Source organism: Terrapene carolina, unplaced genomic scaffold (genome assembly GCF_002925995.2).
Source record: "Terrapene carolina triunguis isolate 2854851 unplaced genomic scaffold, T_m_triunguis-2.0 Scaffold32, whole genome shotgun sequence".
NCBI lineage: Eukaryota > Metazoa > Chordata > Testudines > Emydidae > Terrapene > Terrapene triunguis.
In genome coordinates, this window is record NW_020664383.1 from 2,488,987 (window position 1) to 2,561,075 (window position 72,089).

A 72,089-nucleotide genomic window follows, 5' to 3' on the forward strand; every position below is an offset into this window, starting at 1 on the left:
ATATGAGGTAGTCACAGATGGATGAATACTGAAGTGTTTAGATGTACCCAGATTTAGTCAATCTGCATGGAACTTATCTCTAGCAATAAGGCCACAAAGTTTTCAGTTAATGCTTCTTATTTTATTGCTTAAAAATCTCAGTATTAGTTTTACATACTCTGTTCAGCTTCAACACGTTCTGACTTCTTCTGGCAGGACAATTAAAATGTGATACTGTGGAAGATATGAAGATGTCATTTTATTCTAACTTTGGAACAGAAATCCATGTAATGGGGAGAAAAAACAGAAGGGAAATGAGGAGTCCAAACATAAATTAATATATGCCTAAAATTGATGCTTGCTATCTAACATTACTGTGTATATGGCAGGAGTGCGCAAGGAAAAAAAACGCACCCCCCAAAAAGCTGATGCAGCTGAACAAAGAGGTGAAGATAGTTGTAAGGGTAAAAAGGCAGAATATAAGTCTTCAGCTAGGAAAGACCACTGGAAATGTTACAAAATGAGCAGAGGAACTGGACCAGGCTGATGAGAACTGCAAAGATGAAAAAGGAAAGACTGAAAGATAAAGGAAAACATAAAACTTTAAAAAAAATAATTACTTAAGTGCTTATAGACAAATTGAAGTATGTTATACATCAGTGAATAGACTCCAATTCTAAACATATCCCTGGGTGACTGTAAAGTCCCCATAGTGATGTCCAGAAAGAATCTGCAAATTAATTTTTTTGTTGGGACAGATGCCTTCACCCGTGGAGACTGAGGCCCTGATCCTTCAAGAACATAAGCCTGTGCTTAACTTCAAGCTTTTAAGGGGTTCTGTTGAAGCCAGTGTGTTCACTCACATGCTTAAAGCTAAGCATATGCATGAGTGTTTGCAGACTGGGGTAAGTGACCCTACAAAGAATTTGTTGTTTGCTTTACAATTAGGCCTGTGCTCTATTTTGTTCCTTCATAAGGTATAAAAAGGTGTGAATATTGGCTTTATTTATTTATTTACTATTTTCTTCTGATGTTTTTAACATTAGAAACATCAGAGGAATGTTAAGTCTGACCTTCCCTGCTTTTGCTGGAAGACTTCAAGGTAACTTAATGGAAGGGATGGGTGTGCTGAATCTAACAAAATCATCCCTTCTCCAAAATGTTCAATCGTTGTTAGAATTTTAGTGGTGTTAGTCTCATTAAAATCCTCTTTCTGTGACCAGCTTTCAGTTTCTTGAAATTTATGGTGTCATGATGTAATTAGTTCTCCAGACACCCTTCCACACTACTGAAGAACTGAATTTTCACTATTAAAAATTACAGGAAAATAACTTTTAAACCCTTCCCCCCACGCTTTCCCCCCCAAAACTCCCTGAACAAACCTACCTTATTATACATTGTAAAGCAGCAAGAAGGGCAGACGCCCTTTCCCCCCTTTATTTTTTCCTTTCTTTCCTTTCCAAAGTTTTGTCTAGTGTTTGTGGAGGATACCAGTGCTACCTGCTGGACAGTGTAGCTACAGGGAGCTTCATCCTTTACTATAAAATGTTGGGGGGGTCTTTAAACAATTAAATTATGTCTCTTTTCTTAGAGCTAGTTTCAATAAAACTCTGTAAGTGAAGTTGTGTGTGTGTGTGTGTGTGTGTGTGTAATAAATAGGGCTGGTCAAAGAGGTTTCCTTCAACGCAATTTTTGAAAATTGGGCTTTCAATTAAACTAATATTTTTGCTAAAAGTATCTACTTTCTGCAGACAGCTTTGATTTTTTTTCCTCAAAAAATGTCTGAAAACTAAAATATTTTGGCCAAATGTTTCATCAATCTGAAAATGTTGTTGTAGTGCCTCATGGATGTTGTAGTTCAGTTGCCTCATGTTTGTCTATGAACTGGGCAAATGTTTTTCTTTTTTTGTAGCAATTTTCCACCCTAAAAAGAAAAAAACATTTTCTGACCAGTTCTAATATATTCCTATGTGTATGTGTATATGTGTGTGTAAATGAAAATACATACTATTGATTCTTATAATCAGTTACTGCAAGAGTAAAGGTGCCAATACCACATGGTATTGCATATGTCAGCAGACAAGACATGTTATAAGAAAGTTATTATCAAGAAGTTCCGCTCATACAAACTCTTCTGACCAAATTTTAGTTAAATATAAGATAGGTATCATTCAGTGTTTCATCAATCGTGTCTTCATATACTTATCACCAATAAAACTCTTAATCTGGCAGGGTTAATGCCTGATTCTCAGTGACTGCAGTGGGCTTTGGATCAGGCCCAATGTTATTATTTCTGTGCTGGTCTAATATTCTAATTTAAAAATTTTGGGCAAGGAAGGATGGTCTGGTGGTCAGAGCACTAGCTAATAACTTGAGAGACCTCTGTTTGGTTTCCTGCTGTGCTACAGACTTCTTGTGTGATCCTGGGCAAATCATTCAGTCTTTGTGCTTCAACTCGCATCTGTAAGATAGGGATACTTCCCTAACTCACAGGTGTGGCAAGGATAACTACGTTAAACATTATGAAGTGTCTTGAAATCTACTGAGGAAAAGAACTACAGAACAGGTAGGTGTTATTATTTTATTATGTACAGCTTCTCAATTGTGTGTCCCTTGATAAATCAGGAGACATAACAGGACAAATATTTCCTTTGAAATATACCAGATTAATTCTTCTTGATTTAGATTAAACTAAAACATGATTCAAATTCAATCATGTAGTGGCTTATGCATGTGCTTAATGTTACACATTCTGAGTAGTCCCATTGGAACTACTCATACTACATAAAGTTGTGTAGATGCTTAAATGTTTGCAAGATCAGGGCCTAGGAGACAGGACACATTTCGAAACCCGAGAAGGATTACTTTTGAATTGTAATTTTATTTCACCCACAAAAGAAGCAAGTCCTTAGGAGGGACTTGAATGAAAGGAAAGGAATGGCTTTGGGAAACAGCATGGGAAGGGCGTTACATGCATGTGCGGAAAAAGGTAAGGAAATTAAAGTATGGGGATGGTGAGGGGAAGGAATTGGCAACTGGCATCACAGTGCAGGAGTGGATAACAAGACTAATATCATTTAGATCTACATCAACCACAGTCAAATCATGAGACCTACAAGCTGAGAAAGGATGTGTCAGTGGTTAGGGACCTTGGGTTAGAAGTTGAGACCTGGCTTCAAATCCCTGCTCTACCACATACTTCCTTTGTGATACTTATCTTTTCTTGTCTGCAAAATGGTGATCATAGTACTTTCTTACCTCACAGAGCTGTCGAGGATAATCACTACAGCTGTCCGGAAAAATTCCTATGAAACATTCCATGACAAGGGTTAAATTTTGACAAAGTTCTGACTGAACCTAGGCAGGATTCCAGTGCAACTCTGCTTTCCTGACAGCTTTTTGGCAGCCTGCCTGATGGGCAGAGAGCCTGAGAGATGTGGCTCCTTGGCAGCCCAGGCTTCCAGGGTCTCCAGGGCTGGGTAGCCCACCTGGTGGACTGCTCCAGAGCTGGGTCTCCATTCCCTTTCACTGAGAATTTTGAAATTTTTGGTTTTCATTACAGTTTGGAATGAAACCTAATCTTGAAATATCAAAACCCTCTGCAAAGCAGAGTTGCCTTTCTCCACCCAGCTCTACTAAATATCTTAATTATTGTGTGGATGCTCCATTGCCATGGTAATGGGTCAATAGGTGTGGGATGGTGCTCCCCACAAGGCTTTATGGAATATCCTTATGAATGTATATGTGACATAACTGGAATATGTTTTAGGCTACATATGCCATGTAGCGTATCTATGTAAAGGTTATGATCTACTGAATGTATCCTATTTGCATGCATGTGTCATTTTTGTACTTGAAATTATGAATATTGGCTGTATACTTGCTTGATTTCTAAGTAAGCTTTGTAAGGCATTTGGTCAGCTTCTTTAGAAAGGAATTTGAAAAGTTAAGTGCCCAATCAAGAAGCACTTAAGGAACAATGAATCTTGGAATGCTCCGATCCACATAAGAGGTCTACCTGAGGACGTTCAAGGAAGCATGTGAACCATGGCTGCTACTCTGTAAGTTCTGAGTCATGCATGGACATGTGACTTGCCCATGTGACTCCAAAAACTCCATCTTGGAGCTGGACTTTGCATAGGAGAGAAGAAGGGGTCTCCACCCACAAGAGAAAGTCTGTTTAAGCCCCTGGGAAACCCCTCCATTTGGTCTTCAGCTGGCTAAAGAGATAGCCTTTCCACCCCCAAGGATACCTGAACAAAACTGGAACAAAGGACTGTAACTACAGGGGGTGTGAGTGATTGCTGGACCCAGACTAGCAGGAGACTAGTCTGTAAAAGGAAGCTTACTGGAACTGATGAGGTTTTATTTGTATTCGGTTTCTTAGACATAGACTTGCATGTTTTATTTTATTTTACTTGGTAATTCACTTTGTTCTGTCTGTCACTACTTGGAACCACTTAAATCCTACTTTCTGTATTTAATAAAATCACTTTTTACTTATTAATTAACTCAGAGTGTGTATTAATATCTGGGGGGGGGGCAAACAGCTGTGCATATGTCTCTATCAGTGTTATAGAGGGCGAACAATTTATGAGTTTACCCTGTATAAGCTTTATAAGGGATATACAGGGTAAAATGGATTTATTTGGGGTTTGGACCCCATTGGGAGTTGGACATCTGAGTGTTAAAGACAGGAACACTTCTGTAAGTTGCTTTCAGTTAAACCTACAAGTGTTAGGGGACGTGGTTCAGACCCTGGGTCTGGATTTGCAGCAGGCTAGCGGGTCTGGCTCAAACCAGGCAGGGCACTGAAGTCCTAAGCTGCCAGGGCAGGAAAGCAGGGGCAGAAGTAGTTTTGGCACATCAGTTGGCAGCCCCAAGGGGGTTTCTGTGATCTAACCCATCACAAGGTGTACTTAAGATACAGTGATCTTGCAACTGCTAGGCATGTGCATAACTTTAAACATCAGAGAAGAAGTCTCCCTGAGATCTGTGATGCTCCTTTTAGGCAACTGGTTCCTCTGGGCCAAGCAGTTTGCAAAATCAGGCCCTAACTCTCCAGGATGAAACAGAATCGCCTGCTGCCAACCCCACTCCAGTTCGATATCCAAGGTTCTGGTGAGACTTCTTTAGAGATTCTACCTGTTTAGAAGCCACTTAAAAAGCAAACATTTTCTCCCTAGGGAAGTCGCACCAAAATTAAATTATGCTCATGCTTGCTTTGCTACTGTGAGTAGTTCCACTGACTGACAGTAGTAAATTTACGCGTGTGTAGAAGTGTTTGTAGGACTAAATCTATACACCAATAGCTACTACTGTAACAAAACACAGAGGCTTTTTTTCCCCTCTCCATGGAAATATCTATATCCATCATTATCAGTGACAATAACTTTCCACCCTCTCACAAAAACTAGGGCAATGCAGCATAATCTAAAATAAAATTAGCACTATATGGTCATTATTATATCACAGTATTAAAACACAACAAAGATTCTACTATATCAACAGGGGTAGTAGTACTGGCAGTATTCAAACACAGGCCAGGTAGGCTCTGATGCGGCTATGAACATCGTCTGGGTGCCACATGGAGCTCATTTTAGCATCAGGGCCTCTTTTTACCTCTATGTTAACAAAGGAGAGTGGGAAGAACAGATGCCAGAAATGGACATACTTTTAATGAGAATGGGTGCAGGGTGGGAAGGAGGTGTGGAGAGAACAAACACAAAGAAAATTAGATCATGTCAGGAGAGAAAAATATTAAAGTTAAAATATCTGATGATAGAACTACAGATGGCATCAATTTCCAAAATAAAGAATGACAAGAACTAGAGGGGCTCCTGAATCAGTGATTCTATGGTGGTAACTTTAAGCACAAGAAGCAGCTGATACTCAAAAAGCATCCAGATTTTTATTACAGAAATATATCAAAATTAACAAATGCACATGGCTATATCCAGCAATAAATGCCCCCGGTTCCCTTCCACCCAGGTCTCCACCCCTGAAAAGGGGGGATAAAGCCCTTGTCCTAGGAGCTCCTTTCTCTGTGATATCTGCCCCCCAGTGAACTCTCTAATATGGCATCACCCTCAGAAGTCCTTCCCAATATGCTCTCCTGATAGCTGTTTCTTTAAATATAAGAATCAGGAGATAGCCGTGTTAGTCTGTATCTACAAAAACAACAAGGAGTCTGGTGGCACCTTAAAGACTAACAGATTTATTTGGGCATAAGCTTTCGTGAGTAAAAACCTCACTTCTTCGGATGCAGTGAGGTTTTTACTCACGAAAGCTTATGCCCAAATAAATCTGTTAGTCTTTAAGGTGCCACCAGACTCCTTGTTGTTTTTTTAAATATAAGAGAGACAAGCAGCTGCAGGCCTAAGGTGGCCATTTTACATCTGACTACTGCAAGTGAATCTTCCTTCTAGCCGGCATGTGTTTTTACTGCCCTTTGTGTTTTTCTCATGCTATCTTTCTCTGATTCTTGAAGAGGTGGCACAACTTCTCAGATCAATCTGCTCTAGGCAATTGTCATAATTATAAGAGGAAGCATATTGAAAAGTTGCCTCTACACTGAATTAGCCAGGGGTCCTGTGGGAAAAAAATGTATGTGATCATATCATGAAAGGCTATATCAGAATGCATATGCAAAAGGTGACCAGATAGCAAGTGTGAAAAATCGGGATGGGGGTGGTGGGTAATAGAAGCCTATATAAGAAAAAACCTCAAATATTGGGACTGTCCCTATAAAATCGGGACATCTGGTCACCCAGGCACAAGGGGTCTGAGTTAAGGTTGTATGGGTAACCTTAATTTTGGCATTTCCTAACTTATCATTGCTTGACTTTGAAATCTTAAATCTTCTTTTAATGTATTTCTTTCCCCAATGTAACTACTACTTCTATCACACAAGCTTTGACTAGATTCCTGACCTTCAGCCGCCAAGCCACATGTTGCTACATGTGAGCTAAAGGAAATGTTCCTTAGCTAATAGAAATAGCAGGCTAGTTGTATTGGCCTGTAACCCCCACTCCTTGCTAGCAGGTCCCTATGCTGGTAGGGGAGGGTTAATTGGGTTATGCTGACTCAGTGAGGCAGAGGTGTCTCACTCCATTACAGAATTAACCTCTGATCTTGTTGGGGTAATCATACCTAATACATATTTTAAGTTACAAGATTTGACTGCTGTCAAAGTTATTCTGGCTCAGTTTGTTCTCACTTTCCCAAAGGTCCCCAGTGGTAGAGCTCTAGTAAATATCCTGCTGAGACAGTCTCTTTACTCTTTGTGACGTTGCACTCCATATGCTTCATATATTGATGAAAATATGCTTATAAATGTGAATATGATGTAACTGGAATATGCTTTATGCAAAAGGTCTCTTGTAAGGTATCATTGCAAAGCTTAAAATCTACTGAGTGTGTTCATCCTATTTATTTGCATGTATTATTTCTATGTCTGGAGCTAGGAGAATAAGATATAAACTTGTATTACTGATGTAAACATATTAAGTAGAAACCATTGCTTCAGAATAAATTGGTTGTAAATGGCTCTGTTTACTTGTAAGCCTTCCTGTACACATGGGTGCCAGCCAGTGAGTAATGAAGTCTTACAGGACATGTGACCATGTCACTGGAATCCATCTTAAAGCTCGTGCTTTTCCATTTAGAAGGAGGGGTGGGGACCTAGAGAGACAAAAGATTCCTGCCTTGTGCCAAAGCCATAAAAGGGGGTGGAACAGAACAAAGGGAGCCAGTCATGAGAAATCTCCTAGTTATCACCTGAGCTGGAACTAACAAGAACTGTACCAGGGGAAAGGATTGGGCTCAGACTAAGAAGGAATCTAGTCTGTGAAAGAAGCTTATTGGAACATCTCTGAGGGTGAGATTTACCTATATTCAGTTTCCTAATGTGTTAGGCTTAGACTTGTGTGTTTTTGCTTTATTTTACTTGGTGACTTACTTTGTTCTGTCTGTTATTACTTGAAACCATCTAAATCCTACTTTTTATACTTAATAAAATACTTTTATGTATTAATTGACCCAGAGTAAATAATTAATACCTGTGGGTGCAAACAGCTGTGCATATCTCTCTATCAGTGTTATAGAGGGTGGATAATTTATGAGTTTACTCTGTATAAGCTTTATACAGAGTAAAATGGATTTATTTGGGGTTTGGATCCCATTGGGAGCTGGGTGTCTGGGTGCTGGAGACAGGAATACCTGCTGAGTGGTTTTCAGTTAAAGCCTGTAGCTTTGGGGACATGGTTCAGACCTTGGGTCTGTGTTGCAGCAGACATAGCATGTCTAGCTCAACAAGAAAGGGTTCTGGAGTCCCAAGCTGGCATGAAAATGAGCTCAGAGGTACTTTCAGCATGTCAGATAGTCCCAAGGGGGTCTCTGTGACCGAACCCGTCACACTCTCATTGAAGTTACTTAGACTACTGTTGGGAAAGCAGGGTGGATATTTTTCTATGCATTCTGCTGCTCAACTCCACAATTTTGGCAAAGGTTGTGGAGAAGACCTCCAGTTGGTAGTCGATTATCAAGATAATTCCTACCTGGAGTCCAGCCATGGTGTTGCCTTCAGTAAAGGTGGTGTCACAAACCCAGCTATCCACTGGGTATAGGAACAAAACCAGCTAATGCTGTGGACGGGCTGGGAACACACTAAGTTGGAGAAGACAGCTGTGTTTGTGAAGTAAAAACTCCAACAATTATTGACTAGTTTCCTTTTCTTCCGCTGGAACAGGAATCCTCTCTTAAAAAACAAACAAACAAACAAACAAAGAAAAACATCGGAGTCCCCCACTTAGGGGATAACAGCCTTGTGATTTCACTGTCTGGGGAAAGTAGCAGCAGCCACCCCCAAAAGACTTGGAGATTTCTATAGGAGAAGGGAGTCATTATAAATTAACATTGTTCTTTTAAATCTAACTTCCAAAGAAGAAAAATATGTTTAGGCCTTAATTGCTTCCTCATGATCTATAAATAAGGCCTCAAAGGTTTATTTGATTTTTTTCACCTTAAAATTACTAGCCATTGGATGTCTTTTGTAGTGTTTGTGTTTCCTGGAAAAATTGAGAACTGGGTTGTAGCCAGGGCCGGCTCCAGGCACCAGGCACCCAAGCTGGTGCTTGGGGCGGCACCTGGAGCGGGGCGGCGCGGCGCTCCGGCCGCCGGGGAGAGCGGGGCCACAGCCGGGCTCGCCACCCTCCCCCCAGCGCTCTGGCCGCCCCCCCGCCCGCCCTCGCCCCGGCCTCCGGGGGGAGAGCCGAGCCCCCGCCGGGGCTCGCCGCCCTGCCCCCGGCGCTCTGGCCGCCGGGGTCGGGGGGAGAGCCGAGCCCCCGCCGGGGCTCACCGCCCTCCCCTCCGGCCGCCCTCCCCCCCGGCGCCCTCCCCCTGGCTGCCGGGGGGAGAGCGGAGCCCCCGCCGGGGCTCCGGCTGCCCCCTCCCCCCCGGCTCCGGCCAGCCTAGGGCGGCAAAAAAGCCAGAGCCGGCCCTGGTTGTAGCTTTCTCTGGCCCCAGTTGCAGCAGCTGGGGTGTTGAATTTTTGTACAGAAAGCTTTTCTCGCACAGTTTGGCACGCATATGAATTAAATAGCTGTTAACAAAAGCAGAGTTTCATACAGTCTGACTAAGCATTCTTTAACATTTGTCATGGATGACATCGTCCATGGCATTATTTTGGGGAAATTCTACGGCCTGTGTTATACAGGAGGTCAGATTAGATGATCAGTGGTCCTTTCTGGCCTCAGAATTGATGAATCTCCACTATTTTAATTCTTCCAGTAAAAGAAGTTAGGACTTGATTCAGGTGTAGTGCACAGGCATACAGCAGTACCTGTGCTGAGCTCCATTGACTTCAAGGGGGTCCTTGTGGGAACAGAAGCTAGTCTGCATGCTGCAGGAGTAGGGCTTACATAACACCTGAATTTTTCATGAAGAAAGTCAAGAATTAAAATAATTGAAAATCACACCATCTTCAGCCTTCTTTATCCATCATAAAAATGCAAAAATTGGCAGAGACATTTTTTTCCTTTGCAGGTCACCTCTCCAAGAAGCCAGCTATGCTTAGTGGGAGATGGGAGGAGGCATGCTAATTCATCAGAATGGAAATATTAAAAAATATTATTTCCCTGTCAATTAGTGTTTCAATGAGGAAGGTTAAAAAGAGGACTATGTAAAATAGGAAATTACCTTTTAAATAGAGGAACTGTATATTTTCTGATTGTCTGCTTTCTTGTGTTGCAAATTGTTATGGGAGCTGGAAGAGAGCTTAAACAGAAAGAACTGGGCTGTCATCAGAAGATAGAGGCTGCTTTAAAAATTTCCCCCCCATACTAGAAAATAAACCTTCAGAAATTATTTGTCAATTATCATGATTTTTCCTTCCAAAAACCTCCATCCTATCACAGATAGGCCTTTTGTTTGTAATGTCTACTGATGGGTTTAGTACCTACAGCTGTGAGAAATGATTCTGACAAGGCTAAGCTGTAGTGTATAGAGAACAATTGTTTAAAAATTCAGATCCTGCAGATGGACAGACTAGAGTTCTTTGTCTTTCCATAGAGTTTGGAGGTTATTGTATTATCAGTGGTACTGCTGGTATCTTCATACATGTGCTTTGCGCCTTACAGCTAATTAGCCATTGGGAAACTGACACATCCCTCCAAGGACTGCTTCTAAGGCTAGCAACCTTAATACTTTATCCTTTTAGAGTTCTATTCTAGTCTTTCAATTGCAGTTGTTTTAAAATGCTTCCACTTGAAACAAATGGATTCCTGACCTTGGAAAGGCCTCTGTATAATGCATTTTTTAGTTAGTGTTGGAGTCAATTTTTAAGAGTTTACACAATTCCCATTCAACTCAACAGAGGTTGTGAGGTTGAAACACTTTTATAAGAGGTTTTGAAAAATATATCCCTTAACCAGAATGGAAATGTTGAAGAGACTTGTGATTATCTCTGCGCTACATGCCTTCAGTGCCACACTAAATTTCTGGGCTAGCCTTAATCTACAGCAGTATTATACCTGGGATTGAGAATGATTGATTTAAATTCATGCCCCTCTGAAAGCTTAATACTTCCACCATTGTAGCTTTTCTTTGTTATTGGGGTGTGTGTTGAGAACGGGTGAGCCCTTAAGCTAGAAGCTAAACCAAATTGGCATCACCTACCACTCTTTTGCACAATAAAGCCCCAATCTTGCCAACAATAATTTGTGTATAACTTTAGTCACATGAGCAGTTGTATTTGAGTCAAGAAGTAGTTACACGTGTGTGTTTCTAAAATTAGGGTTTCAGTGTTGCTATACATCATCCATTACCTTACCAAATACACTGCAGCGTTTTGTTACTAATGTGGTGCCATTGCATTGTTAGTTTAGAGTCCATAGTAACAAATTGTATCAGAAATGTGAGAACAATAAATCCTGAAAGTCAATAGATTTGGGCATTTAATTCCCTTAAATTGTTCTAAAAATCCCAGCCTAAATTTTCAAAGGGGACTCGTTATTTTGGCTGCCTCCATTTGTTGGATGCCCAACTTCAGACATTTTAAAGGGGCCTGATTTTCAGAAGACAAGTACTGAGCACTTCTTGAAAATCAGCCCTGTTAAAGGGATCCCAAGTTAGGCATACAAAAATGGTGGTATACAAAATCACCAGTCACTCCTAAAAATTGGGGTCAGTCAATATTTGTGGAGTAACAGCTATACTGTCACTATTTTTCAGATATACTATCTAAGGGATAATACCAAAATCTTTTAATGTTAGAATTTATTTTTTAAACTTAAACATGGAATATAGTAGAAATATTTAAAATCCATTCCCACTATTGAATTCACAAGTAACTTAAATCCAAGAGAACTAAATTGTAAAAAAATGTTTGCTACTTGAGCTTGGGAAAAGTATATTCACAGTGAAGGAGAACATTGTGGATCATTCTGCAATTAAATTATGCATGATTAAAATTTGATTTCCACACTATCTTTAAGTTTAGTTTTGGACAAGTCTATAATGAACTTTGTATGTAATTAAGGTTGCAGTACTAAACTATATTTGTTCACATATTCCTCAAGTATTTTCTAATATGCATCTAGAACCACATTGTTATAGGATATGAGGTAATATTTCTGTATAATTCAAAATGTATATCAGATACAGTAATATTTTATGATAACATGCTTGTCATGATGCCAACACTTATGTTTTCAGCTGCTGTGGCTTTCATGCCACCGTGAAGTTATGGGCCAGATATGTATCTGGTGTAAAATGGTCACTGAAGTCAATGAAATACACTGATTTCTACTAGCTGTGGATTTGGCCCCGGGCCTTCCTCAGAGAGTTATTCCCTTGTTGGGTGAGAAATTAGTGGAAAAGGACTGAATATTATATATGTTTATTTACAATATGTACACAAGTTCCTGTTAGTGACTTGAGAAGGAATAACTATGAAACAAACAGTGAGCAGGCTCAATTTATAATTCAGAAAGCTGCTGTTTTTAAAAACCTTTAGCTGCCTTGTTCCTTTGCTTCTTGTACCAAATGCTTTTCCAACCGCTGTGTCTGTGCTTACCAAAGCCATTACCTACTACTACTTTCTCCCTTCTACCACCATAAGAAGTGGGGCACGGAAACCCAATGGATTCCCAACATGAGTGTCACTCACTTCACTGGCATCATATCCTCAGTTTCTGGACTCCATGGAGAGTTCTTCATAATGATATGGAGCCAAGGAAGGAGGAGATAGAATAAGCAACTGGTAGGCCGCGCTCCACTATGTCGCCTGTTGTAAAACAATAAGGAAACCTCTAAAACTCTCTTTAGACTAGGAAAATGGCTCTTAGCTAACAATGATTGTAAAAAATGACTTTGTATCTAGTGTAGATATAAAGGGACATGGTTAAAATAATAATGGTTGACCCTAGGGGAGCATCAGACACAAGGCTAGGAAAACTGGTTGAAAGTTAATGTAGCTTGAGGTTCTATTAACTTTTCATCCTTCATGGCAATGGTGTGGGAACCTCTCACCCTTTTAGGAGGTTTTTCCAAAGGATGAAAGGGATGCGGAATAGCTCAAAGTAGGAGGTGTGTGTGTGTGTGTGTATAACTGTAGGGGAATCACCTGGCAGTGAGAGTGTGTAAACTTTCTGGGGCAGGAACTGTGTCTACTTGTATCTGTACAGCACTTAGCAAAGTGGCTAGGAGGCGTCCCATGATTTGGCCACATCCTTACTTCTAATGGTTTGTGTTTGGCGGGATTGTTGCACTTAACTAACCTTTATTCCTTTTCAAATGTTTCTTTTGTTTATGGAATGATACTACCGTGTGCATGTTGCTTTGTCCTGATCCCATCCTCATTGTGTACTAAAGTTACAAACACTTAATGTGCATGGCTATCACATCACTCATATACAATGGCTGTTTTCTTTTTCCTTTTGCCTACTTTATGCACCTTATTTATTATTAAGCTGCACCTGAAGGAGACTCTATTATGCCATTTATCATTGGTTTCACTACTGTTCTTTGAGTGCCAAGCATCACATGGAATGGCTTTCAGTGTGAGGCAGCTGTCTGGAGTCCATTATAATGAATAATGCTGTTGATGTGCAATCCAAGCTCTTGAGAACTTTCTAATTTGGATTTAGTGTTACATGGGCAGAGAGGGATGTACTATGACAAGGGGTGACATGATTGCTTTTATTACAGCGTGTGGTATTCAGAATGTTAAAATCTATTCTGCTTTTTAAACTTCCATTCAGTGATTCTGCAAGATGCCCAGGGCTCCTGGGAGGTACCGTGTGTGCCCTTACAATTGAAGTTAGTGGGAGGTAAGAGTGCTCAACACCTTGTGGGATTGAGACTTTATGGGATACAGTGTATTTTCAATTCAAGGGTGAAATCCTAGCAGACAGAGAGAGGGTAACATGCCACTAAAAGTAAAATGAATAAAGGTCCAATCTAGTAAAAATTCCATCCTGTCTCCATGCTGTGTAACCCTCTGGAAGCTGATTTACCAGAGCTGCTGCAACCTTGCTCAGTGCAGTTGAACAGAGCAGTAGGAGATTTACAAGTGTGTGGAAAAGAAGAGCTATCATAATAATCAGAATGGAGACTGCTGAAAATTGTAACCCTTGATTATAAACAGCCTGCAGCTATGGCAAAATGGGGAAATATGCCAGAAATGAAAATTTAATTACTATCATTGATTTTTGTATTACAACAGAAGACATTTACTGTAGAAATGCTCAAAAAAGAGAATAGTGAAAATTCAAAATGCTTAATTCAGAAATTGATAAAAATCCTAAGTATTGATTTGGGAGACTGGAAGTGAAATGGAAATTCAGAGGTAAGCCACAACCCCAGTCCCTTGTGAGATACAGAAGTGTTACACACCTGCTGAAGAATTGTGGTCTAGCCTCCTCCTTACAGAAGAGGGGTAAATGAAATATACAGGATAGATGTTTGATACGAGGTCTACTGGGTTCAGAAAATCTCCAATGGATTTGAAAAATCTATTACATTTGTGTAGTAGGCTTGGTGTTTTCAAATAAAGAGCAATGATGAAAAATTATTAAACTGAAAAGATATTTCTTTCCACTAGAACTGATGGCTTAAAATCAACATTTACATAATCATGCTTCCACTTACCACCACAAACAGGTATTAGATAAGCATTTATCCTTGATTAAATAGAAACTCAGAAGCAGTGATGTTTGTCAGAAGTGCTTGAGATTAGAATTCTTGCACCCATGTGTATTGTAGGCAGATGCCTTAAACCAATAAAATACAGTATTTTAAAATCTAGAATCACAAAGGAGCAGTGCCATTTCAGAAAATGCTTTGCTGAGGAAAGAGGACTGGAAAAAAATGTTTGAAGTCTTCATGTTTTCAAATTATATGAGTTATGTGTTTGAAGCTGGAAAGAAGCCCAAGGCAATTGCTCTCTCATAGACTGAATCAGTTTTAGCATCAAGAAAAAATATACTGTTCTCGAAACACTACTCACTTCAGACTAGTATAACAACTTCTGTAATGATGTACGTTACTGTAAATTTCCCACTTTCTCAATCCATTTGCAATATATAATTTTAAGATGCCTCAGGTATGTCACTGCAGCTTAGTTTATATTTCATTGAAGATAAATACTTACCTAATGCCTTGTTGTGGTGGTGAGTGGAACTGCACCCCTGTAACCATATTAATTTTAAGCTGTCCTTTCAGAATAGTGAGAAATACATTTGTTAGTGTAATGTTTTTTCATCTAGATTCATGTCTTGAAAGCACCAAACCTGCTCCACAAATGCAATAGCAGACTTCTCAACTCTACTGGAGCTTTCCTGAGTGCCAGAGGTCCAAAATGTATAATAAGCCTAGCCCAATACATTTTCCAAAATGTTGTTAAATGCATTGGACATGGCACTGATGAGAACAATGGGAGAGAAGTCTTCAGTCACTACAGACTATTTTTTTTTGTGCTGCAGCCAAAGAGTCACTATGATTTCCCATTCAACAGAGCAGGTATATTCCAAATGATCATACACTTCACAAATACAATAATCCATGAATGTTCATGATCCCCTGTTTTCAACTGAGCACATATACTAGTCTTCTTCAATGATTGGATCCAGTACTAGCAAACTGATTTAACAATAGCTAAGCTAGCATGAGGGACACTGCTCAGGTGACCCCTTTAAGTTATCTGGAGTATATGATTTTTTCATGTAAAAGGTCTAGCTTTTGTGGTGGCAAAAACTGTCCTTTAAAATGGGGGCTGATGTAAATTCCGCAGTCAGATTGAAGCAATAGCTCTAAGAGATGTGAACTGCTGCCTTTCATCTCAATAGGGTATTAATGTTGAAATTTAATTATGACTAGAGCTGGGTTACTAATTTTTTTTTCTTTTGGTTCTCTGGCAACTCTGAAAAATTGAAAAAAGTTTAGTTTCAGGTTGACCTAAAAGAAAAAAACATTTTGAAAATGTTTTGATTTCAGACAGTTTGACAAAAACAAAGGAAAAGTAGCTTCACAAAAAGGCTAGAGGAGGTGCTGCCTCCTCCCTTATGAGCTTTAGCTCAGTGGTTAGGAAAGTGACCAAGAATGTGGAAAACCTATGTTTAATTCCCAACTCGTGTAGAGAAAGAATTTGAATGTGGGGCTCCCACACTGAGGAGAGTGACCCAGTCACTGAGCTACAGAGGTGTTCTCTTTCTGTGGCTCATTACAATGGCTATGAATTGTTACTATAGATGACAATGGATAGTCATTGGGTCAGGGAAGCAGAGGCAGACTGGCTCTCTAGTCTGGCAGCAGCACTCCCATAGCATATGGGAAACCCAAGTTCAAATTATTTCCCCAATGACTATTTACATACAATAGAACAGCTTCAATAGGAGAGACTGAGACAGCCCCATAGCAGAATATTCCAGAGGTTCAGAACTGTCTCCTACAATGTGGGAGACCCAAGTTAAAATCCCCTTTACACATCAAGTGTGGGGGGAATTGAAGCAAGTCTCCTGCATCCCAGGTGAATGCCCTAACCAGTGGGGTGAAACTTATAAAGAGGCACCACCTTCTCTCCCCCTCCCCCTGTTTTATGAATCTAGTCCACCATTGTTTTTGTCAAAATCTTGAAATTAAAACAAAGTATTTCCAGTTGGGTCAAAATGTTTTGATCTTTCAATGTCATCAAAACTATTTGGCAAAGCTGACCCAAATTCACAAACAGTTTTGGTTGATCTGAAATTGCACTTTTTGGCTAATAAACCATTAGCCAAAAAAAATTCACCTAAGTCTAATGATGACAATTTAAATGTTAACTCCTCTTCATTGCAGATGTGGGCTTAGTCTGAGACCTTGGGCAGTTGAGTAGGGCACCACCTCTATTTTTCCTGAATATGACTCCTTAGGCAACATTAAATACACTAGTATGAAGTTACACCTCTGTGTAAGAACGTCTCATTTTTCTGTGTAATACAAAGAGAGTTGGATAAATAGTGTAAAAAAAAAGAGAGAGAGAAGTATTCAATTCTGTTTATGAGACTTTTTATTCACTTCCCAGAATGAATTGATTTGTAGCAGTGAATTTCCATTCTCAAAAATGGTAGTGAAAAGAGTGTTTGAAACTCACATTCAAATTTGTATTGGCATGGCCATCTTAAAAACTCTTTATGCATTTGGGAGTCACTCCATGACAGAACAGAAACAACAGGCATGTGACTGACAGCACAAATTGTGAAATACAAAGAGAGATTAATCAAGCCCGTAGTCATGGTGAACAGTCCACATACGCTCTCTTCCCTTGGTCCCTCAATTGGGGCACATGCATGGGGAGATGTGTCTGCTCAGAGTCCCACTGACTTCAGTGGGATGTATGGATACCTGGGCTCATCCACGAAGATGCAGTTGGAGGATCACGGGCTGTAGGCTGAAATATGTTTGTATAAACCACTCTTTTGAAACATTTCAAATAAAAATTCAAAGAAACTAGCGTTCCCCCCCCAGAAGAATAATGGACAGAAATAGGGACTAAAATTCACAAAATAAAGGGGCTGATGGAAATAGTTAGCCATGTTCTAATTATAAGCTAATTAAGATAGCACTGATGCAATACACTTAAAAGAGTATATACACCTCTATCCCGATAGAACGCTGTCCTCGGGAGCCAAAAAATCTAACCGCGTTATAGGTGAAACTGCGTTATATCGAACTTGCTTTGATCCGCCGGAGTGCGCAGCCCTGCCCCCCCGGAGCACTGCTTTGCCGTGTTATATTCAAATTCGTGTTATATCGGGGTAGAGGTGTATATATTTCCATTTGCTTATTAAATAATATCAGAAAACACCAGATTTTGAAGGCCCTGTGGTGGCTCCTTTTTGAAGCTGGATGATAGATTGCAGTATGTATATAGGGCAAAATACTTCTTAATCTATCAATTTAAGAATTTAATTCTATCCATGGTTGCTATTTCGATAGCATATTAAAACCCTCACAGGAAGCACACTGGTATCTTACATATTATATCTTTATACAAGAGTACAGTCAAGAAGCAAAGGGTGAATGTACTGACTGAAAGCTTTGAACATGCAAGTACTGTAGTACATGAAATGTCTGCCTGTGCTGGCAGACTTCCATTCTCTGGATTTAAGAGGTGAATCTGAAGAAAAGAAAATGTGGTGGTGAGGAATTACTAGATGTTTCTGTAATAAATATTAAAAGGGTTCCTGGGTTAGACTAACATACATAAGAGAAGCAGCTCCGGCTTAACTCTCATCATAAATATTACAAAATCATATTCTTCCCTTGGTGGCAGTAGTAGATTGTTGAAGTACGGAGTCCTGTCCCTGCATGCTATGCCTAGTTAGCATTAAGTCCTTCCTTTGCAAAAACACCCCCCTCCAGAAAGTGTGCAGAAATGAATTATCACCATTGCAGCAGAGCTTGGCGGGGGGGGAGAGGGGGGAGTCCTGTTCCTTGCATAATGAGATAAAGGTAAAGCTCACAACCAATTTCCATGATGCTTTGGAAGTCAGCTTTCCACCCTTGGATAAATAATAAAAGAAAAGAAAAATGTGAAGTTCTGCTTCTTTTTTTAACTTAAGCTATTGGGCTTAATTATCCAATATGTTCCATAGCTTTTATGCCAGTGTAGCTGTAGTGATTTCAGTGAACTCATACTGGCTTGTGCCTGGAGTAATGCATTGTAGAGGCAGGCTCCTTTTTTGCAATGAGTATATTTTTCTGTATCATTCTTACACTTGGTGTGCATTATCTGGAAAACCTGCTGATTGAAAAGCTATCCACAATTTGGACATTTCAAAACTGAGACAGCTCTATAGTGCTGAATTCTGCAAGCAGAAGGGGAAAATTATAAAACGCCATCTAATTATGGGAAACTTTACTCAGGCCCCTTGTGCATATACAGTAAGATGCAGCTTTGAATTACCTTAATAGATACTAGTTCTCACATAAAGTGTTATATATTCATTTTTTACTACAACCGTATATAATACGTATGCAGCATCTTGTACTGGGTTACTGTAGTATGAATGACAAAAGCTGGAAGAGTTGCATTTAAGATGACGTGTGAATGAAGCATGGCTTCATTACAGCCTTGGCTCATTCACTGTTCACCTTAAAAGATGCACCTTACATTGTGGAAAAAAGTGCTACACTACACTGTGTTTGAGAAACTGTAATAATTCTGTTGGGAGCTTTCCTATGGCTCTTGCAGCACCACCGCAATGCAAAGGAGAAAAGGAGGTGATGATGACTATGACACATTTGGAAGTGGGGTAAATTTTATCAAGGAATGTGAGAACAGAAAAATGCTTCTCCTGGCCTGCTGAGTGGTCTAGTGGCAAGGTATCATATCAGCTGAATTGTGTGAGCAGAATTTAGGGGTGAAATCCTGGCTCCAATGAGGTCAATGGGAGTTTTGCCAATGGGAGCAGGATGATTTGTAGTGACTGGGAGTCCTTGAAAAATAGTACAGTCAGGAGAAGGAGTGCTTCAGAACACTGCTGGCTTGGTACGGAGTGCTATTGGCTGATTTCTGTATCGACCATATCCAGCCCACAGCTGGCCTAGGTGAAGGTTGAAGTGAAAATGGCCTGGAGGTATAGATTGGGCAAGAACAGAAAATCAGAGATTCTTAAGGACCTCACAGAAAATAAATATCTTCGAATGATTGAGTCCTTTGTAGTGAGAATGTGAAGTGGAGCGCAAAGGTGGCACTTCTCTGCGTGCCTTGATTACAAATAAATACATATTTTGCTTGTGTACAGACTGTTATGGATGGATATCTGGGAATCAAACTGAGATGAGCCAGCAATTTTCACCATAAAGCCAGTGTAGTATTTAAATAAGGTTTTCCACTCTACCTCTCGTTTCAAACATGCTTCACCTGAATGGCAAATACATTTATTTTTTACTGGTGCCACAAAATCCCTTCCAACGCAGCGCTGAGAATATCACAAGGGAACAATCTCCTCTTTGGTAATAATGCTTCATTATTTTTATTTTAACAATGATGCTACCCAAGAAGGATGTTTTATAATAACAGTTATGTGTCTGAAAGAATTTCTCTCCTCTGGTATTGTCATTTTCATAACATAAATCACCTACAATTTGTTTACTGACCTAACCAAAAACAAAGGATTTATCTACCCATTGATTCTCAGACAAAGAACATAAAACTAAGAACAAGTCCGCTAAGTTCAATGCATTTTCTAATCTAATTACTGCATACTTACTGTTGAGAGCTTGCTTTTCAATAGATTATACAAGGGCTTATTTTCTTGTATTCCTTTCTGTTTCAGAAAGAATAGGGAGAATCACTCAATGGCATTAGAATATATTGTGTTCTGAGATGAAGCCAGTCCCTAAACTATTGTATATATCCTGACATAATTACCTATGACTTGGTTTATTAAGCTTAATGAGAATACTGAATCATCTGACCCTGAATATTTATTTGCTTCTTATAATATAGCAAAGAAACAAAAGCAGGTGTTTTGTCCATGAAATGACCTACCTGCTCTTTGTTAACTCTAGTCTTCCATCTATACACAATAGTAGCACTAAAAAAAGGCTGTTTCTGAAAGAATTTCTCTGTAATTTTAACAACACGAAACACTGAAGGTTAGTCCTGTACATTTAGGATGGGTTTGAGAGAATGAGTGACACAGCAATGGGGATAGGTGTGTATAATATAGCAGAGATAGAAGCATTTTGGTGTATAGAAATTTGAACTTAGAGCTGTGGTCTGCTGGAATTCTGAAGGAGAATTTAGCTGTATGAGAACATTGCTGTGACTTATCCATCATTTTTCAAGGTGAATATGAACCAAACATTGTAAAAGTCTGTTGTAGATTTGGAAGCTTTGTGTTGCTTTCCTAATGCATAATGTTTACTTTTAAAAGAAAACAAATTAAAAAAAGAACAATGAAGCTTATAAAATTTCTAAAATCACCACCTAGAATATAAAGAAATCAAAGATGGTGTATGTGATATCTAGGTACTGCCTCTGGCTTATATTATCTCAAGAAGCAGTTACCAGAAAATTCATAATTGCAGCATTTTGGTTTAATTATTTTCCTGATAACTGATCAGAGGAAGTCTCTTTATAAACATTTCAGACATTTTTATCTTTCTGGCTGCTGACTGGGCTACAGAGAGATATCATTTTTACATCATTTTTGTGTATTTTTATGAATGAGCTGTTTTATGATTTAACTGTAAACTTTATTGGGATTAATAGTCATCTTTCCAGCAAACGGATTGGTTGACAAGTTTTATTTGGTAAAGTTAACAATAAATGGAACAAATAAATACATGGATTTTGACTAGAATAACAAATTGCTCAGAACTAAACTTCTTCTCCTGCTGTTCAAACAGAGTTCTGGGTTTTTTAAGATCCTTGTTTTGACAGATCTTTATGTTTATGGCTTGATTAAATGTCTTGTTGATGAATGGTCCTCTTTTTCATTGGTCTAAACTGATTGTGAGTGTGTCTGCATCAGAAATCTCATGCCATATCCTGTGAATGAGCTCTGCAGTTGGGCATCTTTATAGAGTGTATGATATAGATTACTTGTCATGACTTCACAGTACTGGGCCAATGTAATTCATCATATGTTTAGACACAATGGGACTGATTGTCCTCTCATGCTAGTGAAAATCAGGAGTTAATTCCATCGCAATCAAACAAGTTGCACCTGCTGAAAACTGCTGTAAATGAAGAGAATCAGGCCTTATGTATGGGGGGAGGGATAGCTCAGTGGTTTGAGCATTGGCCTGCTAAACCCAGGGTTGTGAGCCCTAATCCCTAAGGGGGCCATTTAGGGATCTGGGGCAAAATCAGTACTTGGTCCTGCCAGTAAAGGCAGGGGGCTGGACTTGATGACCTTTCAAGGTCCCTTCCAGTTCTAGGAGATAGGTATATCTCCATATATGTATGTTTCAAAATGTTTGTCAAAACTAGAAGATAACATTTATTCATTTGGAGAAGAATGCATTTCTGTTTTTGAAGTTAGTAAGTTAATTTTCTGATCACGATGGTTTTATGAACAGGCTGTTGATGGTCTCAGAGATAAAACCAAGTAATCATTGAGACTTAGATCCTGTAAATGCTTTATCATTTGAATACAATTATTATTATAATTTATACTTAATAATGATTATACATAAAGGGCCTGTTTCTCCAGCTTCCTTAGCTTGACACTGGTGTAACTGAATTGACTTCAATAGAATCTTTAGTATATATGGGGTTTTAATTATTATGACACATTCTTAACTTTATGTACTGTGAGTGTTCCTATTGTAGTCAATAAGAATATTTTCAGGACCTAATTTGGCTGCCTATACATACACCAGATATCCTGATTCTCTTCACACACCAGTGTAAACCAGAAGTAACTTCATTTAAGTTAATGGAACTACAGTGGTGTGAGAGGAGTCAGACATTGTGTGTGTAATATAAACTGCCCACAAATTAATGATGAAAGCTCCATGTATGTGACAGAACAATAGGGCTTCAGATTACAATGTGGTTGTCCCTTTGAGCATGTCTGAAGCTGGTAGAAACATTTTCAACAAAGCTGAAACAATACTTCTCTGCAAAATGCTATTGAATAACTGAAGCCTTGTGGTTAAGGCACTGGCAATACAGGTTCAGATTGCTGTTCTGCCTGATTCAAAGGGATCTGAGATTACAGATTGCTCAAGGAACTTGAACATCTCACATCCCAGGCCCTAACCAGCAGGCTGTAGAAGGTCTCCATCAGGGCTCACTCTCAGAACAGACATTTTGGTACAATTCCATTTTTGCTAGACCCTTTGAAAGATTTTGGTTTTGTTCCAAATTTTAGAAACGTCAAGTGTTGGATTTTACTCTGGACAGTTTGGAAAAATGGTTAATAATAACTAGGTTCTTTGGCTCATTTGTGTTTGTTGTGTAGACTGGCTCTAAAATGTTAGCAGTCTGGAAAGAGTGCCAAAGAGTTAGCACAGCAGGTTGCATTAAACATCGCACCATAAAGATGGTGAAAAATCTGCTACAATGAAACCAGACCTGCCACAATAACTGCCTGTTCTAACCTAATGCTTTCAGTTTGCTAAGTAGGGCATTGTCATACCGTTTTGCCCCTACTCCACCTTTTCCTCTTTAAATCTGACTGCATTTAGAGTGGGAACGTCCGCTAGATTTTCAGTGTGTGAGCTCAAGTTGCTAGCTTGAGCAGTGATTGCACTGAATGGGAATTCTGCTTGAATATGGACTGTAGCATTTGGCCTGGAGTAGGCTCTGTCTATCAGATTGAGCGTGAATCCTGACATGTCCTGTGTGAGACTTCACATCAGCAATTTCACATGGGGGAGGAGGAAAATGGGCAGATGTTTTTTTATGGTCATTTGTCTACTCATGTTGAGTCAAAATGGTCTCATTGGTTTTAATGGGACTCCTCAAGGAGGAAGGTACTCCTCACCCTAAGTAGGGGTGACAGAATCTGGCTGTAAATTAGTGGGAATCACGGCTGAACTGTTACTGCTATAAGGTTTTATGAGTGTTTCAGTGTTGACCCCTTATTTTCAGGTTATTTTTAGACTTTAACCATTTTAGGCAGCATCAGGTTGAAAAGTGGTGTGCTGAAGTGATAATATTAAATATCACACAAACGCAGTCAGATCAGGAGATGAGGTACATTTGTTACTGTGGGAGTTAATGGCTTCCAAAATACCACATGCTTCTATGCTCAAAACTGCATGCCAAATTATGCCAGCTGGGAGGATGTGTGTCACCACAGATTGAATGCAATTTCGAGATGTAAATTAAGCTTCTTATTTCAGTCTAGCATAAGAAAAGAAGCATGCCGTGTAGTTATAGAAACTATACCAGATTTTTATAACACAGATTGTCCTTCCAAATTATATGTGAGAATCACAGTGTTACAAACTCTTGTACATTGAACACCATAGAGCCCAGGTCAGTGGGGCTTCCTCTGGGTTTCTATATGGTGCATTTAGGGAGGCGAGTGGGGCCTGGGTTTGGTCTTGTGGTTACATCAGCATTGGTTCCCCTGTACCCTCTCCTTGCATAATAGAACAGTAGCTAGATTGGGGGTATCAGGTGGGAGGAAAGGATTCCTTCTGCCTCAACAACAACACCATCTTACTTCCTTCACCAACCCCAAATATTCTTGGTGCAGGGGAGAGATTCTCTTCCCTCTGCCCTGTTGCTACTTTTCCGATTGGATTTGAAATAGTGTGCAATTTCCCCATTAAAGTTAATGTACTATTAAATAAAACAACCCACAAAACCAAACACAGGAAAATCAGGTAGAGTGTGAGGAGATAGCTTTGCAGAGAGAAAGCAAGACCACAAAAAAATCCCTCCCGACTACCTACGGATGGCGTGTGTGTGTATGTGTGTGTGTGTGTGTGTGTGTGTGTGTGTGTGTGTGTGTAAGTAAAATTGGGATAGTTTCATTCAATGAAATCATCACTGAAAGATCAGCTCCATTTCCAGTGCTGCCACACAGTAAACTTTACATGGGAATGAAATTTCCTGCCATAGACTGATTCAGAAATGAAGATTATACCAGTGTCAGTGCTACAAATAATCTGTTTGGGGATGGCATGTGTGTGTGTTATGGGGAAACAGAATTGGGCCAAGATTTTCAAAAGTGGCTAGTTATTTTTGATGCACACCTTGAGACACTTTGACATCTGATTTTCAGAAGATAGGTGCATGGCACTTCCTGAAAATCAGACCCCTTTAAAAAGGCAGTCACTTTAGAAAATCTTGTCCTTGAATAACAAGTGTCATGCTCTAAACAATCTATAAGGTTTTGGCCATGCTTTTCCATAAGACAGAGGATTCCTGGTAGTTTAGTAAAAGAGTGGTGAGTCAAGCACCAATTGTGCCTAAAAGCAAGCACTTGCATGTCTACTCTTACACTGGCTTTGACTTCAATGGCGAATCAGCATAATAAGCAGTAGCACGGTGAGAAGTATCATGAATATGGTTTCCTGTAGTAATGGATGAACCACAGAAGGTGTTTGGATACTCAGCCAAACTATCCAGTCCTCTGTTATGTCTGTTAATCACAAAATCCATCTATTGCTTCATACACTGGGGATCATTCAATATTATCCCTTCATTAACGGACAGTTAGCTTCCTTACCTTTCTGAAAGGTGGGGTCTTTCTTTAAAATACAAGTGTGAGGGTCAAGTAATTGTATATATTTTTCTCCCCTTACTACCGAGGAGAAAACCATAAATGTGTGATCTAACTGTACATAAAGTAGCCAGAGCCTTCTACTTTAATAACATCAACTGTGCTAAAATGTGAGTACTTTATGCCAGTCCCCTGAAATAAAGCAACTGAAAAGTCAATTCAGCTGACTACTTCAGGATTACCCAGTAGCAAAGGGGCATGCCAGGGCATGGCTGAGGAAAAGGGGGAAAGGCAAGAACACACAAGCGCTTCTGGTAATGAGCCTTGGTTGGCTGTTCAGCCTATGTGCAAGTTGAGCAGCCCTGTGGCTGCTCTTACTTGTACCTGAGGCCAAAGTGGCCTTTAGCTGGCCATATGATCAGGTGATATAAATTGATATAAAACTATGTTTGTCCACCCACTTGGACCCCATGGTGAGGAAGCCAAGCTAGCCCCAAGAATAATTATGTTAAATTCATCCCTGGTGTAAATCTATCATTTCAATGAAATAACACCAGGGATGAATTTCATCCCCTTAAACAAATAATCTGATTACTTTATAGCAACTCTAATGCAGTGGTTCTCAAACGAGGGCCGCTGCTTGTTCAGGCGGCCAGCACATCCCTCAGCCTGCGCCGCTTCCTGCAGCCCCCATTGGCCTGGTGCAGTGAACCACAGCCAGTGGAAGCTGCGATCGGCTGAACCTGCGGACGCGGCAGGTAAACAAACCGGCCTGGCCTGCCAGCGGCTTTCCCTGAACAAGTGGCGACCCTAATTTGAGAACCACTGCTCTAATGTACTTGTGGCATTTAGAATTAATTTTTTAGAACTGGCTATAAGCAATATTCACTATGTGCTTCACCCCTATTTTGGTTAGTGAATCATTCATGAACCAATCATGATTTCTGGGAATGTAATAGTTCATGAATAGAGCTGGCTGAAAGTCAGTGTCTGTTTTGCAGGAAATTCTGACATTTCCAAATTCCCTTTCATTCCAATGGGAACAAAAAATTGAAACTTTGAAATTTCCCACAAAACAAAAACTTAAAAAAAATTAGTTAAAGAAATATCAACATAAAACAAAATGTTTCAATAATTTTCAGTATGCTCCAGCAAAACATTTTGATTTTCTCATGTCAGCATTTTCCAATGGAAAATCATTCAATTAGAGATTTTTGGTTTTTACTGGCTGTATTGATAAATATTTGCCAAATAGTGTAGATAAACAATTTTCAGCCCAATAGTTGTTTTTGAAATACTTTCTCTCAATATTTGTGGGTAGTATAGGCTGGGAGCCTCCAAATTTCATTTGAATTTCAGTTCCCATAGGGACTTTGACAATCACATCCATAAATCAGCTGGTATTGTGTCTCTTCCCAGATTGTAAGAATGAAAATGTTTTAAACAGAAAAATAATAAAGAATATTGAGTTTTCCTAACAATTTTTTTGATGAAATAACCATTTGTGCTAAAATTCATGAAACTTTGGGATTCACAAACCTTCCCATGCATTTGTTTAAATTCTTGTGAATAAACACCATATGGCCCATTGATTTGGCAGTGAAATATCTTAGTACTTTTTTTCAAAAAAATATTTGGAATCCAATTTATTCTTGATCAGTTTTAATAATAAAATAATAAATAATAATAATAATAATAATAATTAATAATAAAAGAAGCTTAACAGAATGGGAAAATGCAGATCTTCTCCAGACAATGTCATTCAAATGACCATTGATATTTTGTAGGTGTTTATATAGCCATCCCTGCTTGGGTCATAAGTGGAGCTTAAACTGAGGACTTTCAGTGCTAAATCATAAGTGTCTACTGCTTGAGCTCATGGACTTAATTTAGCAGTGTATACTCAAAACTCTTTTCGTGGACCAATCACTAGAAAGGGCCAAAGACCCATTCTCCTAGCATAGGTTACTTTTCACTTATACCTTTTTGGAACTGTGATTTGTGCAATTCCAATGAGGATCAACTTGTATAAAAATGGAACCACTGGAAATTACCTTTCTGTGGTCTTAGTGGTGATATTCTCAAAACAACTGATTTATTCAAATCTTTAGTCCAGTGATTCTCAAACCAAAGCGGGTCACGGTCCCGTTTTAATGGGGTTGCCAGGGCGGGCGTTAGATTTGCTGGGGACAGAGCCTGAAGCTGACGCCCGAGGGCTTGAGTCATGGGCGGCGGGGCTCAGGTTACAAGACCCCCACCTGGGTCTGAAACCCTTGGGCTTTGGCTTTGGGCCCCCCTGCTGGACGGTGGCAAAGCTCAGGCGGGCTTGAGCCGGCTGAGGCTTCAGTTTACCCTCCTCGGGTCGTGTAGTGATTTTTGTTGTCAGAAGGGGGTCACGGTGCAATGAAGTTTGAGAACCCCTGCTTGCCTCGACACACAGGTTTTGAGGAGGACTCAGATAACTTTATCAAATAACTTAATTATTCATCTCATCTTTTATTTTTTAATACAAAGAAGCTAATACTAGCTACCAAAGGAAACAGGGACCTTAATGTAATAGGCCTTGCTCTTTTGCTGAAACCCGTTCCAGTTGAATTTTTGGTGTGGTTGTTCAAAACTCACCTATTAATTTTTTCTGTAGTAAAGTACTGGAACATTGGGAAGGGGATTGGTTATAAAACACAGCCTTATTAAATTAGCACAAATCAGTGATGTCAGTTTACATATAGCATATGAGTATTCTTGCTTGTGTCTCTTTTTATGGTACATTAAAAGCAGAGTCACAAGAAAATCATGGGGTTATGAAGCTTCCTTCATAAAGCAGAAAATGTAAAGTTTTTATGTCTGTTTAGGCATAGATTATTAATGCTGTAATGACATTAAAGAGTATTAACTGCAAATTTGTAAAGCTCCAAAGAACTTTAGAAGGATACGCAACACTTTTATTGAGTCACTGTTTTAATGAAAATCTGGCTAAGTAAATCTAGATGAAGGCCACCACAGATGTTGTACCGTACTTTATCAAGGGATAAACTGCTTAATGCTTGGGGGAGATAGGTAAGCTTGGATGCAGTCAAACTTTATGCATATATAACCTAGTTAATCCATAATAAGTACTGTATATAAAACAAAGAGATTCATATTCCAGTTCCAGTCTGCCATTCAGTAATGAAATACAGAAAGGGAAGGATTGGAGTGGGTATATGCTTCACACTTGATGCTTACACGTATCTCCCACTAAAATCAATGTGTTAAGAGAACAAATGGAGATGATAATAGAGCCTTCTTTTTCTAATCTGTAAATGTAAATTACTTCTGTTATCAGAGGTCTAATTCATAATTTACTAGACTATAATCCCAAACCTTTATACCTGATACTAAAACAAGTATATGTTCTGTCTGCTCATCCTTATATGATCTTTTCTTGGAGAACACTTACAGCCATCTTCCACAGTTTCTCTCATTACATACACTGATATTGCGAAATAAAATACTCTGACTAGGAGACATTGAGATAAGCTATTTAATATCACTCCAGCAGGCTAGATAAAATGTGGAATACTGTTTTCCATGCAAATTATTTAAACGTATAATATTCAGAAAATCTTGAATTAAATGCTAAACACAAAGGTTGTATATTTCAAACATCCATTTCCCAACTGTGTCATATTTCATTAGTATAGGAGATTTTTATATGGGGCCAGATTTTCAGATAAGATTCCAAGAATTACATAATACTCTACTGTGGGAGGGGCAGGGGATCACAAGGTGCATTTTGGATTTGTCAGAACCATCTGTGCTACTATTACTCAGGTTCTGCCAGTGCTTGTACTATAAACCTCCTGTTCTAGGTTTTTACAACTTGGACAGTAAAATATGCTTCTAGCTAAAACTTCCTAGCTAAGTTCTCAGCACAGCAATCATGGTTTGAGGACACTCATGTGTTTTAGGCCCCCAAATGATGGTACCTGAAAGTCTACAGCCTCCTTCCTGATCCTGGGTCCATATCCCTCAGTGCAGGCTGGTGTGGGAGCATCGTAATACTAGTACTTAATTACCTAGGGTGCTCTCATGGTGTCCCTCTGCACTATGGAAAAGGTCCATGCACTGTTTCCACCCAAGTATGTTAGCCATTTCTAGTGAGGGAACCAGTCTCCAAGCCACTTTTCTGATGCCCTGGGGGTGTAGCTCCCCTATTGTCTTTAGTGAGGAGCACTTGGCCTCTCCTCTGTTTTCTGATGCTACTGGAGGTGCAATCCCTAGGTTGCTGTTTTATCTCTTATGCCAATAGGGGATAAAGTCCTGAGTCTGGGTCCCTGAACTTTCATACCAGTGGAAAAGTAGACCACATATGAGTCCTTTCAGCTCTGGTGACAATGGGGGAGTGAATCTTCATACCATTTCTTCAGTCTCTACATTATAAGAATGAAATGTTAGTCTGTAATGTGGATGTCAGAGGCTGGCTGTCCCCTTCAGGGGAGTTGGGCTCTGCCTTGCCTGTGGCAGATCAGTTACCCTCCCAGCTGATCCTGATCGGCTAGGTTTCAGAAGGTCCTGTTCAATTATTAGACCTAGGTGGGAAAGGGTCATGGCAATGGCACCAGAACCAGGGGAGACAGGGGGACAGGGCCCTCTCACTTTTTGTCCCATCCCCCCGGGCTCCCGGCCCAGGGCAGGTAGAGGTGGAGGGTTTGCGACTCTGCACTGGCTTCCCACAGCTGCCTGCGTAGCTCTGTCCCCAACCCAGCCCCGGCCGGGAGGGGGGTGGGGGGCTTGGAGCCGCAGCCTAGCCACTGTAATGCACAGGCAGCTATGAGGAACCACACACAGAGTCGCGGACCCTCCACCTGCCCTGGTTGGGGAGTCCGGGGGGCAAGGACACGGGCCAGGGGGTTGCTTGGGCTCCCCACACCACGGGCAGATGGAGGGTCTGCTGCGGCTCCCACAGTGCTCGTCTGGCTCTTATTATGGCCAGGCTGCAGCTCCAAGGCCACCTCCCCAGCCGGAGCCAGGTCGGGGAAAGCTGTACAGGCAGCTGTGGGGAGCCTGGATCTCTCCACCTGCCCTGTGAGGGGGGCCCAGTACATGGGCAGGGGGCTGCTTTTGCCCCTCTCCCCAACCTGCGCGTGGGGGGCGGGCTCCCCAGCCCCACTTTGGCTTCCAGCTTGGCTCGGGGCAGGGTCTCGGGGGGCAGGGATGGGGCCTTGGGGGGAGCCCCCACTTTTGGGAGGGCTCTGGTTCCCTTTCATGGTATGCCTACCAAGGGCTGTGAGAATTGATTTAGGAGGAGGAGCTGCAGAAGGGTTGTTGGTGTCTCTGGTAGGCCTGGAGAAGGTAACTCAGGGGAACGGAGGAGGATTGTAGGAGGGAGGCCGGCTTGTGTCTGTGGCTGGCCTTGGAAGATTCCCAGAATGGAAAAGCCCTGAGTCAGCACTCTCTAAGAGAATAGGAAAGAACTGAGAGTTGAGCCTAGGAAGGATGGACCCTTTTGGCTCATAGTGCACTTGGGACAATTGTCTAATTCCATTACCAGCGCCTCTCTGGGTGGAATTGAGAGACTACTTTCTGGAAGCATTTCCCTGAGGGAAATGAGGCATGGTGAATAATGCTGTGGTGGGCCAAAAGTGGGGGCTGCGGACACCAACTTTGCCACAGTGGTTTAATTATTGGTGGGATTTTCAAAAGCATCTAAATAATTTAGGAGCACTGGAGAGACAAGGTGGGTGAGGTAATATCTTTTATTGGACCAACTTCTGTTGGTGAGAGAGACAAGCTTTTGAGCTTACACAGAGCTCTTCAGGTCTGAGAAACTTAGGCTATGTCTGCACTATCACTTTTGTTGGTATAACTTACGTCGCTCAGGGATGTGAACAAACACCCCTCTGAGCCACAAAAGTTACACCCACTGAAGCACCGGTGTGAGCTGTGCTCTGTCGGCGGGAGACGCTTTCCCACTGCCATAGCTACTGCCGCTCATTGGGGGTGGTTGAATTATGTTGATGGGAGAATTCTCCCCCATCGGCATAAAGCGGCTCTGCTGCATCGGTACAGTTGTATTGCTGTAAGTTTGCCAGTGTAGACATGGCCTTACTCAGAGTGTCACAGCTAAATACAAGGTGGAATAGATTGTTTAACAGAAGTAGTTAAACCATATTTCAGGGGATCATTCAAAGTGAAGTGGCCTGTTAGCACCCTTGCAGTCATAGGGAGGAAAGTAAGGGGGTGGGGAAGCAGCTGGAGGTGTTGTTAGTGGGTTATAAGATATATTATTGTTGTTGTAATAAGACATAAATCCAATGTCTTTATTCAGTCCATGATTTTTAGTGTCTAGCAGAGTTATGAATTTAAGCTACCAGGCTTGTCTTCTGAAAGTGTTGTGCAGGTTTCCTTTGCAGATGAGGACTGATAGTTCAGATATAAAGTGGCTACTTTGTGAAAAGTGTTGACCCTTAGGTGATATGGTGTTTTAGTCTTTTATTATTTTAGTAGCATTAGTCTATCCGAAAATGAATGGAACTTGTGCTGCAAATCACTGCAGCTGAGAATATGCTTCCCAGCTCAAGTAGAAAGACACACATTAATTCTCTTTGAGCTAACTTGCTAAAAATAGCAGTGTAGCCAGGGGTAGCATCCTATTTATGACTTTAAGGCAGTCTTCTTTCTATCCTCAAAAGTGACAAAAATGGCATCTTCTTACTAAACAGATTTGGTCACTGTTTGTGTAATCTGGCTCATATCTACTTTCTTTGGGGACAAAAATAAGATTGTAATACTCTTATTCCTATTATTCCTGTAGGCTTGATTGTTTTGTGGCAGGCAGGCCTCTGTGATGCCAGAAATTATGAACTTGTCATGGGTGAGTTCTTTGACAAGTGTCTTGTGTCCAGTGCTGTTCAGTGTTAACAGGTTCCATGTGGTGACATGGAATGTGCCTCTGAGGTCTGGTTTGGACTTCTGGAGAGTTGGGGTCATTGGGCCTGCACCTCCTTGAGTGAGGGCTAGGCTATGTCCATCATATGCGTGGAAAACATGCCCTTCCTCCTGGAGTCAGTAATAGAGTTTTTAACCCTGGTACTGTTGCAGTCACGTCACTATTCCTGCAGAGACAACCAAGCTAAAAGAATGAGGCGGGCTTTATTCTTTCTCATGCCTTATTAACAGAATCTTTCAGTAAATTCCAAATAGGGGGCCAATAAATTACACTTGTGCACACCCACCGAAGGCCCAAGTGTAAAAAACAGCATCAACAGTATGAGACAGTACAGTTGTATACCTGGAGGCATGTAGAGATTCTGCAGTATTTCTTTGTAATGTAGTAGCAAGAGGGCCTGAAACATAAGCCTGTGTATCAGAGGCCTGGTATGAGGCCTGAAGCCTGAACCAAAGTAGTGGTCAAGCTTTGCTTTAACAAGGCAAGACAGCCGTAGATTTAACACGTTAGCTGGTTGAGGTAAACTGTAGGCTCCCTCCCCTTAGGCAGTGGTTAATTTGTGCCAGGGCTTGCCAGGACTGAGCCCTGGCACCTGTAGGCTTGGCAGTTCATAGTCCCAGCACCTCTGGGCTTGCTGCATCAGTTATGAATGTAACAAAATTACTTGAGCCCCGGCACCTCTTTCATTACAAATTAAACACTGCCTCTAGGGTTTATCTCAACCAGCTAACATATGTTAATTACTCTGCTTTGTCTACATTAGGATTTTACTACATTAGTTAATGTATTAAAATATATTTTTTTCGCCTGTTGTAGGCATGGCCTATGAATCTTGCAGATGAAGTATACATGTCAGGATCTGCACATGCATATATCCTTAGTAGTGTGGTTCAAAGAAAAACTATAAGGTAGTATAAGCACTTACCAAACATGGCCAACCACGCTAGCAATTTTTTTTTGTCCGTGTCACCATTGAATCTGTATGGATAAAACTCTGCCACCAGAAACAGTGAGTTGCAAGATTGGGGATTAAGTATTTTGCTCTTAACCAGTTCAAGGCCATAGTTCATCTTAATTGCAAAAATCATGTCTAATTGACCACTCCAAAACAACAACAAAAACTTTTTAGAAGAACGACAAGGAGGCTTATGGCATGGTCACGGCTGAGACGCATCAGAATAAATGGAACCAGGCTGGCACTATTTTATTTTAAAAGTAATTCTATCTAAATAACTATAGAAAATCAGGGACGGGTAGTAAATTTTGGCTCTTCATAGGTAATTATAGCATGTTAACTTACCTCTTAAAAGCAGGTAATTTTCTTGGTACTCCACAGAAGCAGAAATAGCTTGTGAGAATTTAGTATCCCATGTGTAACCTACTGTATATCCACCTGAGTTCCCAATCCTGTGAATACTTAAGTGTATAACTTTTTACATACATGAGTACTCCCATTGACTTCCATGGGATGACACACATGTTCAGTTGTGTTCAGGATTGGAGCATAACTCTCTTCATAACTTCACTCTATTGAAATACTTCCAATTTTTCATTCCCCTCCTATATAAAGGTGAGGCAGGGCCTATAATATTATTTCTAATCTCTGATTGCTACCAGCTGAAATAAAAATAAACAAATACAAAAGGAAGTAGTATTTGACACTTATATCCTCATCAACTGTATCAAAGTAGCACGGCAGGTCAGATAATGAACTATATTCTGAGAAGCATCCTGCTGCTATTAGAAACCCTTGCCACTGCACTGCAGAGCTAACCGTTAGAGGGCGGCCAATAGCTAATGGCAGATTGCATATACTGCAGGATCAGATAATGGACAGAAATATGCCTAAATAACTGCAGCTGTCCCATTTTAGTCAAATTCCTAGTTTTCTGGCAAACTGCATCATGGCTATGGGTATCAAGCGGTCAAATATTCTGTTAATGAAAAGAGGAGGAAAACATTAATATATATATATATATATAAATCTCTTGCTGTTTACCTGAGTGAAATGTTGACCTATTTCCAATATAATGAACAGGAAGAAGACTTGAAAATACCCAAATCCTATTTCATTTTCTAAGCTTGAAATCATGGACAGAAGAAGAAAAACTATAATCAAGTAGTTTGTAAGTGACATTGGTAGTGTGATGAAAATACCCCGAAGAGATCATTTCATCATGGGATAATGTGTAAGAACACAGACTGTTTTCCAGAAAACTTAACATAGCCTCAAACAGCTTCCAATGGAAGGAATCTGCTACGTGATGTTGGAAATGGATGACATTAGCCAATCTAGTAATAGTTACCAAAGAAACTACAATATAAATGACTATATCAATGCCTGTAGTAGTGAACATTGCCCCAAACATTCAGATACGCTCATAAATAAGTAATCCTACTGAAATCAAATGTTTGAAATTAACCCTTCCCCCCTTATCTAATGAAGAGATAGTTAGAAGTATCATGTTTTGCACACTTTGATGATCCAAAGCAATTTGACTCTTTTACAGCTCTGAGCAATTGTTGCCTGTCTTATAAACACAGGGCAAAATTCATCCTTGTTGTAACTCCATTATCAACAGAATTATGCCAAGAAAGAATTAGACACAAATTCATCTGTAAACAGTTGAAAATGTAATTTTCATTGATGAAAATTTTATTGTCTTTTATAACGAATGAACAACATCAAGAATCACATTACTAGTGTGCAGCATTTACTTCACTTCAAATGGTTAAATAGCTCTTGGTGTCCAATTTTGCCCAACAAATTATTCTATAAGTGAACAGACTGTAATGAGATCTAATTTTTAACATAAGTACCAGATATATAGTGGGCTAGTTTCTGCTTCTAGTTACACCAGCGTAAATCCACAGTGAAATCAGTTTAGTCACTCTAGATTCACACTCAATAACTCCAGGTAAAACAATAGCAATATCTTAGTACCCTTAGAGTCTCTTGAAATAACTTTATTCTTAGTCCCAACCCCCAATTTTTTTGGTCTTTTTGTTCTGTTTGTACAGTGCCCAGTACACTGGGGTCCAGCCCTGTCACTGGGTCCATTGTTATTACAAATAAATAGCTGTTATTATTTGGTCAAATTATGCCATTGATTTTGAAGTAGAATTCCCTATTGTCCATAAGGCCCACCACTTTTGCATAGACTTTTATTTAAAAAACAATATTCTGTAAAAATGAAATACTCATTTAGCCAGAAGACCAGACATTTAAAAAGGAAAAGTTCATGCAGAACAACAATATAACGAACTTTTATATACATGTATTTACCAAATAATTCATTTCTTTGCGTATGTTTGATTTTCTTCTTGAGTGTCAGATTTTCTAGTGCGTATATTTTTAATTAGTAGTTATTCTCTTAGACATTCACCAAACTTCATGGTATCACATACCTTAATCTAATTAATTGATTTCTTTGTCTTTTTATATAAAGTCTGCCTAATTTTCTCTCTTTTTTGATATAATTAGAAATAATAGCAAACATGAAATATTAAAAATAAACAGGTGCATGTGACATTGCCTATTTTCCCTAAAATCAAGCACACAAAACCAGAATTTTTGATTGTGAAACATTAAAAATTCAGCAAGATAATTAAGTGTGTGCCTTACTTTGATGAGGTGTAAACGCCACACAGGTGAACAAAAGATTAACGAATCTGAGCTCAGTTAGCCCCCTTCTGCAGTGTGTGTCAGCCTTGATTTCTTATCAGACCCAGCTGGAGCAGAGCTGGGTCTCCTTCATAAAGGAAGACAGTGAAAGCTAAAAGGGAGGTGCAGGTGAAGGACCTAGGAGGGGAGAAGATTAGTGTTTCTGCACTCTGTGGAAGAAGCATTAGCTGCATTGGTAGGTCCTGGGAAAGGGGCAACTCTCCAGGGAAGTAACCTGCGGGGTTGGTCTTCTGCAACAGAACTGGGAGCTGGACAGAATCTGAGACTAAAAGCTCAAGCCCAGATGGGCATAGGCTGCTTTAATTGGATTTGGTTTGTTAAGGGTTTTCTGCATTCTACTGGGAGATATTGTGGGGAGACTGGGAGCCTGTTTCTCTGGGAGAAGAGTGAGATTGCACTGAGGAGCCCAGGATGGATGGAATGTGTTGTGCTGACAACCAGAGCTGTGTGGGACACTCTTTATACAGGGTGTTGATATCCCAGAAGGGGTGAGGCTTTAAAGTGACCCTGCCAGAAGGTTAAGTCAGGAGAAGCAGCTGACCATTGTAGAACTGGAGTGGCTGTCTGCAGGGGTACAGATGAGGAGAGCCTGCTATGGCATACCCAGCCATGAGGGGGCATGCTGACCCATGATTTACTCTTCTACGCTAAACTTTAATCCCATGGAGTAATTGTTTGAAGTTAGTGCTTAAGTATCTTGCTGGATTAGGGTCATACAACTCAGTAAATTGAAGCCCACCAGCTATCCCCAGAAAAAAACTTCAGTCTCCATTCTCATTCAGATATTACCAATGAAGATGAAAATTAAGGTCAATTGAAATGATGTAACTTCAGAAGATACAAGTGAATTACAAAAGACCATAGCTACGGTCTGCTTGTATCTTAAGTGAGGAGTGTGTTGGTAAGGTGGAGTTGTCTATGGTATTGTTTTCAAAGCCTCTTATCTATTGAACACCCACTTCAGGAATGGGAATACCATATGCAGAAGACTGCTAGTTTGATTTCTTTATTTTACTGCACAACTCTGAGTAGTTTCTATGATGAAATGTTAAAATTTGAAGGGGGTAGTGTGGTGGAGATGCTTTATTTGTAGGATATAAAAAGATTTAATTAATACTCTTATAGATTAAATAGTCTTCACCATCTGGGATAAGATGAATCTTTTGAAAACAGGAAATAGCAGTTTCCTAAGGCAATACTTTTTTGAGTCCTAATGGAGACAAACAATTAAAATATAATAATAAACAATAATTAAAATATAATCACATATGCAGAATAACGATTAAAGAAAATATTAAAAAGTCAAACTGAACCACAGAGCTATCTACCCCTGTGGGCAGCAGTGATTATAACAGAAATCACTTCTGAAAAAGAATAAATGGACACAAATCAGACACCAGGAAAGGTAACATACAAAAGCCAATAGGAGATCACTTCAATCTTCCTGGACATTCTATAAGAGATTTAAAAGTAGCCATACTTCAACAAAAAAACTTCAAAAACAGACTTCAAAGAGAAACTGCAGAGCTACAATTTATTTGCATTAATTTGGGCTTGAATAGGGACCGGGAGTGGTTGGCTCGCTACAAAAGCAATTTTCCCTCTCTTGGTATTGACACCCCCTCATCAATTATTGGGAGTGGACCACATCTACCCTGATTGAATTGGCCCTGTCAACACTGGTTCTCCACTTGTAGGGTAACTCCCTTCTCTTCATGTGTGACTATATTTATGCCTGCATCTGTAATTTTCACTCCAGGCATCTGAAGAAGTGGATTTTTTACCCATGAAAACTTATGCCCAAATAAATCTGTTAGTCTTTAAGGTGCCACTGGATTCCTCATTGTTTTTGTGGATACAGACTAACATGGCTAACCCTCTAATTCTGAAAAAGTAGCATCTCCAAAGGTTTGAATGTGGGAGAAAAGGACTGATGTCTAGGAAGAGCATATTGCACACTACACACTACTACCATAAGGGCTGTGTTAGACAACTGAACTAAGACTAAGCAATGCACCCACAAGGTGACTGGTGCCAGAATGCAGATCTCTTTTCAGGATGAGTCTCAGTGAGATGGTCTCAAATTGGAGTATAACTAGTTTCTATAGAAGTGAAGCATCAAAGAGGCAGTCAGTTCAGAACCTTTAAAACTTTTCATTCTGTGGCATGCTGCACCTGTTATGTACACAATCAAGACTGAATTGGGAGCTGCTACAGAACAAAGTTTCGCCATAAAAGAGGAGGAAAATCTATAGCACATGTTAAAATACCTTTCTTAAGGAAAGCAAGGCAATAAGAATAACATGGGAAGAAACTAAACTTTGAATTTCTTTTTAATAAAGCAAATCCCTTGCATAGGACTTCAGAAGCCTCTAAACTATTTATATTAGCACTGATTTCCTCCAGAATAACACTGAACAAATAATAGCATGCCCTTGGGATAGTGAGTGCATGCTCTCATAACAGTAGTATTTCTACAGTTAATTCATCCAGGCCCAACTATCCAAAATCTAGCTGTGCAGGAGACGCTCCCTCAAAAGCATCAGTCTGATCACCTACATTCTGGCCAGCCAAAGCCTGGACTGAAGGAAAGGAGAAGGAGATCCCTCAAATAATTTTTTTAAAGCTCAGAGGGAGGAGAGGGGAGCACTTTTATAGTCTAGGGCTTGGTCTACACTAAACCCCCAAATCGAACTAAGGTACGCAACTTCAGCTACGTGAATAGCGTAGCTGAAGTTCGAAGTACCTTAGTTCGAACTTACCTCGGTCCACACGTGGCAGGCAGGCTCCCCCGTCGACTCCGCGGTACTCCTCTCGTCTAGCTGGAGTACCGGAGTAGATGGCGAGCACTTCCTGGTTCGACTTATCGCGTCCAGACAAGACGCGATAAGTCGAACCCAGAACTTCGATTGCCAGCCGCCGAACTAGCGGCTGGGTGTAGACATACCCTAGGAGGTTTGAAGTAGGGAGGGATCCAGATGCCCAGTAAAATCTGGAATTGATACTAGAGAGTACTGTGGATAAAGAAAAAAATCATGACTCTCACCTCTAAGAGAGACCTAAAACTCCCAGTGTAACCTACATCTTTTATCTGTCACTGAAAAGCAAGAAGCCTGAATCTGTTCTCTGCTGTTTTGAAAAATACATAAGACCTATGGATACAAGAATTGGGTATTTAACCCCTCTCTGTAGCTGTTTGGCACTAGATCTGACAGGCTTACAGTAGCAAAGTGGCTTAGATAAAATCCCACATGAGAATTAAAGGCAACTAAGTAGCATCTGCAGTATTCATTAATGGATGTACCATTCCTGCAGTATTCTCTGCAACCACTGGTTTGGTGACAGGGCCTTTATAAAATACATCTGGAAAGGTGAGATCCTCAAATGGGGACAAGTACAACTTTGTAGCTGGGACTAGTAGGTTGTAGGAAAAATGGCAGTATTCCCTGATACATAAAACTAATTACCTTTAAGAGCAGACAACTATTTATTTAGAGGGATTTTTTTATCCATTTGACTATAATGAGCGATAACAAATCAGTTTGGTTTGTTTAGATGAAAGTAAGTTGCCACCTTTTTTGCTCCACAGGAAGAGTATATCTGCAAAGAACATAAGTGCTAGATATGAAGCCAAAGGAAGGACTAATCTGTAGTTATCGATGGTGGATAAAATAGAATAAGAGGTCCTGTGCACTAGTTCTCATGGAGTCCTAACTAACCAGCCTACCCTGAGCCGCCTTGACCATGCCCATTTTAAACGAATTTAAATTTAAGGATTTTTATTTTTATTCTATATTTATGTATATATAATTATATATTATAAAAATGTATTGAAATGCCTTAAAAATAAATAACTTCAACTGCTTGTTCTTATCTTCCCCCCCACACACACACACATCCTCCCCCCCACTGAGCAACCTCCTGGGACTTGATTAAAAACTACAAGCCATTTCATGCTAAAGGTGTATTAATAATATTTGGTGGTAAGCAGGACTGGCTTTAGGAAGTGCGGGGCCCGATTCAAATACCCGGTGGCCGGTCCTTCACTCTTTCTGGGTCTTCCACGGCACTGAAGGACCCGCCGCCGACATGCCGCCGAAGACCCGGATTGCCGCCGGGTGAGTAAAAAAATTAAAAGAACGCCTAAGTTAGGCACTCTTATTTAGGGCGCGGGGCCCTCTTAGGTGCGAGCGCTGGGCCCTCTTAGGCGCGGGGCCCGATTCGGGGGAATTGGCCTAAAGCTGGCCTTGGTGGTAAGGAGGAAGCAGTCAGAGTCCATCTTAATGGAAACTGCATCACAACTGTGGTTTCACCATATCTGAGTCTGGGAAAACTGCTTCTTTAACCAAGGTGCTTTAAGAAGCAACATTAAAATGGATGAACACTCCAGAGTGATGGCAATATTAGGCATATGGATTCAAATAATAAGATTTCCATTACTGACTATCACAGGTGCATCTTCCTTGCTACCATGCATAGCATGTGGTGGTCAGGATATAGATATGTGCAAGTGTGCTCAGTTGGAAGGTGTTTCTTCTGTGATTAACGTAAGCAAAATTCCTCATAGTACTACTTGTCCTGATCCCTATTCTCCTTTGGGTATAATAAACAGTCCTTTATAAAAATTTAAATCTGATTCACATGGGCTTAAAAAGAAAAAAGCTATATACGCTGTGCTACATTTTACTCTGTAGTAAGTCTTTTAATACTTAAATTTGTACAAAGCACAAATCAAGCAGGAAAAAAGCGTGAATTATTTAAGCTAATTTATCTAAGAGAAAAAATAACTCCACTGCAGGACTTCCATCTGTCTGCAATGGTAAACAGCCACCACCTGTTTCCTGTAAATGGCAGTATAGGATTATTACTCAGTAAATGTCACAATTTCCATTTCAAAACCCCTTTTCAGCTGTCTGTTTCTCCAACAACAAAAATAATAAATCACCTGCTACCATGGTCAGTATAAATCCCCTGTCTGTGTAATAATGACTGGAGGAAAGAGAGCCAAAGAAACATTCCTTTTTGCATTGCTTTCATTTATATAACATTTGTACCTAGAGGACAGAAAGGTGATAGATTCTACTGCACGCTGTGGCAGAGAGCACTTTTTTAGCTTTCACGCTGTATTGATAGTAAAAAGAGGGCAATGTTTACTACTTGATACACACAAGAAGATACTGGCATCCTACACTGGGCTCTAAGTAATTTTAAATATTCTTTAAAATACTGATGTCTGTCTAAAGGACAAAATCTGCAGAAATAAATATTTTTCTGAAATTATCTGCCACTAAGTGATTCCCTTGGCCATATCTAGATACACCAAATGTAGATATGTGCTGACTGCAGGGATATATGTCCACTATTCAATATTTTGAGTGGGTTCTAGGTTAATCCTGAAACTCAACTTGGTGCAGCCAAGAGAATATTTTAGTGCCAAAGAAATTAGAAACAGTGAGCAACCAACGGCTTTGCTATTTAAAATCAATGAGCTGACAATAACCAGCAATTGAACAAAACAAAGTACCATCTGATATTACATGCTTCATTGGGTTATGGCTTCCTACCAAAATTCAATGCAGTATGAAGTATCCGACAAACATTCTGTAGACTATATGCAATTTGGTAGTTGTTAAAATATTGACACATGGCGACACCTCTTGCTACAGAATGAGTCCTTATTTGTGTGTGAAACTACACAGCACCACTGACTTCCTGCTTCCAAGTATAACTTCATACCTACAGCTTCCCCCTTATTTCTCCTTCTCTTCCAAATTCAGCCCAGTAAATCTAGAACAGTCATGCTTTATATATGTAGCAAAAGAGAATGCACTGGAGGAAAATGTGTTTCAGTATGGCAGAAAGTTCCTTTAAGGTCTGTGCTTCGTCCCTCTCTTCGTTCAAATCCTCCTTGTGGGTGGGGTGGGGAAATATAAATTTCCTCCATTCTTCGGGTATCCTTGTGTGGCCTTGTCTGTCTTTCAGGAACCTACCTTAAACCTGCACTGAACTTTGCTGATGTATACCATACAGAACAGCTTGCAGGATGAGTGCTTTAGTTCCTGTCCTGAAGAATTTACAATCTATCATTTCTATGTACTGTATAGGACCAAGCACAAAGCTGGTGCTTACCAAAGAAAGAGAGAATAAAAAGAAGTGGTACATTATTTAATTGTACTGTCCAGGCTTTCTAGTGGCCAGGAAGATTTATGCTCCTCAAGGAAGGAGCATAAGTCTAGGAGCAAAGTGAGTGGCCCCACTAATAAGTGACCCCATTCTATTTTATTTACAATATGAATAATTTCTATAGGATGACTGAAATGGATATTAAATGGTAAAATATCACACTTTGTCTATTCCTGTAAGTTGTAGCCAGCACTTCAAAAATCATTCCTATTCCTCTCCAGTCTGTAACAACTAGTGTTTGAACACTGTCAGATAACTTTGCCCCCGACACGCATTCAGAATCCTCTTCTGTTTCACGTGTCTATGTGCTCCAAGTTTCATTAAGCTTGAAGAATATCTCTCCAGGGGGTGATGATGCTGTGTTTGTTTTACTACAGAAGAGTTAACTATCTATTAGTAACTTTCCATTAAGTTCAGTTAGCTATTATTTTGCAAAAAGTGACACTTCCATTTGTGATGAATAGCTGGCCTATTGTTGAAGGATCCTATAGCAGTGATATGGTGCTCTATTAAATTTCATAAGATGGTTCACAATACCGCTAGAAATGTTTATTTTCTATAAGGTGTGGGAGCTAGAGATGTCTAGAAGCCCAAGATGATTGAGAGCAGTGATACTCAGACTGAGGCTTGTGAGCCAGAATTGGCTCTCTAATGCATCTCCTGCAGCTCTTTGCAGCCCATGATATTAAAGTTAGTAACCAAACAGGATGCTTTGACTATGTTATTAACCAATTAAGTTAACTTGCACTAAATTATTGGCTGTGAGAACATTTATAAATACATATCTCCCCATCATACTATTTAAATATGAATAGTACTTTAGTAAATGAAACAATGAATTTACACTACTGTGGCTCTTTTGGGTAATGTTGGTTGCTAATTTGGCTCCTGCATCACTGCGGTCTGAGTATCACTGATTTAGAGCTAAATGCTTAGGCAGCTAATAAAAATGCTCTGCTTTAACAGATCAAGCTGGCTGGAAACTTTTCAACAAAACACTTTTTTGGTCAGAAAATGCTGCCCCTCACCCTCCCAAACCAAAAATTTTGGTGGAAGTATGTTGGTTTGGAGAACACTTTTGTCAAAATTTTCTCTGCTTGAGGATAAAATTTCTGGAGAGAGAGACAGGTCCCCAGAATAGCCAACAGTTTAGTTGTGAGAACAGTCACCTGAAATGTGGGAGACCCAAGTTCATGTTCTGCCTATTTTGCAGCAGGGATTTGAACCTGTATCTTCCATATCTCAGGAGGGTGCCCTAGCCCCCAGGCAATAGAATCCATCTCTCTGGCCCCATGAACACTTAATTATTTATACAAAGTGGAACAGCTCCGCCTCCAATGAGAGTTTGAGAGACACAGACTCTGTAGCCCAATGATTAGGGCACTCACTTGGGATGTGAGAGACAAAAGTTCAAGAGTAAGTTCCTGTTCTGAATCAGGCAGAGCAGGGACTGAACCTACGTCTTCGGTATCTCATATGAGTGCCCCAGTAACTGGGCTATTGGCTATTCTGGGGTCAGATGGACACACCCACTTTTCCATGAAAATTTTTCAAAGGTCTCAGATTCATTTCTATTTGGAATGAAGACAAACTTTGAAACTTTTCCCCCTCTCCCCCCCCAAAAAAACCCCGAACTCTTTTTTTTTCCCCCCCCCCGCCCCCATCCAGCTGTAGTAACAGGACTTCATAAGATCAATGGGTTCTCATTTTTCAAAATATCCTCAGGATCTTTCTTAAAGGAGGGATAAAAAGTATTTTAGACTAGAAAAGGAACCTATTGTGTGAAATAACAGTTATGACAATTTCCTTCAATAACAAGAAAGTATGATAGTAGCAAAATATTTCTTTTCCAGAAAATACAAGTATTTTGGCTCAATTTCTCTTTCTAATAGAATTTAGCAGGATAATTCTTAGATACCACATGTATTTTGAGAGGGTTTTTTTTTAAAAACAAGAAAATGTTGCACTCTCCATACTTTACCAGTCTACACACATTGTATTTGGTACAATGACTCCTAAATTTTCTGTGACATTCCACTATAATTAAAATGAACCCTAGCAGTAGCGTGATTATATGATGGTAGAAAATGACTTAATTTATTTCTAAATGTGGCTTTATCAAGCACATTTGATCATTTTAATTTCATAAGGACAAATCATGAATTTTAATAACTGAAGTACAAACCAAATTAACCAAACTATACAATGTAATTAGTGATGCAATACATGGGGTTATATTACAATCTGATTAAATATGTCCCTGAAGACACTTTTTTAAAAAAAAAAACCTAATTTATTAGAGATTTGTCGTATCACTGCCCACTGTTTTACTGCTCTTTATGCAGTTTTTTTTTTTGAGGTCACTTAATTACTACTTTGAAGTAAAGATGCAAGAACTTGGAGAAGTTTATCTGACAGTATCTATTAAATTTGTCAGGAAGACCAAAGAGACTGCACAGAGGTAAGAGCTGGTGATATTACAATTAACAGAATAATTTCTTCTTATGGGAGCTATGTTATATATCTGGGATCGGCAATCTTTGGCATGCAGCCCATCGGGGAAATCTGCTGGCGCGCCGGGATGGTTTGCTTACCTGAAGCATCCACAGGTTCGGCCAATCGCAGCTCACACTGACTGCAGTTTGCCTTTCCAGGCCAATGGGGGCTGTGGGTAAACAAACCGTTCTGGCCCACCAGCAGCTTTCCCTGAAGGGCTGTGTGCCAATGGTTGCCAATCCCTGTTATATAGGAAGGAGCTGGAAACAAAGAAACCAGCCAGCTCTCTGCTGAACACCACCAATTGTTTGCAAACCACCAGTGGTTTGTGGCTCCACAGTTAGAAAACCTTTTGCTTAGTGGATAAAAGACCATATCCTCTAAGGCATTTAGCTGCCTAACTCCTTATTTCAGTGGGAGTTAGGCCCTAAATAGTTTTACAGGATCTGGGCCTTAAAGGTACCTACTTCAGAGTTCCAAAGTACGGACTTAAAAATGTAATTTTTATTAGCAAACTTCTTAATCATTCTGATCACTGCAGATGAATTCTTAACATTCTAAATTAAATGAATGTTGGATCCAAAATATTTTGTATGTAAACCAAGAACCAAGCTACAAAAACAGCTGAGACATTTAAGGCCAGATTCTGTCATCCTTACTCATGTCTAATAGTACAATACTTCAATTCCAAACTAGAAAAGAACAGTTTAGCCATGTGGATATCTAAATTAGGGTGCCAATTACACATTTATGCTCTCAAATTGGCCCTTACCTCTGTTTTAGGTCTGGCATCCAAATTCTTCGGAGTAGAGAGTAACAATCATGTTGAATAGAGTTAGCAATTTAACATTCTAATCACCAGTTAACATGGTTTAGATCACATTGTCCAAGAGCCAAGGATGAAAGCACACAATTAATTGGCATGCAAGACCTAAAACAATAGGTCTGTATATTAGAAAGGCCAACTTATTAACTTGCTGCAGCACCAATTAATTCCTTCTGCCAATTGCATATAGATTCAATGAGCCATAATTAGACTTGGTATAAGTGGGTCAAACTGTTATGACCGATATGGCCCATGAATTGTGATATTTTGGGAGTTTACACTTTTTTTTTTCTTCAGAGTAATTTGCTGTCCTGATCACAACTGAAATGAAATCAAAACAATCATGGCTGGGTATCAGGAAACTAAGCTCCAGAACTTTGGATATGGTACTGTGCTCCATTTACATATGTCCCTTCAGTGTTCGTGGATCTATCCGCTGCTTACAAAAAAAATCTTCCTATTTTGTATTTGCCATAAGGAAGAATAGAACCTAACTTAATGCAAACATTTTTAAAATGAGTTCAATGAGTACACATTTCCTTTTTAACTTGGAGTTTCTGTTCCCAATCACAGCTTTATAATAGATGTTTTCAGGCATCCAGTGACTGTTGGCAGAAAGTAGAAAATACTTGCTGGAAATGAGTTTTAGACTGGATTCCATCTTCATCTGCACTTCGAGTGAACTGGAGCCAAAGGCACAAAGACTCCTTTCATGTAGACTGTTGTAAATTTCAAGTAACTTCATTTTTATTAAGTGTACCTGAGAACAGAATTTCATCCCAAGTCTGCTGATGTGTTTCAGTAGATTTATGAAAACCAAAGACCTGGTTCCATGGCATGGCATTCCATAGGTATTCAGATCTAGGTGGGAGCTGCGGGCGTCCATGCCTGGGGAGGGTCAATGTAAACACCATCTCGTGGCCTGCCAGCGGATTACCTGATGGGCCGTGTGTGGGCCGCAGGTTGCCTACCACTGCTATAGAGGAATCCCTTCCCCTGCAGCTGAGGAGCAATGGGTGCAGGAAGTGAGTGTGTGAGGGGGAGTTTGCAGAGCTTCCTGAAGCTGGAGGAGAAATCTCAGGGTGTCTGACCTGGCCCCAGATACTGTGCAGGGGAAGAGGAAGTCCTATCCTCCCCAGCTCAGCTGGGACTAGCAGCTGAACCCAGTGCAGGGTAGGAGCCACCAGCCACGTCTTCCCTAGTCCCGGCCCTTGCCACACAGTGATTTACCTCTCTGCCGGCTGCCCTGGGCACCCAAAACATACTGCTGGGGAGGGTCTCATGATCTCTCTTGTGGTTTCCCTGTCAAAGTCATTTTCTGTGGGGAAGCAAAGAAATCTGCAGGGGACATAAATTCCGCACGTGCACAGTGGTGCAGAATTCACCCAGGAGTAAAACTTCTACCACAAGGAATCTTTCTGGATGTGGTAGAGTGGTACTTACACCTTTTATTATGCATGGTAATAAATATCATGCTAAGTGAACAGCAATGTAAATAATGGTCAGTTTATAAAAAAATAAGTTGAAAGGAAGCAAGTGATCATTAAGTAGGGCATATATAGCCTAATACAGCTACCTGGCTTGAATATTTTATAATACAACTGATGAATCTGTTGGCCATGCATGTACTGACTTTATGGGGGGAAAAAACAACTAACTCACTATGCCAGGTATCTGCAGAGTAATTTTTCAGTTTATTTAGTTTTATATTCTACTCCATACGAGGCTTCATTATACAAAAGATAACATGCCCACTGTTCACAGCAGCTGCAATACATTAACCTAATGGATTGGAATTATGGGTTACCTTAGGAAGTGTCTATTGTGCCAAATCCAAATGTAAACCCTACTGTGAAAAGTCTTGACACTATTAAATGTGATAAAATACTGAGTGTTTGGAATGAAAAAAGGAAGGGGCGGGGGAGGGAAATAAAGACATATGGCTAAAAAGTAAAAAACCAAACCAAAAAACCCCCTCAAACTTAGTTATTCAGAGGAAGTTTTGGAAGTATCTCCCCAATTCCATTCAAAGCTGATTCACTTTGTATAAATGAAATATTCATTGGGTCAGAGCATGTGAGAATGACTCCATACCCTTGTTGTTAGGGAACCCACCTGGCATAGGGGAGACCAGGGTGTTGAGAATCCTGCTCTATATCAGGGATTCAAATTTTGGTCTTCCACATCCCAGATGAGTGTCCTAACTGTTTGACTAAAAGTCAAATGGTTACCCCTGTCTCCCTTTCTGGAAATCTGGCCCAAACTATTCAGGAAATTCATGAACAGTTTTGGGATGACGAACTGCATAGTGAATGGACTATTTGTCAGAAAAAGTTTGCCCAGCTCTAATAGCAAGGCATGCTTTCCAGACCTAAGTGTATTTTTGTAGCTCTTCTTTGAATACTCTCCAACATGCTCTTTAAGCATTTGCCTATGTAACCCTCCCTTTCCTCCCCTGGTTACTTGGGAGCTGGCAACACTCACCTGTGTGCCTGGGCGCCTGATGTTGTTGACATTAAGAAGATCCTGAGTATCCCAGTGGTTGGATAGGTGGGAATCCTCTATTCCTCTGCTGCAGTCCCATTACTCCTAAAGGAATTTAAAATTGGCGGTGCCTCCACCTGGTTGGCCCCTGTACACACTCAATGGCGTGCCTTGGGAACTTCCAAGAATAAAGCTATTCTAATAATTAATAATAATATAATTTGTGGCATGGGTGGTTCAGTAGGAAGATCACTCTGCCTCTCCTCAGACTCAGTCTCTGCTGTGCCCCTTTCCTTGCAAATACTTTCCCAAACCAGAGTGGGGATTACTCCCAGTTCCTTCACTGCAGGCCCACCTCAGTCAGCTCCAGGCACAGCAACAGTGTCTGCTCTGACTCCAGTGAAGCCACCAACAGCCTCTAAGGCTCCCTGATCCATCAAAGCCCCTGCAGGCTCTCAGCAGCAGCTTCTGGCTTCCTAGCACAGCTCCTGGTATGAACAGAGCTCCACAGCAGCCATCTCACTCCTCTTCCCAAAATGGAGTTGTCATAAATATAAAGGGAAGGGTAACAACCTTCCTGTATACAGTACTATAAAATCCCTCCTGGCCAGAGGCACAAAATCCTTTTTCCTGTAAAGGGTTAAGAAGCTCAGGTAACCTAGCTGGCACCTAACCAAAAGGACCAATAAGGGGACAAGATACTTTCAAATCTGGGAGGGGGGAAGGGGAGAAAGGCTTTGTTTTGTTTGTTCTTTGTCTGTTCTGGGAACTTGCCAGAGACAGATCAAAAAAGCAAGCAACCCAACTCCATTAGAATTAGTAAGTACTAGCAAGGGAATGCGTTAACTTACTTTTATTTTGTCTTGTGATTTTTCTCTGTGCTGAGAGGGAGGTGTATTCCTGGTTTTCTTTTTGTAACTTTAAAGTTTTGCCCAGAGGGAAATCCTCTGTGTTCTGAATCTGATTGCCCCGTGAGATTATCTTCCATTCTAATTTTACAGAGGTGCTTCTTTTACCTTTTTTCTTTCTAATAAAGTTCTCTTTTTTTTTTAAAGAATCTGATTGGTTTTTTTAGTGTCCTAAAAAAACCCAAGGTTGGTCTGTGCTCATCTTGTTTATTCTCAAGCCTCTGCAGGAAAGGGGGTGTAGGGCTTGGGGGGGATATTAGTGGGGAGTAGGAACTCCAAGTGGTCCTTTCCCTGAGTTTTGTCTAATCACTTGGTGGTAGCAGCGTTATCTAATCCAAAGAACAAGGGGAAATTTGTGCCTTGGGGAGCTTTTAACCTAAGCTGGTAGAAAAAAGCTTAGGGGGTCTTTCATGCGGGTCCCCACGTCTTTATCCTAGAGTTCAGAGTGGGGAGGGAACCCTAACAGGAGTCCACCGCCTGCTCTCCCTACATGAGGAAGTCTCCCTCCTTCCCCCCCCGCCACCCGTCAAGGCTGACTCCCCACTCTGGCACTTCGAGTGCAGAAGGTGGGGACCTGCAATGATTCTAAAAATTAATACTGGCCACTCCAGGCTAGATGTTATAGAGCAACTGAAAAGGGATTAAATACCAGGAATGGCTCCCTGGAGTCCAGCTTAACATTACGAAAGAAAACCAAAAATACCTGAGTTTAGCACAGAGGAAATCCACAAGCCAAAATAAAGGCATCATGGGAGCTGTAGTCTCTAAGGCTAGATTGCAGCACACAGGCTTTCCCCCTGGAACACTCCCAATAACGTTCAGAGGCCCCTCTAATAAAGGGTTCCTACACCTACAATACAATCATTGTAATACTATATTAGAGGCCCACATCTACAAAGAGACTTAACACTGCAACATTCAGTGTTGAAACACCTAGCTTCTAGGTGCCTAGTCACTCAGTGAGTACCACAAACTCTGAGTTAGGTGCCCTGCCCCTCCCTGGGAATTAGGCACCTAAGTCTGGGTGGGGACGGCACCTCTCTTCACTTGGAATCTACAGCTGTGAACTCTCTCCTGGAGTCAGGCATCTAAGCTATTTTCTTCCAAGAAAGGGAACAGTACATGCCTAATGACACACAAAGCTGGAGTGGGGAAGAAGGAGGATTATGACTGCCTCCCCTCTGGCCCACTAATGAGGGCACTCACCCAGGATATAGGAGATGCTAATTCAATCCCCCCCCTTTGCCTGTTGAGGAAAAGGGACTTGATCTTGGGTCTCCCACATTGTGGGTGAGTGCCATAGCCACTGGATTATAGTCATTTCTCTTTTGCCTATTGTATAGTTAAAATATTTCATACTGAATGGAACACTTTCAATGGGAGACACCCATACCAGAATACGGGTGGGAGACTCCTGTTCAAATCCATTGTCCATATCCGGCAGATGTGGAATATCCCACATCCCAGGTGAGTGACTTTTACCCCTGAGTGGACCACCTCTTCTCCAGGACTGAAGCAGCAGTGCCCAGGCAAAAACATAAGGTGTCCTGCGGAATTAAATGGTGAAAAATTAAGCACTGAAGGATTGCAGAAGTCTCCAGGATCAGGCAGCAGATTAGCAAGGGTTTTGAGGACCTAAGGGTGCTTAAGTTTTGGATTTAGGTGCCTAAAATGGGAGTTGGGCATCTAAGTCCTTTTGTGGGTCTGGGCCTAGCTAACTGTTTTGCCAAGTGCTTTGAAATATTTTGACCATGAAAGTTCTTTTAAAAAGTCTGTAAAAAAGAATGATAATCCAGATTTCCTTTTCTGATCTGAGCTGCTGGTGTGAGTGGTCCTCATTAAGCTGAGCCTATTACTGGAAGTTTATGGGGGTCAAACGCCATTTAATTTAAAACCAGGAGGCATGTTGAACATGCTGATTCAATCTGCCAATTGTTTATTATGTTCAGAGTATGATTCTCAAACTACATTAAAGTCAGAGGTGCATTGTTTGGCAGTTCTTCTCCATCCCCACGTTTTAGAAGGATTATCAGCATTGGGAGTCCCAAAGTTTAAAATTGTTTAAATTGTTTTGGATCTTAGTGTCTTATTTACATATAGCACTTCTGCAGCTAACTCAGTAGACATTATCACGTCCAAATAATAGCACAGAGTATTTTACAAGTGTGGGTAAAGTAATTTAATTTTTATAAAGGATTTCTAACCCAGCTTTGCTGCTCAGTGCTAGAAGCTAGTAAATACAAGTGTGGCACAGCACTTATAGAACAAATTTATGGGCACATTGATTTCTAGTTTGTTTTACATCAGATTTACATTTTTGTTTTCATTTAACTCCTGTAAATCCTGCAGATATCAATTAGCTATGAACACTTGTTTACCATTATTACCATAATTTACATTGCAATTCCAGGTACTGACATGGTATCAGTGTTGCTATTAAAAGGAACTAAAAAAAAAAAAAAAAAAAAAAAAAAGCAGATGAAGGGGAGAAAATTACAGTTTAAGTTTTAAACCTCATTACAATGAACTCTGTGTAGAAGACAAATAGGTTTCTCCTCTACCTCTTATACCACATCTACTTTTGAAAACAATTAATTTAGAGTGAGAAATAGAACATTGTCTGATATCCTATTTTCTGACTGGAATTCCTTGTTCATTATTTGAGCTACAAACTGATCTGATCCTATCAGTTTAATTTGGGAAGGCCCAACCTATGATCCATTGTTTATTCCAGCTTGGATATAATTAAAGAAATTTTAACTGCTGGCGAATCAAATAGACCTAATTGATTAAATGTTCACTTGAATTTAAGTCTGATTAGGCAATATGTCTTGAATACAAATTACTTTGCACGGCTTGAGTTCATTTAGTGAATCTCAATATGGTACATAAATGAATGTTGACACTTCAATATTGCAGCCCTTGTTATCTGGTAAACAGCAAAACTAAACAAACAATCTTAAAAAAAGTGCACTTTAATTTAGAAAAAGTAAGTGTCTCCATTCCAAGACCTTTTTGCAATTGAGGTGGCTTATTCTTTGGAGCAGTAGCTCATAAAAGAACATAGAAATGTGCAGCAATGCAATGATGGCCAGCCTTGGAAATTACAGACAATAGAGAAGCACTGGTTCCCACCACTTACAGTGGATGACAATACAGGTGCCAGCACTAAGACATTTATTTAAGCAGGAGGGAAAAATCATTCATAGACTAAAATAATGGGCCTAGAGAAATAGAATACAGCATAAATTGCTGAACTGCACAATTATTGCAACCAATTTCAATCCAAACTACCTTCCTCCTCAAGTCATTTTTTTTTCTTCTCCTCCATAGTGTACTTTTCATTAACTGCATCACTGCTGGCCCTCAGCTCCAGAGCTTGTGCTTTGCAGGCAAGAGTGAGTACTTTGATGTTCTAGAATTCATCTGAAGTCACAATGGAATCTCATGGGCAGCAGTGGAGGTGCAGTTTGCTGATGTACCTGGCACATCAGGCAGCAGCACAGAAGTAAGAATGGTTAAACACAAATGTTACCTTCACATCTCCATTTTCAAGCTGTTTCGTATGATCATTACTAGAATAACATGATGGTATACAGCATTTCACAACTACATAGAAGATAAGGTAGATTCCTGCCCTATGGAGCATGCAACCTAAATCAAACGTGTACTTAAAATGCATAGGATACCAGTTAATAATCAATGCAGTCATGTTCTGTTACACAATTTTGTAACAGCTTCATAGAAGAAGTGTGTTTCTAATTAGGGATTTGAAGGATGTGTATATGTAGCAAGGGATTTGAAGGATGTGTGTATGTAGCAAGCCAGTTCCAAGGAGTGGGGAGAGTGAATTAAAAGAGGGTGCAAAGCCAAGAGGATGAGAAAGAAGCAGCAAAGAGGTTAGGGAATTTGAACTAGAGAACAAAATTTCTGGAAGGGAGTTGAAAGTGAGGATAAGGAAAAGAGAGCCAGTCATGCGACTAGACTTGAAGTTAGGGATGTGGTCACAGTAGCAAGAAAATGGGCAGATGTGGAGAAGCCAGGCGGAAGAAAGTTTACAGTCAAAGCAATGTTGACCAAGGCATGGAGTGACAGCAGTAGAGATGGAGAGGAAGAAATTTGTGACATCTAAGGGTATGTCTACACTACGAAATTAGGTCGAATTTATAGAAGCTGATTTTATAGAAATCGGTTTTATACAGTCGATTGTGTGTGTCCCCACATAAAATGCTCTAAGTGCATTAAAGTCTGCGGACCGCATCCACAGTACCGAGGCTAGCGTCGACTTCTGTAGCGTTGCACTGTGGGTAGCTATCTCACAGTTCCCGCAGCCTCCGCCGCCCATTGGAATTCTGGGTTGAGATCCCAATGCCTGATGATGCAAAAATAGTGTCGCGGGGGGTTCTGGGTACATGTCGTCAGGCCCCTCCCCCTCCGTCAGAGCAACGGCAGACAATCGATTCGTGCCTTTTTACCTGGGTTACCTGTGCAGACAACATACCACGGCAAGCATGGAGCCCGCTCAGCTCAGCTCACCGTCACCATATGTCATCTGGGTGCCGGCAGACGTGGTACTGCATTGCTACACAGCAGCAGCTAATTGCCTTTTGGAAGTAGACGGTGCAGTATGACTGGTAGCCGTCATCGGCTATCTGGGTGCTGGCAGACGTAGGGCTGCATTGCTATACAGCAGCAGCTCCTTGCCTTTTGGCAGTGGATGGTTTATTACGACTGGTATCCGTCGTCGTCGTACTCCTCAGTGAGTTCGGTCAGAGGCACCTGGGCAGACATGTTTTGTCTCCTGGAGACTCAGTCCTGCCGGCAGTCCTATTGAACCGTCATGACGATGATGGCTAGCAGTTGTAATAGAGCATCTTCTGCCAAGCACCCAGAAGATGCTGATGGCTATCAGTCATGCTGCATCGTCTGCTGCCAGCTTAAGATGTAAAAAATAGATGGACCAGATTTGTTCTGTATTCATTTGCTTCCCCCTCCCTCCATGAAATCAACGGCCTGCTAAACCCAGGGTTTTGAGTTCAATCTTTGGGGGGGCCATTCTGTGTGACAGTTGTTTGTGTTTCTCCCTGATGCACCGCCACCTTTGTTGATTTTAATTCCTTGTAAGCCATGTCGTCACTTGCACCTCCCTCCCTCCCTCCGTCAGACAATAGTTTTGCGCCTTTTTTCAGCCCAGACACCATAGCACTGGGATCATGGAGCCCACTCAGATCACCGTGGCAATTATGAGCACTATGAACACCACGCGCATTGTCCTGGAGTATATGCAGATCCAGAACATGCCAAAGCAAAACCAGGCGAGGAGGTGATTGCAGCGATTGCAGTGCGGCGACGAGAGTGATGAGGAAATTGACATGGACATAGACCTCTCACAAAGTACAGGCCCCAGCAATGTGCAAATCATGGTGTTACTGGGGCAGGTTCATGCCTTGGAACGCCGATTCTGGGCCCGGGAAACAAGCACAGACTGGTGGGACCGCATCGTGTTGCAGGTGTGGGACGATTCCCAGTGGCTGCGAAACTTTCGCATGCGTAAGGGCACTTTCATGGAACTTTGTGACTTGCTTTCCCCTGCCCTGAAGTGCCAGGATGAGAGCAGCCCTCACAGTTGAGAAGCGAGTGGCGATAGCCCTGTGGAAGCTTGCAATGCCAGACAGCTACCGGTCAGTCGGGAATCAATTTGGAGTGGGCAAATCTACTGTTGGGGCTGCTGTGATCCAAGTAGCCAACGCAATCAAAGACCTGCTGATATCAAGGGTAGTGACTCTGGGAAACGTGCAGGTCATAGTGGATGGCTTTGCTGCAATGGGATTCCCAAACTGCGGTGGGGCGATAGACAGAACCCATATCCCTATCTTGTCACCGGAGCACCAAGCCACCGAGTACATAAACCGCAAGGGGTACTTTTTAATGCTGCTGCAAGCCCTGGTGGATCACAAGGGATGTTTCACTAACATCAATGTGGGATGGCCGGGAAAGGTATGTGATGCTCGCATCTTCAGGAACTCTGGTCTGTTTCAAAAGCTGGAGGAAGGGACTTTTTTCCCGGACCAGAAAATAACCGTTGGGGATGTTGAAATGCCTATCGTTATCCTTGGGGACCCAGCCTACCCCTTAATACCATGGCTCATGAAGCCGTACACAGGCAGCCTGGACAGTAGTCAGGACCTGTTCAACTATAGGCTGAGCAAGTGCCGAATGGAGGTAGAATGTGCATTTGGACGTCTAAAAGCGCGCTGGTGCAGTTTACTGACTCGGATAGACCTCAGCGAAGCCAATATTCCAATTGTTATTGCTGCTTGCTGTGCGCTCCACAATATCTGTGAGAGTAAGGGGGAGACATTTATGGTGGGGTGGGAGGTTGAGGCAAATCGCCTGGCCACTGATTACGAGCAGCCAGACACCAGGGCGGTTAGAAGAGTACAGCAGGGCGCGGTGCGCATCAGAGAAGCTTTGAAAACCAGTTTTGTGACTGGCGAGGCTACGGTGTGAAACTTCTGTTTGTTTCTCCTTGATGAACCCTTTCCCCCCCCCCCCCGGTTCACTCTACTTCCCTGTAAACTAACCACCCTCCCCTCCCCCCTTCGAGCACCACTTGCAGAGGCAATAAAGTCATTGTTACTTCACATTTATGCATTCTTTATTAATTCATCACACAACTAGGGGGATAACTGCCAAGGTAGCCCGGGATGGGTGGGGGAGGAGGGAAGGAAAAGGATACACTGCAGTTTAAAACTTTAAAACTTTAACACTTATTGAAGGCCAGCCTTCTGATGCTTGGGCAATCATCTGGGGTGGAGTGGCTGGGTGGCCGGAGGCCCCCGCACCGTGTTCTTGGGCGTCTGGGTGAGGAGGCTATGGAACTTGGGGAGGAGGGCTGTTGGTTACACAGGAACTGTAGCGGCAGTCTCTGCTCCTGCTGCCTTTCCTGCAGCTCAACCATACACTGGAGCATTTCAGTTTGATGCTCCAGCAGCCGGAGCATCGACTCTTGCCTTCTGTCAGCAAGCTGACGCCACCTATCTCTTCAGCCCGCCACTTGCTCTCTTCAGCCCGCGATTCAGCCCACCACCTATCCTCTCATTCATATTGTGCTTTTTTGCACTCTGACATTAACTGCCTCCACGCATTCTGCTGTGCTCTGTCAGCGTGGGAGGACATCTGGAGCTCCAAGAATAAATCATCCCAAGTCCGCCGTTTTCTCCTTCTAATCTTCACTAGCCTCTGTGAAGGAGAAACATTTGCAGCTGGTGGAGAAGAAGGGAGAGGTGGTTAAAAAAGTCACATTTTAGAGAACAATGGGTACACTCTTTCACGTTAAATTTTGCTGTTCACATTACACAGCACATGTGCTTTCATTACAAGGTCGCATTTTTCCTCTTATATTGAGGGCCTGCCGGTTTGGTGTGAGAGATCACTCATGCAGTGCCAGGCAACAGAATTCGGCTTGCAGGCAGCCCTGGTAAGCCACAGTCTTTTGGCTTTTTTAACCTTCATAACATGTGGGAATGGTTTCAAACAGCAGCGCCCTCATTTCCCATACCAAGCACCCATTGGGTTGGCCATTTAAAATGGGTTTGCAACGTAAAAGGAGGGGCTGCGGTTTCCGGGTTAACATGCAGCACAAACCCAACTACCCCCCCCCACACCCAATTCTCTGGGATGATCACTTCACCCCTCCCCCCCACCGCGTGGCTAACAGCGGGGAACATTTCTGTTCAGCTGAGCAGGAACGGGCACCTCTGAATGTCCCCTTAATAAAATCACCCCATTTCAACCAGGTGACTGTGAATGATATCACTCTCCTGAGGATAACAAAGAGAGATAAGGAATGGATGTTGTCTGCATGCCAGCAAACACCGGGACCATACGCTACCATGCTGTGTTATACAATGATTCCAGACTACGTGCTACTGGCCTGGCGTGGTAAAATGTCCTACCATGGCGGATGGGATAAGGCAGCCCTCCCCAGAAACCTTTTGCAAAGGCTTTGGGAGTATATGAAGGGGAGCTTTCTGGAGATGTCCCTGGAGGATTTCTGCTCCATCTCCATACATGTTAACAGACTTTTCCAGTAGCTGTACTGGCCGCGATTGCCAGGCCAAATTAATCATTAATCATTAAACACGCTTGCTTTTAAACCATGTGTAATATTTACAAAGGTACACTCACCAGAGGTCCCTTGTGTGCCCTCAGGGTCTGGGAGCACGCCTTGGGTGAGTTCGGGGGTTACTGGTTCCAGGTCCAGGGTGATAAACATATCCTGGCTGTTGGGGAAACCGGTTTCTCCGCTTCCTTGCTGTGACCTATCTTCATTGTCTTCATCATCATCTTCCTCGTACCCCGAACCCGCTTCCCTGTTGCGTGATTCTCCATTGATGGAGTCAAAGCACACGGTTGGGGTAGTGGTGGCTGCACCCCCTAGCATGGCATGCAGCTCCGCGTAGAAGCGGCATGTTTGCGGCTCTGCCCTGGACCTTCCGTTTGCCTCTCTGGCTTTGTGGTAGGCTTGCCTTAGCTCCTTAATTTTCACGCGGCACTGCTGTGCGTCCCTGTTATGGCCTCTGTCCTTCATGGCCTTTGAGATTTTTTCTAATATTTTGCCATTTCGTTTACTGCTACGGAGTTCAGCTAGCACTGATTTGTCTCCCATATGGCGAGCAGATCCCGTACCTCCCGTTCGGTCCATGCTGGAGCTCTTTTGCGATCCTGGGACTCCATCATGGTTACCTGTGCTGATGAGCTCTGCGTGGTCACCTGTGCTCTCCACGTTGGGCAAACAGGAAATGAAATTCAAAAGTTCGCGGGGCTTTTCCTGTCTACCTGGTCAGTGCATCTGAGTTGAGAGTGCTGTCCAGAGCGGTCACAATGAAGCACTGTGGGATAGCTCCCGGAGGCCAATAACGTCGAATTCCATCCACACTACCCCAAATCCAACCCGCAAAGGCTGATTTCAGCGCTAATCCCCTCGTCGGAGGTGGAGTAAAGAAACTGGTTTAAAGGGCCGTTTAAGTCGAAAAAAAGGGCTTCATCGTGTGGACGTGTCCAGGCTTAATTTGATTTAATGCTGCTAAGTTCGACCTAAACTCATAGTGTAGACCAGGCCTAAGAGGAAGAATTGTAAAATGATGGTGAGAAGATGATGGAGGAGGAGTAAGTGATTACACTGCTGACTTTCACTGGTGTAAATGAGGGCAAAATCAGACCCTAAATTCTCAAGTCACCCTTCAAAGACCCTAGTGAATGTCACGGGGAGATTTCCCATGCTAAATTCTCACTAAAAGTATAAGAAACCGGTAACTCCCAAGAAACAGAGCAACTTTCCATAGCAAACATTTTCCCAAGATGGGGAGAGTCTGCAAAGTCTGACTTCTAGGAAATCTAATACCCCAGAAAGATTAAAAATAAGACAGCTAGTGAATAATCAGAAATAGTGAATTACTTCATGAAGGAAGTGTGCAGACTGTAGTTCTTGGATAACAATGTATAAATTGTGGGAACACCAGCGATGCCCTTGGAGGGTGAACTGTGGATTGATCAAACTCAGTGCTGTGAATCCATCTCCCATTCAAATGTGTGTGTTTATTTATTTATGTATAAAAAGGCTATGAAGGCTTCTAGAAATTGGATGACTCTCTTGTAAATATTTGTTACACACATTACAAATGTATTCTCTACTAAGCAATGAAACATGACTTATAGAAATATTTTCATGGCCCATTCTAAGGCTTAGTTTATAGTCCCTTTACACTGTTTGCCAAAGCAATATAAACTTTTTATATACCCAATAAAACAAGCGTTTACATGGCTGGACAAACTGGGAGATGGTTAATTTTAATCTGTGAAATTATAAAAATTTGGAAAAATTAGCAACTCAAATATCTTATGTTTAGCAAGTTTCCCAAAATGAATGGGATGTTCCAACAAAGGAATAGAAACTGCATCCCATTTGGATACAACACAGTGTAAAATTGGTTAACTAGAAAATATAGTAGTAGCCCTCCCACACCCCAGTTCTTAAATCTAAATTCTGGATTAGAGTTTGAATAATGAGTTAAAAATACTGCTATAATTTGCCAATAAAGTGAATCAAACAAAAGCACACATAAAAAATATCAATTCTTTTTTACATTTGTAGGCCAACTCCAAATTTAGTGGACATTAAGCTTCTTGTGGACCAAGGAAATACTATAAAAAAAGCTTTAAATGCTTTTTACTTCAGAGCATGAAATGTTCTAAAGTATGAGTCAGAAATTCTGCTTAAAGGTTGAATGGGCAAATTATACATCAGAAATGAGAAATAAAATCTTCAAATGGCAAGGGTCTCAACTCAGTAATGATCTGGCCTACTTTCAAATACCTGTATTTTATCTTTTATATAGGCTAGTTTTCTAAAGGCATATATTTAGTGCACATTATGCATTCTTGTTTGTGCTAACCTTCTTGAAGGGTATTTGGGATCCAGATACTCAAAATGAATGTGGTTGCCTCTTTATTGTGGTTTCTAGAAGGAACTGAGATTTGTGATAAACACACAGAAGCCCTTTTCAGTTGTTTCAAACAAAAAATCATCTTCCTTAAAAAGGTGAAAGCAGTTAGTATTATTATGAAATAATTGAAGTGAAAACAAATTACAATATTAGGCAATAGCACTTGTTTTCAATAGACTGTGTATTGTTATAACTTTTTAACAAGCACAAATGAAATTTGCAAAATACCCTTAGCCTGTAGAGCAAATACTGCTAATGATCTAGGCACTTGATGGGAGCACTTCAGTCCTCACCCCTATCAGGGTGGTTGTGGAGAAGAGAGTCAGCATATATGTAGGCAGCTGGGGGCTGTGATGAATCAGGAGAGTTTAAAAATGTTTTAAATTACACAAAAGTTCAGGTGTCAGAAGGATTCCACCAAATCTTGTTACTCTAATCAGTCTTAGTGTATATATGCATTCTTAATAATATACTCAGCTCCATAGCTCAAAATGTACAACCAAAGCCTACCTTATTGGAGCAATGTTTGTACTCCATCTCTGACATTTAGGAGTGACTGTTAAAACAAAAACAAGAGTTTGTGAATAACATTTACAAATATATAAAATAAAATCATAAAAGCATTAGTTTGCTTGTTAAGAGTTAAAATCAGTCCCAATTAGCATTTGGGTTGTAGGAATCAAGCTGAAAACCTTAACTGCCTTGAGCTTAAATGAGAGAGACAAGATAGGTGAGAGAATCTACTTTATTGGACCAGCTTCTGTTGGTGGAAGGTACAAGCTTGTGAGCTTCACAGACATCTTTAGGTCATATGTACTCAAACGGACAATACTATGACTCCATTACTGGGAGACTACAGCGGATCCCTGTGGAGAAATGCATAAACCAGTTTGGACCAGGTACAGGGTCCCAAGTCAGACAAAGGAACTTCAGCATTTGTACAAAAGGTCATTTGGAATGAATAGAGACAGTCTGTGAGCCAAGGGAGGGAGATACTAACTGGGGAATCAGACTGAGAGGTAGAGGCTGCAGGGGTGCACTCTACCTAACCTACCCAAGTGCTGTAAGCAAGGAAAGGCCAAGGTTTAGGAAAGATAATATGTGTTTGGGCTTATGTTGTGTCTAACCCTAGTCTCTCTAAAGGATGAACAAATCATTAAAAAAACAACAACCCACAACTGTCCTCGGTCATTGCAATTTCATACTGGTCAGAAGTTCCTAGAGGGCATTTTGGCGCGGGGTCCAAACCCAGCTGCACCTGCCGAAGGTAATACAGTTGGTGAAATGATGGTTGTTTTAACTCGCTGATCCAGTCTAAAAGTGGGTTGAACTGCAATGTTACGCCTTGAGAGAAGCGCAGGCATGAGCCTGTGTGGCTTGGAAAGCGAGCCCAAGAGGGGTATGTGGGAGTGGAATCTTAACAAAGTAGAAAGTCCCACTCCTACCACCACGCTCTTTGAAGATTCTCACACCAGCCAAAATGTATTTGTGTGAAATTGAACACCTGCTACTGTCTTCTGCGATGTTTTTTTCCTACCACTAGGACACTGTTCAGCAAAACATCTGCTGAAGAACACTGGTGTCAGTGATGTGATGCTTGCCAGTCTCAGAAAAATAGCATTGGTATAAATCCGTGACAAAATCTCCAGCCCTCCCTTTCATCTAGTCAACTGATGTAATGATAATGAGTAAAACATGATGCAGCAGGTGATACATGTATGACACCAAATATTCTGACACAATGTCTATGCTCATCCAGTTCCATCTTAGTCTTTCCTACGCATTTTTAGAGCATGATAAAGAATAATTTTGAGAGTCACTGACTTGGTTGCTGACAAACACGTGCTTAGGGCCGATGTGATCAATCTGTGGAATTCTCCTACATTCTGATTATCTAACTTGCAGTGGTAAATCTTTTAGACAACAAGTCCACAGCATAATTAGGGCTAATTATTTTTCTGCCAATTGCTTTTGTTCATCTAATACCGGTACTTAATACTGGAGCTGGTGGGAAATCCCAAAATGCTGAAGAAAAAAAATCACTGTTCAGGAATGAAAGGTAAATATATTGACATTGTCTGTCCATGGTAGAATTACAAAATTCTTTTGAAATAAGACACTTTTGTTTTGAATATTTCAAAATGAAATTGAGACTGGGAGCCCAAGCTCTGAGGCTCCCACCACAACCGAGGCTCCCCCTGTCAGCCCTAGCAGACGGATGGTGAGCTGTGAACCTAGAAGCCCTGGAATATTCAGCTAGGGCCAGGGTTTCCATGTTCCCAGCTCCATAACAGGGAGGCTGGAGAGTCCTCGGCTTTCTAACCTTGGGTCAGTCAGAATGGCAGTGCTGCCCTAGAGTTTTGAACCCTAGAAGCTCTGGCATTCACAATTGAGGTTGACCTCTTGTGGGTGTGTTATAGCAATGGACCCTAGAAGCTTGTAATCCCCTGCAGCCACCAGTAAGCTGACAGGAAACCAAGCAAGTTTTCTTCTTGTGTTTTCTTGGAAGTTAGTCAAAATGCTACAGTTCTGAGAAACATTTCAGTTTCAACAAATCAGCATTTTCTGACAAAAGTCTGTTTTGTTGGAAGACTCCCAGCCAACTCCACATAGCATGTTTGTAATGCTTTTCATCTATAGATAGCTAACCAGCTTACAAAAGAGGGTCACTATTATCATAATTTAACAGATGGGGTAGCTTAGGCACAGTGAGAAGTAACTCACCAAAGATCACACAGCAGGCTATGGGTAGGCTGGGAATCAAACCCTGATCTTTTCACTTCCAGTCCAGCACCTTATCCAGGGACCTGTTATGATAATTGGGTCTACAAATTTATCCTCGTGGGCAGAACTGTTAAAAGTAAGTAAAAGTTCATAAGATTCACAATAACCTCTAATAACAAGTGTTGATGGGGAAAAGATATGAAAGAGAGACAGACTGAATAAGTTCAAACACAAAGGGAAGGAGAATATACATTAATTTAAAAAGAGCTTTTACTTTTCATATGATTTTCTGTATGTCCCATAGGTTTAAAGAAAGAGCAGCCTATGCCCTTTTCAGGGACAGTCAAGCACCTAACTTTACCCCACCCAAGGCCTGTGCAGGTTAAAAATGACCAACTAACCTTATAACCTGCACCTGGAGGAGAGCTAGGGCTTGATAAAGCCTAAATGAAGATGAAACCCAGCTGGTTAGAGGTATGCTGGGCTTGTATAAAGCCAGGAAATTACCCATAAGTGAGGGTCCTTTTGAGCACCTGGATGTGGGCGGGCACTAGCTCACCCACTGCAAAAAAACCCTCCCCCAGCCTAGCAAGAAGCTACTGGACCCATAACCCAACCAAATTCGGGGGACAACAAAGGCAATAATGGGAACAGGCATGGAGGTCAAAGGGCCAAAACTAGGGAACCAGAAGAGGACACAGAGCAGAGAACCACGGACAGCGCCCATTGCTCCTCAAAGGCATTGAGAGAGCCGGCGAATGCTACCCAGAGGAACTCTCCCCAGATACGTGAGCGGATAAAAGAACGAAAGACAGCCCCACACTCGCAGGGCTCCCCACCAACCTCCTTTCCCTGGTGTTATGACTGGCCACCTTGGCCATGGCCAGGAGGAGGTTGACGAGGTGGTCCCGTGACTTTGTGGGGCTTCGGATCGGGTGTGCGTGAATAAACAAGTGCGGGGAAAAGTGCAGCCAGAGCCTCAATAAGAGGTTCTGGTGGAGCCGGAAGAGGGGCTGCAGCCTGGCGCACTGAAGGTACGCATGCGCCAGGGTCTGCCTCACCTCACAGAAGGGACAGGCTTCAGGGACAGAGGTGAACCGTGCCAAGTACATGCCTGTGCTCATGGCTCCATGTAGGAGCCGCCAGATGATATCCCCAGCAGCCCGCGGGACTAAGATGGAATATAAGCTGGCCCAGCGGGGTTCCCCACTGCCTCCACCTCCTGGAGAACACACTAGGGGGTTTTAAGGGTGGAGAGCCCCATGCACCGACCGAGCACCAGGGGATCCACCCAACCCCCCACATCGTAGTCCAGGAGGTCTCTGATCCTGGTGACTCCCACCAGGACCAACCTCCGGCACACCAAGGGGGACTCCGCCACCTGCACATGGAGCCGAGGATTATGTAGCAGGGGCTCCGCGAGGAGATCTACCCCCTTGGTGATCACCATGGACCTGGTTGCTGAAACCAGCTTCCAGATCTGGAGGAGGTCCTGGTAGAAGACCGGCAGCTCAGAGTGGTCTCGCGGAAGACCTCTTGGATGGAGAAAAAAGAGCTGCTGGTCATATCGGAGCCCTCGCAGGCGGCAGAGGAAGGCATGCACCAATATGCTCCACACCGAGCCACCTGCACTATAAAGGAGAGTCTGCAGGGCCTGGAGGTGGAAGACATGGACCTGCATGTGCATGCATGTTAGGCCCTGTCCTCCCTCCTCCAGGGTAAGATGGAGAACCCCTGCAGAGACCCAGTGCAGTCCCGGCCAAAAACCTCCAGAACCAACCACTGGAGATTGGCCAGGAACCCCGGGGGCGGGCACAGGGTGTTGAGTCAGTGCCAGAGCATGGACAGGACCAATTGGTTAAGCACTAGTGCTGTCCCCCGGGGGGAGAGGAACTGGAGCAGTCCTGTCCAGCCCCGCAGCCGTCCTGCCACCCTGCCCTCTAAACCTTGCCAGTTCTCATAGAGTCATAGACTTTAAGGTCAGAAGGGACCATTATGACTGTCTAGTCTGGCCTCCTGCACAATGCAGGCCACAGAATCTCATCCACTCACTCCCGCAACATACACCTAACCTATGTCTGAGCTATTGAAGTCCTCAAATCATGGTTTAAAGACTTCAAGATGCAGAGAATCCTCCTGCAAGTGATCCATGTCCCACGCTGCAGAGGAAGGCGAAAACCCCCCAGGGCCTCTGCCAATCTGCCCTGGAGGAAAATTCCTTCCCGACCCCAAATATGGCGATCAGCTAAACCCTAAGCATGTGGGCAAGATTCACCAGCCAGACACCCAGGAAAGAATTCTCTGTAGTAACTCAGATCCCACCCCATCTAACATCCCATCACAGACCATTGGGAATATTCACTGCTAATAGTCAAAGATCAATTAATTGCCAAAATTAGGCTATCCTATCATACCATCCCCTCCATAAACTTATCAAGCTTAATCTTGAAGCCAGATACGTCTTTTGCCCCCACTGCTCCCCTTGGAAGGCTGTTCCAGAACTTCACTCCTCTGATGGTTAGAAACCTTTGTCTAATTTCAAATCTAAACTTCCTGATGGCGAGTTTATATCCATTTGTTCTTGTGTCCACATTGGTACTGAGCTTAAATAATTCCTCTCCCACCCTGGTATTTATCCCTCTGATATATTTATAAAGAGCAATCATATCTCCCCTCAGCCTTCTTTTGGTTAGGCTAAACAAGCTGAGCTCTTTGAGTCTCCTTTCATAAGACAGATTTTCCATTCCTCAAATCATCCTAGTAGCCCTTCTCTGTACTTGTTCCAGTTTGAATTCATCCTTCTTAAACATGGGAGACCAGAACTGCACACAGTATTCCAGATGAGGTCTCACCAGTGCTTTGTATAACGGTACTAACACCTCCTTATCTTTACTGGAAATACCTCGCCTGATGCATCCCAAGACCGCATTAGCTTTTTTCACGGCCATATCACATTGGCGGCTCATAGTCATCCTGTGATTAACCAATACTCCGAGGTCCTTCTCCTCCTCTGTTACTTCCAACTGATGAGTCCCCAGCTTATAACAAAAATTCTTGTTATTAACACCTAAATGCATGACCTTGCACTTTTCACTATTAAATTTCATCCTATTACTATTACTCCAGTTTACAAGGTCATCCAGATCTTCCTGTATGATATCCCGGTCCTTCTCTGTATTGGCAATACCTCCCAGCTTTGTGTCATCTGCAAACTTTATTAGCACACTCCCACTTTTTGTGCCAAGGTCAGTAATAAAAAAGATTTAAATAAGATTGGTCCCAAAACCGATCCCTGAGGAACTCCACTAGTAACCTCCCTCCAGCCTGACAGTTCACCTTTCAGTATGACCCATTGTAGTCTCCCCTTTAACCAGTTCCTTATCCACCTTTCAATTTTCATATTGATCCCGGAGACAGATGTGTAGCAGAAAGGTAAATGCCAAGCTAGAACAGCGGACCTGAGCTACACCGGATGGCCCGAAGCATAGGTAGGAGGGAGCTCGCCCGCCACCTGGCCCCAACCACAAGGCCAGAGCTCTTGACCCAGTTGACCTGGGCAGAGGAGGCTGCTGAGTAAACAGCTTGGCAAGCCTCCACCCGCACCAGGTCATACTGGACCATGAGGAGCATGTTGTCAGCATATGCTGCCAGGACCAGCCGCACCTCCGGCTCATGCAGCACCAACCCCGTCAACCTCTTATGAAGGAAACGGAGGAAGGGCTCAATGGCCAGAGTATACAGCTGACCTTACAGCAGACAGCCTTAACACACTCCTCACCTGAAGCTGACAGGTGCGGTCAAGGTCCAGTTGAGCCTGACCAAACACTCTGTGGAAGCATACAGCATCTGGAGAAACCCCACAAACTGGGGCCCAAAGCCAAATGCCCACAGAGTGCCCAGGAGATACCCGTAGTCTATCTGGTTGAATGCCTTCTCTTGATCCAATGATAGGAGGGCCAATGACAGACTATCCCTACACCCAAGCTCCAAAGATCCTGGACCAGGTAAAGATTATCAAAGATGGTACTGCCCGGGATGGTGAAGGTCTGGTCAGGATGGACCATGTCCGCCAGCACGGACCCCAGCCGCAGCGAGATGGCCTTTGGTATGACCTTGTAGTCTGTGTTGAGGAGCGAGATGGGATGTCAGTTCCAGAGATTGCGGAGGTCCCCCTTTTTTGGCAGCATGGCGAGCACCGCTCGCCTGCATGACAGGGGGAGGACCCTGCACTCCAAGGACTTGGCCCAGATAGTGGCAAGGTCTGGGCCGAGGACATCCCAGAACACGCGGTAGAACTGCCCATCTATGCCCGGAGATCTATTAGCGGGCATTATATGGAGGGCTTCCGAGAAGTCGGCCAGAGCGAGAGGCAGCTCCAGCCGGTCCCAGTCGCTCGTGCTGACTGTCAGTAGTTCATCCCAAAGCACTCCGCAGGCATCGGCGTCGGTTGGATCCGCGGAGAAAAGGCCATCGTACAAGGCTCGGGCCCTCTCGCACATCGCCATCGGATCCGTGAGGCAGATGGCATGCTTCTTAACCCCCCTCTTCTTCTCCAGGGCATAGAAGAAGCGGGAGCCACGATCCGTCTCCCGCAGGAGATGGATGCAGCCATAAGTGAGGTAGCAGAGAGGTGTTCTATAATCACTTCTTAGAGAGTTGGCTAGGGATTATAAAGTGTTCTAGTGGGAGAATAGGCCTGGGATCCTCCCCTAGACTACAGAGTCTGGCAAGAAGCTAAGAGGGGTGGAATAGCCATTAGGAGTAGAGGAAAATTGGAGGTGAACCAGGAGATACAGAAATGTGACACAAAGGAGCCCAAGGAAACAGCAACAGGGTACGAGGGCTGGAACCTGGAGTAATAGGGGAACCCAAGCCCACCCATCAGCCACTGGGAAAGTGGCACTGGACTTGGTCTGGAAGACTGCCTGCCATGGCCTATGGGCAACTTGTTTGATGAAACTTTAATAGTGTAGTGACATGGCTGGAGGGCTGAGTCACAAAGAGAGACCTCCTTTCTCTGCCCCATCCCAGTCCCAGAGAGTGAGGCCATGGTGTGAGGAACCAATGAAAGGGAGCAACAGAGTGGGTGAGGGCTAATCCCCAGACAGAAAGAGGTGCCCCAATGGTGAGTGAACCCTGTTATGTGCACCTTTGAAAATCCTGGTCAAACCACATAAAGAACCTGAGTCCCATTACCTTTGGCCTGATGTTGTAAACAAGCTCATAAATAAAGTTGTTTGTGTGCATTGAATACTTGCAGTCAGACTCTATAGCCATTTACTAAACAGAGACTTCTGAAACTAAATATTGTATTATCCATCTATATTAATCATTTAAAACTTGCTATTTGTTTAAACATGACATTTAAATTTATTATTTTTTAAAAAGTCATGTGTAATTGTGTTCATATAAAGAAGCTAAAGTCAATGTTTTCTGTGTAGGTCATCAGATTTTTTTTAAAGTCACTTTAAAAATCATTGTGAAAATAAGTGAAAAATAATATGTAATGATGGTTTCTGGTTCAGAGTTTTGGAATTTTTTTTACTCCCAGTGCTTTGTTCAAAATCTAAATGTCTCTTTGTAAAACACAGAATAGCCCTGGTCATCAACTGCCATGATAACAACACACTGGACAGTTTTATTGCCAGCGAAGAAATCTGCTGCACCTTTAAAATGCACCCTTTAATTATTTTGTCACTTTATATTGTAGTTTACTCTTGAAAAAGGAATCTTTTACTTTTCCTCAATGCTCATAATTAAATATGGAATGGCTGAAATATTCTGACTATGATTATGGCAAAATAGAAACTGAAACTATATCCATTTCACATTATAATTGCTGTCTTGGGTAATGGGATGTTTGTGAACCCAGTGAATTATCTTTCCATGCAACCAAATGTATTTATATTTCTGAATATGAACCTTGGGCAAGTATTAATCTTCAGTGTGGAGGTTGAGGGGAGGGAGTGATGACAAAGACCAAAACTCTCCTTCCCTGCCTTTTATGGAACCCAATTCTTGTACATAAATGGAAATTTAATTTCTGTTATACTGCTCAGTGCAGTCAACTGTTTTGTTATTAATTATAGAGCTGTTGTTAATGCTTACGAATGATATTTTAATAAGGTTTAATCTCCTTTTTCCACATTCTAGTGTCTTTTATAATTATGCTTTTGTCCTGTACTTTGCCTTTTTTATTCTTTATTTGCAAACTAAATTGAGCCCTCCCGGTATTAATTCAAGCATTTATGGTATGTCTGAGCAAGAAAGAGGTTTTTCTTTAGACTTTGACTTCAGGAAAAGTAAGCTGGTTAAGAAAACAACAATAATCTCTCCTTGAACTTCTGACCAAATCTAGAATCTTTCATAAGATGCCCATTCCCTTCCCAAACTTCATTTTTTCTTGGAATCCCTCTTGGTAGCTCCTAAGGTCTTTGCTTGCCCTATTGATGCTTTTAAACACCATGGGTTTGGTTGTGGATTTGCCATGAATGCATGTGTAGGGGTGTTCTTTGCACTGACCTAGAGCCAGGCATGGAAAGTAAATTTCCCTGGAGCATGAGAAAATCAATGTGTATTGTTTAGCCCTATATTTGGATAAGCATGCATCTGCCAGTGAGCTGGTGCCACTGTACAGCCTGGTGCATTGAAGGGACAGAGCCCAGGCTCCACCCATTTTCCACACCCTGCCTAGGAAGGGGTGTAACCTCTCTGTAGAGCAGGGATTGGCAACCTTCGGCCCACGGCCCGCCAGGGTAAGCCCTCTGGCGGGCTGGTCTGGTTTGTTCACCTGCCGTGTCTGCAGGTTCGGCCGATCACGGCTCCCAATGGCTGCGGTTTGCCGCTCCAGGCCAATGGGGGCTGCAAAGCGGCGTGGGCTGAGAAATGTGCTGGCTGCCGCTTCCCGCAGCCCCCATTGACCTGGAGAGGCGAACCTCGGCCAGTGGGAACCGCGATTGGCTGAACCTGTGGACCCGGCAGGTAAACAAACCGGCCCGGCCCGCCAGGGGGCTTACCCTGGTGGGCCGCATGACAAAGAAAGCCAATCCCTGCTGTAGAGGCTGCATCCCTCTCTGGGCTGCAGGTAGCTAGTATAGGGTAGCAAGGGAGGCTTTATGCCCCCTTACTTTCCTGCTTAGGCATGCATGATGAATCCTGATTTGACCCTATACATTTTGTTAATTGTTTCCTGTAGCGGGGTGGTCACCACGCTCCTGCCCTGAAGGGCTTAAAACAGCCCTGGGAGAGGGCTGTGGCAGGGGAAAAGCTAGGCTGATTGGGAGAAGCAGCCATAGGTGGGGCCACGCCCCAATCAGATCATAGTTGGCCTTATAAGAGGGCTGAGGGCCAGAGACTGAGACAGACTCGCTCTCTAGTCTCTTGAGAGAGAAGGAGCTGGCTGCCTGGGAAGCTGAGGAGGATACCCAGTGTGGAGCAGTGTTGGGGAAGGGTAGAGGGAGCTAAGCCCCAGGCTGCAGGCCAAGTTAAGGCCCCACAAAAATGGTACTAGGGCTGCAGAGGAGCAGCCCAGGAATAGGCAGAGGCAGCTGGTCCAACCCCCCTTGCCGATGATGAGTGGTTAACAGACTGCCGTCTGCCCCAGTGAGTGGGGGCTAAATGGAGACTGGCAGTAGCCACTGAGGCAAGGTGGGGATAGGAAGTTGGGGGTTCCCCTGGGTGGGGAGACGCAGATTGTGGGTTGCTGCAGTGGGCAGAACCTCTGGGCAAAGGGCACCGGGGTCTGGGCAGGCAAGACATCAGCTGGCAGAGGGCCCTCTGGAGCTGGAGAGCTAATTCCCGAGACAACCAGCAGGCGGCGCCGTGCCGGTGAGTCTCACTGCGCCACATTTCCTCTATGATTTCTGTGATGGAATGCATCCCTGTATTCATGCCTTATTGTTGTAATCTTTGTACAAAATATGCCTTGTGTGGTGTCATTTGAAAACTAATAACTTGCTGGCCAATAACATCATGGTGAAATGTGTATAACAACATTATATATAACGTTATGAACATAAGCTGAAATCATGACTGAAGTGTGTTTACCAGACAAGTCTGGGAAATGGGTAAACCAGTTTCTCAAAGACAAAGGACAAGTTGATGCCTCTAGCCAGGTGTCATTAAAGCTGATGGGCCATCACCTATCAAGTGGCTATTCTTTCCCAAGGAAAGGGAGGCAGGAATAAACAGATCTGCATCTTAGCAAACCTCTTCCCCACCAGACACATTTCCTTGCTCTCAGCTGGAAAAAAAACCTTTATCTTGGGGTCACTCTCAGGAAAATGCACTTCAAAGTTTAATTGTACTATAAAAGTGAGGGGCAAAACCACCCCAATTTTTCTTTCCTTGTCATCTCTCTCATCATCTAAGAAGACAAAAAACAAAAAATATCAAACAAACAAAACCCCCAGCCATTGGACCTTTGGAGCAGATCCTGGCCTGAAACTTTTCAGTGATGCTACTGAAAACCTGTGGTAAGAATTTCACCTTCAACTAAGTCTGGTTTAAGTTTGTACGAGGAAGCATTTTATCTTGTAATGATTTCTGACTTTAATACCTCAATACTTGTATTAAAAATCCATTGTGTTAAATAAGCTTGTTTTATTCTTTAATCAAAACTAATCCAGTGTTGTGAATGGTGTGGGTAACTCCATTTAAGGTGGCAAGCTGTTGTATGCTCTTCCTTTACGGGGACAATGGACCTAAAATATCTGAACTATCCAGGCGAGGGTTGGATAGTACAGAACACCCATTTGGGGGGTGGGGGGAGAGGGATCCAGGACTGAGACTGTGTTGGGGTCACCCTGCAAGGCTGATGGGAGCCAGAATGTAGCAGTTGTGTTGCTGACAGGCTGCTGGGATCAGAGTTGCTGAACAAGAACTGTGGCCATACAAAGATGCTCAGGGTGCAACCTTCATGCTGGCAGGCTGTTTATCAGCTGCCCAGATGGGAGATCCAACAGCAAAGCATTGTGAGGCACCCAAAGTTGCAGGGCAGGGGTGACACAGCTCCTCACTGGTATGGATTTTACCCTGAAAGTTTTAGCATCTGAAATTAATTTGTCTTCCCCTTGATGAAATCTGCCCAGGTAAATAGTTGGAGAAACATCTCTATCTCCTAACAAAAGAAATGGTAATTGGCTGCATTTTTCTTCAGTCCTCTGCGCAGTCATAAGGTGCTGCTAGAATCATAGGGGACTGAAACATACACAAACTTTTGTGGGCTTATATAAGTCAAACTTTTGAGATTCACCCATCACTAGTTATCATTAGACCTGTGACTCAAACTTTTGTGGACAAGCCTTTTCTAGCTTGCTTTCAAGAGTATGTGATTTACTGGAGCTAACCTTTTTGTTACACCTGCCATACGAACTAGGCTGAACAAGGCCAATTATTATTTCAACTGCTGTAAGTGTGGGAAACAAGGGAGCTCTTGTGCTGCCAAACAAATAATACAGAAATTTCATCAAATTGTTACATCATGATTTTGGTTTGAATGCAATTTGCTTGGTGTAATGTGAGCATCTTGACAGAGTTGGGATGTTAAGCACTATCGTTTTGCTGTATAGGTGCTATAGTTGACTCCTTTGGGAGGAAGCTGCCCCTGAAGCACACCAGTTGAAGGTGATATTTGCAGAGAGAACTATTAGACTTTGAGAGGGTGAACATAAATAATTTGCCACTTAGGAAATACAGACAATGAACCTTATTAATTTAGATTTGGTGTTACTTTGTATTTTTTATGGGTGTTGCAATACCTTTCTCAAAGCAGAGGTTGCTAACAGTCCAGTAGCATGATTTTCTCTCACTGTCTCCACTGGTGTCAAATTAATGAGAACAATAAGGCAAGAAAACAATCCGGGGAACTTGCAAGGCTCAATGAACTGGAGCGTTGGGGTCTCCAATTGAAATATAGCACATGCTGTTAGTGAATATTAGCAGCTGATGACTTCTCTGTGACCAGAATGATATGAGTTAGAGGTCTTGAACCATGTACTAGTGGAGAAGATGTTCAGTTCCCAAGATGACCATGACCAGACTTAGCATACTTGTTGGTAGTCTCCGTAAAGATGCTGAGAACTGAATGGGATACTAACATCTTGCTCCTTAGGTGATCACTGTAGATTATTAATCATTATAACTGTTAATGATCTAGAACCACCAGGGTTGAAGCAATTTGACAGGATCGT